The 68475-nt window shown below is 53.6% G+C and overlaps 3 protein-coding genes and 1 long non-coding RNA gene across 6 annotated transcripts in view; 2 read left to right on the forward strand and 2 right to left on the reverse strand.

Annotated features, from left to right (window-relative positions):
- Positions 1 to 428: 428 nt before the first annotated feature.
- Positions 429 to 25093, forward strand: PEF1 (penta-EF-hand domain containing 1). Of its 3 annotated transcripts, XM_059690413.1 has the most exons (7): positions 530 to 582; positions 7147 to 7258; positions 13837 to 14256; positions 18145 to 18421; positions 21600 to 21755; positions 22242 to 22385; positions 24143 to 25093. In XM_059690413.1, exons 3-7 carry the CDS (start codon positions 13888 to 13890, stop codon positions 24370 to 24372), a joined length of 1176 nt encoding a protein of 391 aa, XP_059546396.1. In that variant the 5' UTR covers positions 530 to 582; positions 7147 to 7258; positions 13837 to 13887; the 3' UTR covers positions 24373 to 25093. The 3 variants fall into 3 exon arrangements, with proteins under 3 accessions (XP_059546397.1, XP_059546396.1, XP_059546395.1); XM_059690412.1 differs by lacking the exon at positions 530 to 582 and having other exon boundaries at positions 6768 to 7258; XM_059690414.1 differs by lacking the exons at positions 7147 to 7258; positions 13837 to 14256 and having other exon boundaries at positions 429 to 582.
- A 2648-nt stretch (positions 25094 to 27741) lies between these two features.
- Positions 27742 to 34326, reverse strand: HCRTR1 (hypocretin receptor 1). The gene is made up of 7 exons (XM_059690416.1): positions 34128 to 34326; positions 33739 to 33917; positions 32735 to 32978; positions 32295 to 32410; positions 30635 to 30861; positions 29533 to 29654; positions 27742 to 27932 (listed from the first exon to the last, which is right to left on the reverse strand). Exons 1-7 carry the CDS (start codon positions 34324 to 34326, stop codon positions 27742 to 27744), a joined length of 1278 nt encoding a protein of 425 aa, XP_059546399.1.
- Positions 34327 to 55448: 21122 nt separating this feature from the next.
- TINAGL1 (tubulointerstitial nephritis antigen like 1) lies at positions 55449 to 65866 on the reverse strand. The gene is made up of 12 exons (XM_059690417.1): positions 65713 to 65866; positions 64972 to 65288; positions 62942 to 63005; positions 59384 to 59476; positions 59062 to 59176; positions 57887 to 58010; positions 57654 to 57804; positions 57365 to 57554; positions 57223 to 57268; positions 56911 to 57034; positions 56075 to 56120; positions 55449 to 55983 (listed from the first exon to the last, which is right to left on the reverse strand). The coding sequence occupies exons 2-12, from the start codon at positions 65279 to 65281 to the stop codon at positions 55843 to 55845; spliced, it is 1404 nt and encodes a 467-aa protein (XP_059546400.1). The 5' UTR covers positions 65282 to 65288; positions 65713 to 65866; the 3' UTR covers positions 55449 to 55842.
- Positions 65867 to 65903: 37 nt separating this feature from the next.
- The window catches only part of LOC132231397 (uncharacterized), a 4255-nt gene continuing 1683 nt past the window's right edge, over positions 65904 to 68475 (forward strand). Inside the window, exons 1-3 of the long non-coding RNA XR_009452049.1 lie at positions 65904 to 66272; positions 67946 to 67996; positions 68197 to 68475. The exon at positions 68197 to 68475 is cut by the window's right edge and continues 1683 nt beyond it. This is a non-coding gene — a long non-coding RNA (uncharacterized LOC132231397). The remainder of the gene's footprint in view (positions 66273 to 67945; positions 67997 to 68196) is intronic.

The following is a 68475-nucleotide window of genomic DNA, read 5'->3' on the forward strand; positions in this document are numbered from 1 at the left end:
ATTTTCCTCTCCCATTTTGGGGGATTTTCCTTTCCACAAAGACCACACCCCCCACTCCAATGCTACTGACTCGTGGCGTCTGGACATTAGAGCGAAGTACTGCGGCCATTGCCTTTATCCTTCCCAAGTGGCCTCGGTTCCCTGTTGTCATGGTAACCTCTAAACCACACCTCGGGCGGAAACTTGGAGTGACACAGGCACTAGTTACTGTGATGGCTCCAGTTTGCCAGGTTAAAACATGGCCACCGCCGCAACACCTAACTTAAGCTTCTCACTAAATACCCGGGTCTGACTACCCTGGAGCCTACTCTACCGCAGGAAAGAGAGGAACAACGCCACAACAGCGAGCGAACAACGTTCCGGAACCCCCCATCCGACCTTTAACTCCTCCCGCCTCTCTGGGAGGCCTCCGACCACCGCCCAATGGCGTCACTTCCGTCGACCTCTGCGCCCAGGATGGACAGGCGCGCCATCCAATCAAAAGTGTGGGTATGTCCCCAGGGAGCGGTTTGACACCGGAAGTCCGACCCCTCCCCGACTGGTTACGTCAGAATCGACATGGCCGGCTATCCCTACGGACAGGTGAGTTTGTGAGGGGCGGACGAATCCAGGCCGGGGCCCCAAACCCCAGCTGTGCTTTCTCTCCTGTTTCTCCGTGCCCTTCCTATGCTGTGGTTGACTTTAGCGAGGTCTCGCGTGGATGAGAAGGGAAAAGCGATGGTCGCTTGCGCCGCTCTCACGTTACGCAGAACTGCACGTCGCGCTCGCGAGGCTTTGGGGACCTGGGCCCCCCCGAACCCCCCCGCCCAGACTCAGGCTGGGCTTGGCCCGGGCCGCGCGCTTTCCCGGAGCTCCCGCAGGGTGCCGGGCGGGGTCGTGGACGCCAGCGCCGCGTTTAGAGCACTGGTCCGTCGGTATCATTTGGGGCGTCGGATAAAAGCACACCCCGGACGTATGGCATCCGAATAATCAGGAGACTCTTTGGTTTTAGTTGACTCCACACGTGAGCTTGTTGAGTACTTGGTACTTGGTCCAACGCCTCCGTTTCAGACCCAGGAAAAATGAAACGCAGAGAAGACAACACACTTCCCCGAAGTCGCCAGGCAGTGAGGCAGCGGACCCTGGAGCTGTCGGCAAATGCTGCTTCTCCGCCTGCCACCCTTCTTGATCCAGCCACGAGCACCCGGCCCGGCGAGGCTGTGGCCGCAGCCCTTGGTCGGCTGGGAGAAGGGCTGACGGAGGGGGTACAGTTGGGAGGCAGGAAGGTTCCCCCGAGCGCGGTGTTGTGCCTGCCGGAGCCGAAGCTTCCTACTCGGTAAAAGAGGGCCAAGCAACAGGCTCTCCCCGATACTGGTAGAGCCGTTCCGAAGAGGAACGAAGGGATGCTTGTAAGCCATTTGGCACCACCAAGAGTGTAACGGGTGTCACCTTTTCGTGCTTTGATTTTTACTGGACTCCTCGAAGGCCAGTGCTGGGAGGGCCCTCAAAATAGTCCCTTCATTTTAAAAGGAGAAAACAGCCCGGAGAGGGCTCCTGAGTTACCCAAGATCACACTCATTTAGGAGATAAAACCCATGCAAGAAAAAAATGGTTAAACTAGGTCATACGGGGTATTACAGAGTGCTCAGTGGGGTCCAGTTAACATGCCAAAAGATGGGACAAGAACCCGCCGGGGGAGTGCAGCCCGTGCAGTTTTTGCACACGATATTTGGATCTCCGTTCTCTCAATCATGTCGACCTGGGAGGCATACTAGCAGGGAGTCTCATCCCCAGTTTATAGCTGAGGAACCAGCCCGGAGAAGTTAAGCGGCTTGTCCAAGGTCATACATAGCAAGCAAGCGAGGGGATGAGGCCAGGGCTAGAACTTAAACTCCTTTCATTGCATACGTAGCCGAGGTAGGAAAGAGAGAGGCCAGCGTGGGCCGCAGTTAGGAGGAAGTACTATAACCTGGCAGTGTTTCCCAAGCTCCATTCTATCTTCTGAGTCTTGTGAAATGTTAATAGGTATTGCTAATGGAGGAAGAGTCTGCGGTTAAATAAGTTCACAGAATACTCTGTTAAATAGAGCTGAACAGTTTCACCACAGGGCATCTCAGTATTTCTTAAGTTTACTTAACCATGGGGACCCCCCCCACCCCTTTTTTTAATGTGTAGTCTTTTTTTTTTTTTTTTTAATAGTATTCTGAGAAACCTGGTTTGGATAAACATTGTCATGGTGCATTGTTTTTCAGTGGATGGTCTGCATCAGAATCACCTGGGAGCTTGTTAAAAAAAGCACACTTGGGGTTCCGCCAGAGACCTGTTGTGCAACTAGGAAGTGCCTTACGTTTTAATAAGCTTTTGGAGGTCATTTGTATGCGTCCTAGAGGAAGTGACATAGAATTTAAGAGCCTGAACTTCCAGGTTGGACAGAACGAGGCTAGAATTCTAATTCTACTACTTAATAGTTATATGCCCTTGGACAAATTTATCTCAGGGCTTGGAGCCTCCGTTTCCTACTTGTAAAAAGAGAGGACTAATACTTCATAGGACTGAAATGAGGATGAAGTATGATAAAACCTACAGAAGCTTGGCACATTGCTGACACGTAGTGTGTGCCAGCGCATGGTGGCACAGTTCTTGCTGCTGCGATTGTTGTTAATCATGTCATGCTGCCTGGGCCTATGCTCAGTGAAATATTGAAAAGGAGTACAGAGAAACATGCCTGGAATAGAAGAAGTGCTTTTGTTTCCCCATCATACCCTTGCCTACCTCTTCAGCTCCTGGTCCATGGTGTCCCAGGAAAGGAAATGGGTTGTTTTAAAGCATCCAAAAGCATAGCGCCACTTCCCCTCCACCTGATACATAGCCCTGGAGGGTTCCAGCTTATTATTAGGAGTCAAAACTAATTTTCCACTTCCTCTAGCCCAGGGTCCTCAAGCATGACTATGTGTTCGAGTAGTAAAACTCAAGTATCCTTTGGACCTGTGGAGGAGCCAGCCTGATGGGTTTCAATGCTTAGAGCTTGGTCCCTGAGGCCAGAGAGATCTGGCTTCAAATCCTTGCTCTGCCTGTTGCTTGCAGAAAGTTCCTGGAAAAGTGTGAGGCTTGGTTCCCCTTCTTTAAAAGGGGGTTGTAATGAGCTAATCCATGTTAAGTGCCTGATACGGTGTTTTGGTATAGTAATTACTCCGCGTGGAAAAGGGATACAGATATAGGGATTGTACAGACAGTGTACCAAGTATTAAATGGGAGTAAGTGTAAGGTGTAGGACAGCACAGCTGGGATACCTAAACTCAGTCTCCAGGGGAGGACGGTTTCCTAAAGGAGGTGGCATTTAAGCCCCACATTGAATCTCCGGCAGGAGTTAGCTGGATGAAGACATGCATGGTATTCCAGTAGAGGGAATATATGCTCCAAGGCCAGGAAGCAAGTGAGAGCCCAGTATTTTGGAGGAATTTAAGGAGATTAGTCCATGTGCTGTGAAGAGGGAGAAAGGGGTAAGAAATGAAATGAGAAAGGTAAGCAAGGATCAGATACCTTTTTGAGGAGTGTGGACTTGGTCCTAAGAGTCGTGAGGGAACTGCTGAAGCGTTTTCTCCCGTTTGTGCTTTGGAGCTATTACCATGGAGCACTGTGGGAATGGGTTGAAGCAGGAGGGACTGGAGGCAGGGAGACCAGTTTCAAAGCTATTGAACTAATCTAGGTTAGAGAAAACAGTGACCTGGTGAAAATAGTTTGAGAAGCATTTGGGAGTTAGAGTTGAGGAAACTTGGTGTCGGAGGGGAGGAAAGAAGAGGTGCCCAGGCAGGCACTAGGGTCTCCCACTCACTGAGATGGGAACACAGAGGAACAGATTTGGAGGGAAGGTCCAGGAGGTTGTTGGATACCTAGGTCTGCAGCTCAGGTGAAATGAAGCTGGAGGGAAAGGTGGAACATTTGGAGTGTCAGCTCAGACATGGTAATTGAAATCTTGGGACACTTCCTGGCTCACTGTTTATTGGCTGCAGATTTCTGGACTTTAAATATTTTAGGAGGCTCTGCTGGTGAATGTCTGAGCCACTCCTGTCTCACGATTGTTTAACCCAAGCATGTCAAACTCTCTGCCCGCGGGCCGCATGCGGCCCACAACAAATATTTTTGTGGCCCAGCCAATATAATGGTGTGTAAGAAACATTTTAATAGAAGTTTTGTAACTTAATTTTTACAATATCCTGTTATACATAATTATTAATAATGAACTACAATGTTCGCTAATGACAGATTACTATAATCGTGTTGCATTCATTTCCCTTACGCACAGGCGCACCATTTCTCTCCACGGATACTAGCAGTGAATATTTTAGCAGAAGATTGACATCTCATTAATCTTGTACTGAGTTGTTTGGTGTGTGCAACAGGAAATATTTTGCTTTTGGAGAACAAGAAAAATAGGTTTATTTGCTTATTAATTTGTGCAGTTATTCAGTGCCTGGTAAGTTAATGTTCAAGAAAAAATATTAATTTTTACTAAAATATTCTATTATTTTATGTTAATGATTACTCACTTATTTCAGCCTTTTGTATTCAGCGTATCTCTATCAAAATAAACCTACATTTCTATGAAAATTGAAGCTTTTTTTGTGGCCCACATAAACTTAAACCTTGTTTATTTGGCCCATTTAGCCTTTGAGTTTGATATGCTTGGTTTAACCCCTTAGAATAGGCTCTAGCCCCCTCCAGCAGGCACTTGAGAGATAGCTCTGGAGAACAGACTTGCCTTGGCAATGCAGCCTACTCTCTTCCCCATCACGACTCAGCATGGATCAACCTTTGACCCTTCCAAGCTTCACAAGAATCTTGGATGTAGAAGCATGAGCCTTCAGAGCCAAAAGGAAATAGAGGACTTTCTGAGTGGATTATTTGGTGTGTGAGCTCCTACCACTTGCAGGAATACAGACAGATTCCAAGATTGACTGAAAGGTTGGACTGTAGGGTCTTTGGGATTTCTTACAAGACTGTGGCTCTCAAATTAGGTCTAGGAACTGGGGTGCAAAAAGAATAAGATTCTTCTGCATCTCCCTGATTCCTGCGCTTGAAACCTCTGAAAGAGCACTAATCCAACCCTTCCCCCTAAACCCCCTTCCACAGTAGAAATCCATCATATTTGACAGATGCATTTAGGACAATCCCTGGCATCGGCACATGGTAGATGCCCACACATTTATTGAAGAGAGTAGTGTAGTGGAGTCATGCAGATCCTGATTAGAATCCCAAATCACCTGTTTTAGCTGCATCATCACAGGCACAGTATTAAACTCTCTGAACCTTAATTTTCTCATCTGTAAAATGGAGATAATGCTGCTTTCTTAGGGAATAAAACTACTCTTACAGGACTGAGGATCAGTGAGAGCCAATTGAACTGGAAGCATTTAGCAGAGCCTCAATAAAATGTTAATTGCCCCTCTCCCACCCATTTCTGTGATGCTTTGGAAACCATGGTTACTGAACTGTCTCCTGTCTGCCCCCCACCTTTCATGATCTTGTGTTTATCAGCATGAAATGCTCTTGGGAAAAACTCTTAAAAAGGTTGACGACATGGAGTAGTATAAAAGAACCTGGAGTCAGGGATTCTGGTTTTCATTTCTGATTCAGTCCTTTACTGACAACTTGATGACCCTGGGAACCTCTTTTCCAGCCTGGATTCTGCCTCAGTTGGTGGCGCCACTTCATATTTTTGTGCAGCTAGAAATCTGTGTCATTCCAAGCATTTTCCTTTCCTCTCTCCTCCCTCCAGCTCTTCCCTAAACTAATTAGTTACCAAGTCATGTCTAGTCTGTCTCTGAAATAGCTTCAGAATTCATCCTGTTCTCTCAGTCTCCAAGCCTGCTATCTGGCTCAAGCCCTGCCAGCCTGGGGCTTAGCCTACTGCCTCCCCCTCTCTTAGCTACTGCCTTCCCCGCTAGCTCATCCTCCACACCGCCGCTGGTTAATTCTCTAAACAAGGCTCTGATCTTGTTCCTTCCCACTGGAAACTCTTCTATGGTGCTCTGTTTCCTCCAGCACAAAGCCCAAACTCTTCAGGGTGGTAGTCATTTGTTTAGATTTTTATGGGGGCTTGCAGGTGCCAGGCACTGTGCTGGATCCTGGGTACCGTGATGAATGAGTTCCACTGTCTGCCCCTGGGGAGCTCCCTGTTGCATGGAGGAGACAGAAACAGAAAATACTCTTAAGGTACCAATAACTCATCAGCTAACTGAAGTGTTGCAGGAGAGGTGTATAAAGAGCCTACCTCTCAGTTCTTGCCTCTGCCCCCTGCTTTTCAGCCTATTCCTTGACCACCCATGCTTGCTCATAGATCTGTACCTGTGCCTTTGTCTCTCTTCTCCCTTCTGTCTGGAATGCCCTTTTCTGCCTTCCTTTTGGAGAAGGCCTATGCATCCTTCACTGCCAGCTTCAATATTACACCTGCCTCCTCCAGGAAGACTTCCTTGAACCACTTCATGAATTTTTCATCTTATTGCCCATTTATCGTTTGACAAACAGAACAAAATTCCTCAGCTCATGCCTTCTTGGTAGCGTTTAAGTAGGTTTTTCTGGTGGTATTGATCAGACTATCGTAATTATCTGTGGGCTCCTTGAGGACAGACCCTATATAGTTTTGTGCCCCCAGGCCTAGCATAATGTCATCACTCTGTAAATGTTTGCTAAATGAAGTCTTTCAACAGTTGTGCACCTGAGTTTCTTCATCTAAAAATGAGCCTGCTAGTTTCTTCCTTCTTTCTGTTAGAGGATTTGCCGAAGACCACTGCATAGCAGCATTGGCATGAAAGTGCAACAAGGGATTTGGAAGCCCATAAACCTTGGGCATCAGCAGGGCTGATGCCAGCACAGATTGCTCTTGCTGAGATTGTGGTGTCTGGAAGCATTTCCTGACCTGATAATCTTGGAGTAAATGTTTACTGGCCTCTACCGACCTTCGATACTGTCTGCTTACTATGTGCTCTGCCTACATGCTTTACTAAAAGCAATTGTATGACCAAGCTGAATAAAAACAGTCAAGACTAGGACTCATCGTTCCTCTCCCAAAAGAAGTTCCACCTGGCCCCCCCGGTTAAAACTTATTTCTTGAGTAATATCTTCATTGTGCATTGGCCCTCCTGCAGTCCCTCTAAACCCACTGTGCAGGTCATGGCAAGTGGCGCCTGAACAGGTACTTGAGAAGGTTCGCCTGAGGGGAACGAAGTCAAGTGGAAGTTCACTGAACGCACAAGCCTGTGCCAGCTGTGGAGTCGCAACCGTAAGTGAACGGGGGCTTTTCTGACATTAGCCAGGCCAGTATGGGGCAGAATTCGAGTAAAGGGGAAAAACATTATTGTAGACTGTTGGCTTGCATGCTCAAGGAAAAGGGAATTAAGGTGTCAGAAGGTACTCTATTAGTTTTTGCATATCATCATAGAACATAATCCCTGGTTTCCTGATGAGGGCACGTTAGATGTAGAGTGTTGCGAAAGAGTAGGACAGAACTTGAAGAGAGCTCATCAGCAGGGGAAAAACTTGTCCCCAAATTGTTTCTCCTTGTGGAGCATGGTATTGCACTTGCTGGAACCTTTCAGAGAGGCAAAGGAGGCTGGACCTCTCCCCTTACACCCTCCGCTCCTACAGAGGAGCAGGAAGAAAAATTGGAGGAATGGCTTTCATGTCTTCCTCCACCTCTGTGTCCTGATCCTGAAATATTGATTCACCGCTAATAGAATCAGCTGTTCAAAATGCTATCCAAGAGGGATTAAGGGACATGACGGTGGAGGAGAGACTTGCTTTTCTTGTTATAGAGGTAGCTAACCCACATAATTCAAATTAAATACTAAGACAGCATGACAAATTTGACTTTAAAATGATAAAGGCTTTGCGTGAAAGCATAGTACAAAATGGTCCTGCAGCTCCCTTTACTGGAGAAATCGTGACTAACGTTCCTGATGCATTCCTGCCTCCTTTCGATTGGTACGCTTTGGCTCATGCAGCCCAAGATGGAGGGGACTACTTGCTATGGAAGGGAGAATTTTTAGAGAGATGTCAAGAGCAGGCTCGTACCAATCGAGGGCAGAATGTCCAAATAACTTTTGAAATGTTAGCAGGACCAGGACAATACAGTGACTTGCAAAATCCGCGAGGGTATGTGCAACAAGCTTAAGAGCAGATTAAACTTTGTGGAAGAAAGGCCTGGTGGGCTTTACCAGCTAACGGGGATCCTGAGGGAGCTTTTATTAAGTGTATGCAGGGACCACGGAATCATTTTCTGATTTTGTGGCTCACCTTACTCGAGTAGTGAGACGGCAAATACAGCATGTAATAGGAGACATCTTGATTCGGCAATTAGCATATGAAAATGCCAATGCTGATTGTAAAAAATGTCTGACACCACTAAGAAAAAGTGGTACCATTACAGAAATGATTCAAGCATGTCAGGATGTAGAATCAAGCACTTTTAATGCAAATTTACTAGCTGCCGCTGTAACAGTGAGGAGTAAAAAATGTTTTAATCGTGGGAAGCCAGGACACTTCCAAAAGGAACGTAGGCAGCCAGAAAGGACTCAGGGTGGCGGACAACAGAGGAAAGGCGTGCGCATTCCACCTCCCGCTTGGAACAACGCAGCTGCACCCTCCTTGTGTCCTAAAGTCAGAAAGAAAATCACTGGGCTAGTCGATGTAGATCTAAATTCCATAGAAATGGGCAGCCCTGACATCAAGGCATAGGGCGTGGCCAGCAGGGAAATGGCCAAAGGGGCTTTCCCCAGCCCTGGCAACAACAGGTGGTTTATCCCCTGCAAGGCCCACAGTGAATTCCTTCATCCAAGCCACTCCGGGGAATGCAGGCCTTAATCTCACCAACACAGTAGCAGTCACTCAGACCCCTGACATAGCTCGGCAAGCTGTTCCTATGGGAATTGGGGGCCTTTACCACCAGGAGCGTTAGGATTAGTTTTAGGAAGAAATGGAAACACTAAAAGGACTGTTTTGCCTGGAGTCATAAATTCAAATTATAAGGGAAAAATCAAGGTAATACTAGAATGCAAACAGATTATGCAAGTTACCCCAGGACAAAGAATTGCTCAGCTCCTACTCATACCTTATATTCAGCAAGGTAAGGCTATAAATAGAAAAAGAGGAACACAAAATTTGGAAGCTCAAATATCTATTAAATACATGAAATTAGTAAAACCCATCCTATAATTAATTTAAAAATAAAAGAAAAACTAAGAGTTTAGTAGACACTGGAGCTAATGTCAGTGTTATTAGTAAAGAATTCTGGCTTCCAAATTGGTCTATAGTAGAAACTATGGGGTCTATTACAGGGGTCATAATTCCTGATAATATTCAACGTAGTACTGCAGTGTTAAAATGGCAAAATAAGAAAGGATAAACAGAATGATTTCAGCCCTATATAGTCTCTGGAATTTCAGTCAACTTATGGGGCCGGATGTTTTGGAGGGTTTATAAGCGTGTATTGTTACCGGCAAGGGATAACAGTTAATAACTCAGATGGAATATCAAGCTGGTCAAGGTTTAGGGAAAAATAATCAGGGGATTAGAAAACCCATTCAAGCCAAAAGGAACCCAGGAAGACAAGAAGTAGAATATCAACCTTTTTAGGAATGGCCATTAATCAATCTCCTCACCCTCATGCTAATCCTATACAATGAAAAGATAATAAACCTATATGAATAGATCAATGGCCAATAACCAAGAAAAAATCAGGGCATATTCATGAATTAATACAGGAACAACTGAAGGCTGGCCACATAGAGCCTACCAATAGTCCTTGGAATACTCCTATATTGACAATACCTAAGATGGCGACGGGAAAGTGCCGGTTGTTCCATGTTCTTAAAGCAGTTAACACTACTATACACACCATAGGAGCTTTACAGCCTGGACTCCCAGCGCCTTCACAAATACCTCTAAATTGGTCTCTTATATAGTAGTAAATCTCAAGAATTATTTTTTCACCATTCCCTTGGCACCTCAAGATAAACAAAAATACACCTTTTCCGTACCATCCATTAACAATGTAAAGCCTATGAAAAAATATCAATGGAAAGTTTTGCCTCAAGGCATGGCCAATAGCCCCACCTTGTGTCAAAAATACATTGCTCAAGCTTTTCAACCATTAAAAGGCAAATATCCCCAGCATTACATTATCCATTACATGGACGACTTGCTCTTGGCAAGCCCACAGGAAAAGCAGACTTTAGCAATGTTTACCCAATTTAAGCAGCAGTCACCAACCGGTGGTTTGTGAGGTCCGAAAGATTGGCGACCACTGAAATAAAGAAAAAAACTCTCTAAATAGGGCTTAAAAATTGCTCCAGAAAAGGTACAAAGAGAAACGCCCTTCAAATACTTAGGAACCATAATTAAAAACCAATGTATTAAGCCTCAAAAGGTAGAAATACAAAAAAATTGCCTTAAAACCCTGAATGACTTTCAGAAATTATTAAAGGACATTAATTGGTTAAGACCTTATCTAAGAATCTCTACAGAAACAATGACAAATTTATTCAATATACCTAGGGGTAACTGTGATCTTTCCTTGCCCCAAATGTTGGCAGATAAAGCTACGGAGTAGTTACTAAAAATTAAACAGGCAATATCCTCAGCCCAAGTAGCACGGGTACAGCCTAAGTTGCCTGTGTTAGGACAGATTAATATTACTATAAACAGTCCCATTTGGGTCATCTTCCAAAATAAGGACTCTCCTGCTATTATTAAGTAAATTCACCTAGGGCAGTGGTCGGCAAACTGTAGCTTGGCAAACAGCAGCTTGCGAGCCACATGCGGCTGTTTGGCCCCTTCAGTGTGGCGCTTCCACAAAATACCGGCTCTTCCACAAAATACCGACTTCTGTGCATGGGCCACGAAGTTTCAATCGCACTGTATGTGCACGCCCCCACGTGGTATTTTGTGGAAGAGCCACACTGAAGGGGCCAAAGAGCCGCAGGTGGCTCGCAAGCCGTGGTTTGCCAACCACGGACCTAGGACATCAAACCTCTAAAACTGTGGTTACATATATAGAACTCATGGCTCAATTAAGACCTCAACTCCAAAAGCACTGCAGGCAGCTTAAAGAAGAAAAGCCCCACTACATTTATCCTCCCCTTACCTGGAAGCAGTTAGAAACCTTATTTCAGACAGATTTAAATTTGCAAATTGGAATAAATGAATATTCATTTATTCATTTATTCAACTTAGTTGTCATCTACTAAAAGACAAATTACTACAATTTTTATATTACACCCCATTATTATACCAAAAAATACTAGACAGGAACCTATTCCTGAAGCATTAACTATTTTTACTGATGGTTCCTCTAATGGTAAGGCTGCTTATCATACAAAAAAGTCAGACCAAGTCATCCACACTAGTCACACTTCTGTACAAAGAATTGAATTAAAGGCTATCAAGGCTGCATTGCAAAATTTCAGAAGCCTCTCAATATTTCTAATTCGGCCTATGCTACTGGCCTAGTAAGCAAAATTGAAAATGCTCAATTAAAGTCTATACTATTTAAACAGTACAGCAAATTGTACAGCAAAGACAATATCCCTTCAGGCCTGGTGCATGAAAATTCGTGCACTTGGGCGGGGGGTGCAGGTCCCTTAGCCCGGCCTGCGCCCTTTTGCAGTCCACGACCCTTCGGGGAATGTCCACCTGCTGGCTTAGGCCCACTCCCTGGGGGGGGGGGGATCGGGCCTAAGCTGGCAGTCAGACATCCCTCTGGGAGCCCAGGAGCCCTTGGGGGATGTCTGACTAATGGCTTAGGGAGCGGGCTTAAGCCATTAGTTGGACATCCTTAGGGCTGTCGAGGAGGCAGGAGATGCTGTGCTGGCCAGCCATGAGCTGGCTTCTGCCTGAGCAGCGCTCCCCCTGTGGAAGCGTACTGACCACCAGGGGGCAGCTCCTGTGTTGAGCATCTGCCCCCTGGTGGTCAATGCACATCATAGTGACCGGTCGTTCTGCCATTAGGGTCAATTTGCATATTGCCCTTTTATTAAACAGGATATCAGGGCTCATATCACCCTGCCTGGTCAATTAACAAAAGAAAATGCATATGCCAATCAGTTAGTCATTTCATTACAGCAAGCCACAGAATCTCATCAGCTTTTAGATCAGCCTGCCAAAGTATCCTATCTAATAATAGACAAACATTGGCTAATCAGCAGGATATGCAAATTAACTGCCAACAAAGATGGCAGCCGGCAGCCACGCAGCTGAAGCGAACATGAGGCTTGCTTGCTCCAGTGATGGAGGAAGCCAAGGTTCCCCGCCTGCCGCGGCCCGGCTCTGAGCTCTGAATGCAACAATGTTTCAATTATAGAAGCTAAACAAACCCCAGATACCTGCTTTCAGCCAGCAGCAGGCTCAGAGCTTAGAGCACCAGTGATGGCAACAGAGTTTCAATTATAGAAGCTAAACAAACCCAGATACCTGCTTTCAGCGAGCCATGGCCTCAAAGCTGGAGCCAGCTCTCAGCTCCAGTGACAGCTATAGAAGGTAAATAAATCCCAGAATTAAAAAAAAGAGAGAGGCTGGGAGCTTCAGTAGCCCGCCAGCCTGAAAACGGCCCTCAGCCCCTCACCCAGACTGGCCAAGCACCCCAGTGGGGACCCCCACCCTGAAGGGGGTGTGACCAGCTGCAAACAGCCATCAGCCCCTCACCCAGCCTGGCCAGGCACCCAAGCGGGACCCCCACCCTGATCTGGGGCACCCTTCAGGGCAAACCAGCCAGCCCCCACCCGTGCACCAGGCCTCTATCCTATATAGTAAAAGGGTAATATGCAAACTGACCCTAACAGCAGAAAGACTGGGAATGACTGGTCACTATGACACACACTGACCACCAGGGGGCAGATGCTCAATGCAGGAGCTGCCCTCTGGTGGTCAGTGTGCTCTCACGGGGGGGAGCTCTGCTCAGCCACAAGCCAGGCTGATGGCTGCCAGTACAGCAGTGGTGGTGAGAGCCTCTCCTGCCTCTTCAGCAGTGCTAAGGATGTCTGACTGCAGCTTAGGCCTGCTCTCCGCTGGCAAGTGGACATCCCCTGAAGGCTGCCGGGCTGTGAAAGGGCACAGGCTGGGCTGAGGGACCCCCTACCCCTGAGTGCACAAATATTTGTGCACCAGGCCTCTAGTTATCTAAATAATTCTCAATCACTCGACAGCAGGATAAACAAATTATCAAGGAATGTCCCACTTGTATGTTACATCTGCCTCAAGGGCCGGATACAGAAATTAACCCTTGAGAATTGAAGAGGGAACATATCTGACACATGAATGTAATGCATTATATTCCTTTTGGATGTCTTGGGGCATTGCATGTCTCTGTAGAAATCTTTTTAAAGGTCCTTTGGGCCACCACATCTACAGGGAAAATGGCAAAACAAATCATTAATCATTGCCTAACTTCTTTTGCTGTCATGGGAATTCCAAAAATTATTAAAACTGACAATGGACCTGCATACACAAGCTGTCATTTCCAGCAATTTTATACAAAATGAAAAATTCAACACATTACAGAAATACCATACAACTCCTAAGAACAGGCAATTATAGAACGCCAACATCAGTGGCTAAAATCCCAACTTGAAAAACAAAAAGGGGAAATACTAGAGAAATCTCCTGTAGGTAGACTACACCAAACCTTAATTACCTTAAATGTTTTCACTTGTAATGTTCATGGTAAGACCCCAATGAAGCTACACTGGTGTTGTGATGAGCCAAAGGAAAAAGGCTTTGTCAGGTGGAAGGATCCTGAATCTGATTTATGGAAGGGTCCTGACCCTTTGTTAACATTTGGTTGAGAATATGCTTGTGTATTTCCAGGAAACTCCTCCAAGCCTGTGTGCATTCCTGCAAGGAACATCAAACTTCAACATGGATCCACGGGAGGAACTGACCAAACTATTGAAGACCTTGCACCCAGAACCTCAACCTATACCTCCTCAACTTGTACCTCCTCAACCTGTACCTCCTCAACCTGTACCTCCTCAACCTGTACCAACTCAACCTGTACCTGTGGCCGCAGACAATCAAACACCCTGCCCCCAAGTAGCACTAACCCCAAACCTCGTGCAGAAGATAAGGAGTGCGAGGCGAACGAAGCAGACAAGAGACAGTTTGGAAATGACATGGGGGATGGTGAAGAAGACAATTCATAAAGCTGAGCAAGTTTGTGAGGATACAAGAATCCCAAGAACACCTGAGAATGTTTTCCTTGCCACACTAGCAGTCATCAGTTGTGCGGTAAAACTAGTAGGGGTACATGGGGAATTGTATTAGACTTATGTTCCTGACCCTCCATGGATGAGACCCCTTACTTGGGCTGATCTCCCGCCTAGTATAGTCACCAATAATATCAAGCACCTTGTTCATCCCAGGGGACCACAGATAGGACAACGAAGTATTTGGGCAAACTATAATTATACAGGTGTCACCACACAGCTTCCCTTTTGTATGACAAAGAAACTACTGCACCTTTGTGTGTAGAATTAAAGAGAGGTCTTTGGTTAGCATGGACACCAAAGGAAGTGGGGGCCGGGGGGCAAAAGCCCACATACATCTACTATCCCTGGTTGCCCCAGAAGAGGTACAGAAAATGTAACATTATTAAGATATCCCCCCATTATGTAAAAATTTTTATAACTGGTACCCCACAGGGGAAGAAATTAATTGGCAAGACTGTTATGGTGCCTACCCCACCAACAGCAGTCTTAATAATAGTTTTTCCTTTGTGAATTGGTGACCCCATGGGTCTGCATATAGTAGCAATCACACCTTAAAATGGAAAGGGACTGTGTCCTACCTATATGTTGAATCTAATCACTCCACCTCATGGCATGGAGGAGGATTTGTTGGATCTCAATTACAACATGATCATTGGCCCCTACAAAACACATACTGGAAATTAGCTACTGCACTTGCACCTATAGAATGGTACAGTTATCACTCTAGCTTAAATCACTCTACTCATACTTACATCTTATGGGGAACTCCCAATAAGACAGTATTTGCCACCACCTGTGTATCTGATCTTTTTGTACTCCTCTTGAGGCCCATCCAGGTGTGCCTTAATGCAAGTTAATTGTATAAGGCTGTGGTCAGCAAACCGCGGCTCGCAAGCCACATGCGGCTCTTTGGCCCCTTCAGCGTGGCTCTCCACAAAATACCATGTGCGGGCACACATACAGTGCAATTGAAACTTCGTGGCCCATGCGCAGAAGTCGGTATTTTGTGGAAGAGCCACACTGAAGGGGCCAAAGAACTGCATGTGGCTCGCGAGTTGCGGTTTGTCGAGCTGCAGTTTGCCGACCACTGGTATAAGGTATCATGCACAGGCTGCACGCTATCCCATTGTGTTAATTCCACCTATCGAAAGGATTCCCTCATGATATTAAGACAACCCACTTTCGCTTGGGTTCCTACTAACCTAACCGAGCCTTGGGAATCTCATCAAACCTACCAACTGTTACATGACCTAGTAAAAATCTTAAAATGACCAAAAAAAAAATTCCTTGGCATGTTAATTGCAGGACTCTTTGCTCTAGTATTGTTACTTACTTCTGTGGGAATTGCTGCTGCATCCATGGTACAAACTGTTCAAACTTTTCAGTTCGTACAACAAGTTAAGAAAAATGTAACTAAGACCTTGTCCAAAAAAAAAGAGTTGACAGTCAATTTGAAATAGAATTATCGGCACTAAAATCTACAGTTCTATGAATGAGTGATAAAATCCACAGCTAAGAGCAAAGAGTGTCCCTACATAATTTTTCCCAGATTTGTGTGACCCCCTTTCCCTATAACAGCACCTTACACCCTTGGGAATCAGTAAAAAATCACCTTCTTGGTACTTAGGGTAAAGGTAACACAACCCTTGATATTTTAGAATTACAACAACATATTGCACAATTATCCCAGGCAAACTTACAAACTAGTTCCTTAGATGCCTGGCAACAATTTAAAACGGACATGGAAAAATTCAATCCTTTTCATTGGATCTCTCTACATTTACCTTTTAGCATAACCACTATTGTCTTCCTTTTTTTTTTTTAAAGAAATATAACATGAATCACATATGTACTTTTATTTTTTAAAAAAATATTTTATTGATTTTTTTACAGAGAGGAAGGGAGAGGGATAGAGAGTTAGAAACTCGATGAGAGTGAAACATTGATCAGCTGCCTCCTGCACACCTCCCACTGGGGATGTGCCTGCAACCCAGGTACATGCCATTGATCGGAATCGAACTTGGGACCCTTCAGTCCGCAGGCTGATGCTCTGTCCACTGAGCCAAACCAGTCAGGGCACTATTGTCTTTCTTATTCTTGGGTTTGTGTGTTTATTTTTAGGCTGCAAATGTGAATGAAAAGTCTCAAAAAGACTCAAGCCCTACAGACGGCATACACTTTTCAAGATTTATTAAGAAAACAAAAGGGAGATGCCAGAGACCACCGCATAGCAGCATTGGCATGAAAGTGCAACAAGGAATTTGGAAGCCCATAAACCTTGGGCATCAGCAGGGCTGATGGCAGCACAGATTGCTCTTGCTGAGATTGCGGTGTCTGGAAGCATTCCCTGACCTGATAATCTTTGAGTAAATGTTTAATGACTTCTACCGACCTTCGATACTATCTGCGTACTATGTGCTTTGCCTACATGCTTTACTAAAAGCAATTGTATGACCAAGCTGAATAAAAAAGGCAAGACTAAGATTCGTGGTTCCTCTCCCAGAAGAAGTTCCACCTGTCTCCCATGCTTAAAACTTATTTCTTGAATAGTGACTTCATTGTGCATTGGCCCTCCTGCAGTCCCTCCTGAACCTGCCGTGCAGGTCGTGGCAAGGATTGTTGACAGGATTCTGCCAGGAGCATTTGTGTGTATGTGAAAGTGCTTTGTAAACTGTACACATGAGGGCTTTAATGCAGGGCGGAAAGGAAAGGGTTCAGTTGCTGCCAGGCTGCACTGGGCCCCTAGAATGTGATAGGGAAGGCCAGAAGACCTGTCTGGCAGCCCCTGCTTTGTTCGCCTCAGGGCATTTCTGAGGGTGCCCTATGCCAGATGCAGTTTATGGCTTTGTTCATAGGGCTTATTGTGGAGCAGCTACTTCCTGGCTTGGTGTTCAGCCTGATCTTTGGGTGTGCCCAGACTTTGCACAGTCCCCACCCCCTTTTCTATCCTACCCTGGAATCTTGTTCCCTATTGCTTAAGGAAAGAATGCTGTAGCAGGAGCAGTGGGAGTCTTTGGGTTTGGGTGTGGGTGGGGAGTGATCTAGCTCCGCCTCTACCTTCAACTCATCCTATATAATAAAAGCCTAATATGCAAATCAACCGAATGGTGGAACTACCGGTTGCTATGATACATGCTGACCACCAGGGGGCAGACGCTCAACAAAGTAGCTGCCCCAGCCTGCAGGCCCCAGGCCAGCTAAGGTGGGTGCCAGTGGGGGCCCTCCCTCCCATCACCCCGCTGGTCATCCTGCAGAGGGAGGCGACCTGTGGCAGCGGTGGGGAGTGGAGCTGGTGAGCAGGCAACACCAGACTGGCCGAGGTCAGTGCCAACGGGCCTCCCTCCCCCCCATCGCCCTGCTGGTTGCCCTACAGATTGGCCCTGATCGCCGGCCAGGCCTAGGGAACCCTACCCGTCCATGATTTCGTACACCGGGCCTCTAGTAGTGTGATTTGAAAAAGTCCCTTCCCCAGTTTTGGCTGAAGAGGTTACTAATAAATTGGGTGACCATGCCTCTCCAACTCTCTTGGGAATCATTTTCATTTTTAAGTCTCAGTTCAAATGCTGCTTTCTTAGGGAAACCCTCCTTGATTTCACCATCTCATTTGTGATCCGTGGCACATGACTTATGCGTCCATTTTAAACACCTATTTCCTTATGCGGGTTCATTAGGTGTTAGGTGTTACGGAGAGGATTTCCATGCCTCCTGCTAACTGTGAGCTCCTTCAGACCTTGTCACTCTCCTTTATATCTCCACCTGAGTTTACTGCACAGGGCTTTTCTGATGATGATGATAATAATAATTTAATAATGATTTATTGATCATTTTCTTTATGCCCAACACTGTTGTTAGAACTTTGTTTTCTTATGTTAGTGGTTTTCAGACTGGTACCTTGTTCTTCTTACAGGCCTCCTCAGCAACTGGAGAACAAGCGCCTGGAGCCCTTCCGAGTAGCTGCTACCCTGGTGGAGGGCAATATGGCAGCGGGGTACCCCCTGGTGGTGGTTATGGAGGAGGTCCTGCCCCTGGAGGGCCTTATGGATACCCCAACCCTGGGGGCCTCCCCTCTGGAGCTCCAGGAGGACCCTATGGTGGTGCAGCCTCAGGGACCCCCTATGGTCAGCCACCTCCAAATTCCTACGGTGCCCCGCCTCCTGCGCCTTATGGACAGGGACCTCCTCCAGGTAAGTAGGGATTTGGGGCTCCAGATGCCTCTGACCTTGTTCTCAGTTACCCAGGGCCCATCCTTGTCCTTCCTGTGGATGTGAAGGCAGCCCAGCATCTTGCTTCTAGCTTCAGCGTGCATCAGCAGAATAGAAGTGTTTTAGTCAGCTTTGCTGTGGAACAACAACTCTCTGGCCACAGCAGCAAACATTGCTTTCTGTTGCTTGCTCACCCTCATTTACTCTTGCTTACATGTCAGAGCTGTGGGCTTGGCTGCTGAGAGTCTGCCCCACGTGTCTTTTCTTTCCAGGCCCCAGACTGGAGGAACAGCCGTTATTGGAGATTTGTTCTTGTTGCAGATAAAAAAGAGCAGGAGAGTCACAGGAATGCGTGATACCTCTTAAAGTCTCTGCTTTCAAGTACTTTATATCTCCCACTCCATTCTCTTGGCCAAACCACACCCCCTAGTCCAGCCTCTTACCAATAAGATGGGAGTGGATACTCCTCATGGAGGGGCTCTGCAAGCCACCAGGCAGTGGAGAGGATGGACAATGCTCTTACAGGGGAGGTGGTGGGGGCAGGGCATAGGTGAGCAAATAATTGGAGATAATACAGCCTGTCATGGGGAGAAGCCCCATTTCTGTGGGAGACTGACTACCATATGTAGAAAGGCAAGGTAGTGTAGCTGTTGAACGCTTGGGTTTTGAGATCAGACAACCTACTGACCTGACCAGATTACTTTACCTCTTTAAGCCTTAGTGTTGACATCTGTAAAATGGGCGAGTGTCCCTCAGAACATTGTTAATAAGGATAAAATAAGAATGTGCAGGTAAACATGAGCACAGTGTCTGGCATATGGGAAGGGCTTAATCAATATTCTCTGAGAGGACTTGTACTGAGACATTCTTAGCAAAGAGGTGTCAGCATTTAATGTGATAGCAGATATGGCAAGGGCCATACCACTGACAGATGCTGAGGCAGGCAGATGGTGGGATGAGTTAGGGGAGGGATAAAGAGCAGAGATACTAAAGGTGAGGTATTGGACAACATGGGGAGGGAAAGGGGCCTTGGCTATGCAGTGGAGGCAGAGAATCTTGGGTGAGGGTTTCGGGCTCAGTGAAGATTTCTGAGTGGTCTCAGGGGCCAGGAGAGGTGAATTCTCAGTCCCCGGTTTCCTCCCACACTCATAGCCTCTTCACCATATGCTGTTCCCAGGAGACCAAGGCAGCCTGGAACCCGTCTGGTGCACCTGAAGGGCCTCCTGGGAATGGCATTGCTGGGAAGCTGCAGCATCTTAGCAGATGTACCCAGGCAGGAGCCTCTGAGGGGATGTTCAGACCATGGGGTTCTAAACACTGAGCTGTGGCGTTTATCTGGGCAGAGCCCAGAGCTTCTGGCCATTTGCTTTTAGCTCAGCAGCTTCATGGTGGATTTCCTCATCCTTTCAAAATCTTGTCTCTGAGCCTACATGAGGTCATTGTAGGGAAACCTTATATTGGAGGCTTATCCCTCCAGGGCCTGAGGCCAGAGATAATCTCTGGGGCTGCAGAAGAAAGGAAAGATGTGCCTTAGGCTCTTAGCTGCTCTCTCTGCAACTCTTCACCCAGCCGGCCACCCACCATTGCCTCCTCTGTAGTGCGGCTAGTGGCCTCCTGGAGCAGTGCTCTAAAGTGTGATCCATATATCACCTGCAAAAAGAATGGGACTCCACCGGAAGCCCCACCTCAGCCCCACTGAGTCCGGGATCTCAGGTTGGAGCACCACTGCTCTGTAAGACAGGGTTGACCAGTAAAGGTGCCCTACTGCCCACTGGAAATACCCGGATGGCACTCCAAACCCAAAGGGCCTTTCCAGCCTCCTCACCTGAATTGCTTCTTCCTCCCATCAACCCAGGACCCCTCGGAGTACTCTGAACGTACTCTGTGCCTCTGTGTCTTTTCTTCTCCCTGTAACAGCTCTGTCATCCTTTCAGATCCAGTTTACTGAGTATTCCTTCCTCGTGGAAATGGGACTGCACACATTCCAGGCCTTTTGCTAAAACTTTCTGTTGCTGTTATCTGGTTTTATCATCACAACCACCTCGGGAAGTAGGTCTGAAAAAAGGAAACAGTCTGAAGTCGCACAAACTAGTAAGGGTCAGAGCTCTTTGCTTTCAGAACCCGGGCTCTTCTATGCAAACTGCAGGGACCACCTGTTACAGAGACTGTCCCTCTGGGGGCTGTGGCCCTCACTCCCCATGGCAAAGCTGCTGTTTTAGAAAGGATGGTGGGGCTGCCTAGTTTCCCATTCAAGGAAGCTAGATAGTCCCTCCATCAGGCAAACCTCCTGGCCTCATCTTTGGGACTGGGTGGTGGTTTCTGTGCTCTAGAAGGGCCCATGGCTGTCTCTGATACCGCCTGTGCGAAGGGGCCCTTTTTGTGGCCAGTTAAGTCATTAGGTTTAGCAGTACTGTGTCACTCTGGCCTTTCCTAAGATAGTCTGTGCTTCTCCACTTTCATCTATCATCCTTTCCCCTCCTCTCCAGCTCACTCCACATGTCTCTTCAAGTGAGTGATCCTTTCCTCCATCTACTGACAGACACACAAAGCTACTTAGGGTGCATACTCCCAGCAGACACACACAGCACTAATAAGCTGCAGCCACATAGGGCTTAGCTTGTAGCAGGCGCTGATATAAGGGTTTTCATATAATTATATCTTCATAATTTATGAAGTAAATGCTATTGTGGCCTCATTTTACAGATAAGAAAACTGCTACACAGAGAATTTAAATAACCAGGGCCTATAAAGTGGGGGCTGGGGCCTGAGACTCTGAGGGTCTTGGGTTGACGGAAGGAAGGAGCAATTCGGGTGAGGAGGTTGGAAAGGCCTTTGGGTCTGGAGTGCTGTTAGGTTGAGGCCTGCTCGGCATGAATTGAGCACTTTACCTTTCTGTGCCTGCCTCTGTGCTAGCCCCTGGGGATTCAGATGAGTTAGGCTCCTGCCCAGAGGTTGCTCCAAGTCTAACCAGGAAGGTGGTTTAAAAACATGTACACAGGGGAGTGAGCAGGGCCATAAAAGAGAAGGAGTAGGTCCCCTCAGATCTTTGTGGATAAGAGAACCCCTAGACAGGAAGGCACTTAGACTGGCTCTTACCAGCATTTCTGCGATTGGCCTCGAGACCTTCGTTTGACTCCCTGATTTGCACCCCTTCCTGCAGGTGGCGCCCCTCCCAATGTGGATCCCGAGGCGTACTCCTGGTTCCAGTCCGTGGACTCCGATCACAGTGGCTACATCTCTGTCAAGGAGCTGAAGCAGGCCCTGGTCAACTCCAACTGGTCCACGTTCAATGACGAGACATGCCTCATGATGATAAGTGAGTACCAGCTCTTCCCTGTGGGCGCAGGCTCGGGGCAGAGCCACCCGAGGTCTGACAGTAGGTGGGTGGGTGACCATTCTCGGAAAAGTCGTTTAGCCAGGGGGGATTTCAGACAGAAAACTGGGTTCAAGGAGTGATCTCCTAGACTGAGAGCTCTTCCCCTGAGATCTTTTCTCGAGTCCTAGGCCCTGCTGAGTCACAGGCTCACTCCATTTCCCATTCTTCAGAATGGGATCTATGCCCTGGTAGGAGATGGCAGGGAGGGGTCATCTGCCTGCAGGGAGAATGCAGTTCTGGAAGGGTGGCCAGGGCGGGGGCTGCTGTGGCACCTGATGAAGGTAAGTCGTGGGTAGAGGCATCTGGGCCTTGGGCCTGTGGTTCTGTGGAGTCTCCTACTCCATCCAGCCTGAGGAGAAGGGCTGCCTGAGGACCCCTGGCCCTCAGCCCTGAAGCCTTCCTTCCCTCTTTCCCCGTCCCCCCAAGACATGTTTGATAAGACCAAGGCAGGCCGCATTGACGTCCACGGCTTCTCAGCCCTGTGGAAGTTCATCCAGCACTGGAAGAACCTCTTCCAGCAGTACGACCGAGACCGCTCGGGCTCCATCAGCTACACAGAGCTGCAGCAAGGTGAGTGCCGTGTTCTCTTCCCTCCCTAAGCAGAGCAGGGCCTTTTCTCTAGCCTCTGACTGCCAATGTCCACTGCCCTGCTAAATGTAGCCCTCAGCACAGACTTACTCCTCCCCTTCTGTGGCCTGGCTGCGGCTTTGAGCCAGGACCCAGGGCAAGGGAACAGCTGGGTCCCGGGGTCAGGGCTGGACTCCTGATGATGGCACTCCTGGCAGTGCCAGGTGAGACAGGCCCAGCCTACAGAGCCTTGGGGATGGAAATGTAGTAGCCCAGGATCCTGTGAAACCAGGATGTGGTGTGTGTGGCTCTTTCCGCTCTCGTCTCTAGTATGCGGAATGGGAAGAGCCCTGTATAGGGGCTCAGAAAGGTGGCTTCTGTTGCTGGCTCTGCCAGGAGGCAGTTACCTTCCCCACTCGGGCCCAGACTACTCAATGCTGCATTTGGGTAAGATGACCAGCGGCCACAGTTCCAGGTCTGGTTCCAGTTCTGATTCTAGAGCAGCGGTCGCCAGCTGGTGTTCCGTGAGGTCTGAAAGGTTGGCGACCACTGCTGTAGAGGAAGGGTGTTAGTGGTCTGATAAGAACCTGACAGGCAGCTTTGCCACCTGAGAGGGGGAAAGGGATCCCCAGAGAACCCAGCCCCTTGCCCTGGCTGTGGAGTTCAGTCCTATTAAGGAGTTCTGTTGTGGGGAGGGGCAGAGCTCACCATATCTGCACCCTGGCAGAAGGGAGAGGAGATGGCCTGACTGATCACCTACTCCTTTGCAGAGTAAATATTGGTAAGGGTGATGTTATCACAGCCAAACTAGTAGTTATTGAATGAATGCTGGCTAAGCACTGTAATATGTACTTTCAACATGTTACATTATTCATTCTCCTCATGTGCTAGGTACTGTTTATTCTCTCCCCCACCCCCCCCCCCACCCCTTAGATGAAGGGTCCCTTTTGATTATGCTTTTATGAATGAGAAAACTGAGGCATGGTGTAGGCAGCATACTCGGGCCACATAGCCAAAGGAGAGGTGAGACTAGCCTGGGGCAGTAGGTTATGCAGAGAGGAAGGAAGGAAGGAAGGAAGGAAGGAAGGAAGGAAGGAAGGAAGGAAGGAAGGAAGGAAGGAAGGAAGGAAGGAAGGGAGCCAGGAAGCCCCCCAGGCGGAGGGACATGGGCAGCGGCACGTAGGCTGTGACCTTGGGACTGCCCACAGCCTTGCCTGGGTGGATGATGATGTTCTTATTATTTGTGACAACACTTACTGAGTGTCTGTTATATGTCAGGCACTGTGCCAGGTGCTTTACATGATCTCCTTTCATCCTTACTGAAACTGACAGGTAAGTATTGTTCTCATTTAGAGATGGTAAGTCAGAGGACTAGCAAGGTTAAGTAACTTGCCGAGGGGCTGTTTTGACTCTCGAGCAGGTCCTTGGCACCCTGTGCTGTGCTGCCTCTGCTGGTCGCACCGGCCCAGTGGTCCTAGGGGCTCAGACTTCCTTCTGTAATGCGGACGAGTCAGAGCTGAGCGTGGGTGGCCTGGTGTCATTCTGGGGCCCCAGGAGCCCCTGACTGACAGACCATAATGGAGATTCAGAGAAAGGGACGAGGCCTTCCAGCTAAGGGAGCGTCCAGGCAGAGCCCCTCCCTGCTGCTGTCCTCTCCTCCTTCGGTGCTTGATCCCTCAAAGTCCCCTGAAGTGCTGTGCTCTGTGGAGCTGGCCGATGGCAGTGCTCACGGTGGGTTTCTGTGTGCCCCTCCTCTCCAGCTCTGTCCCAAATGGGCTACAACTTGAGCCCCCAGTTCAGCCAGCTCCTGGTCTCCCGCTACTGCCCGCGCTCCGCCAACCCCGCCATGCAGCTAGACCGCTTCATCCAGGTGTGCACCCAGCTGCAGGTGCTGACCGAGGCCTTCCGGGAGAAGGACACAGCTATGCAGGGCAACGTTCGGCTCAGCTTCGAGGACTTCGTCACCATGACCGCTTCTCGGATGCTCTGACCCAGCCCATCTGTAGAGAGTGGCGTGCACTGGGGCACCCCTCCTGGCTCTTTGGAGTGGGAGAAGCCTGTGGGCCGCTCTCCTTTTCCTGCTCCTCCTGATACAGCGCTGTTCGCCAAGAGGGCCGGGACCCCTGTGTCATAGCCACCAAAGAGTGGGGTCCTGGGCTTGACGTAGGAGAGGACTGGAAGTTACATATCCTTTCAGCCCTGAGCGTGTAAGTGGCACAGCCTTGCAGCAGGAGCAGGAGATGCCAGTCATAGTGATCGGCTGAGCTCCAGCCTCTATCTTTCCTTTCTGTGCCCCAACATAAGTGTTCATCAGCGTTTTACTATGAGCACCTGTGTCCCCAAACCCGCTCAGTCCTATCAAATGAAGCCAGTTTCTCCAAAGTGGATTCTGACCAAGCGTGAAAAAGATGTGCCCAAGGGACCAGGGGCTTGCATCCCCCCCACCCCCCCCACCCCTCCCCCATGCCCACAGTCGTGTGTGTCAACTCGTAGCCACCTGGGGCTGTCCCGGCTCGGGGAGTTTGGGCAGTCTGCTCTCTGGGCATGTTGGGCCAGGCTGCTGCACTCCTCAGCTTGGACCCCTCCCTTGCCCACCACTCTGCCTGGCTTCAGTCCCCAGGGGAAGTTGCCACCTCCCTCTGCCAATGCCCTTTTCATTCAGAGCCAAAAGTTCAGTGAAACTGTAAGCTTCAATAAAAGGATGAAGTCTGTTCCACATTTTCCACCATGCCTTCCCAGCTACAGGTTTATGTGCTCATCTGTTCAGTCACTCATTAATCCTTTCATTCAACAAAGATTTAAGTATCTACTGTGTACCACGCCACGCAGAAAGCAGCAGCCGAGGAGGCTGCTGTCACTTACCAGGGTGAAGTTGAAGGATAGGGGGCTGGGCTCAGCTCAAGAGGCTGATTATGTGTTTTATAACTGTTTTAGGGCTGGCATTCTGGGCTGGACGCAGCCACTCCAAACTTTACAGCCTGGCCTTTTTATTATCTCAAGCCCTGGTTTTATCCTCCAGACAAACTGCACTTATTAAGTCATAACTTTCCCCCCGTGTTTATTAAGCACAGACAGCTGTACTGGTCTGCTGGCTTTTCCGATCAGCACGATAGCCAGTCTACACTGAATGTCCATAGTGAGCTGACAGAATTTCAGTCCAAAGCCCAAACCCCAGACACCTGGTTTGCCTGGGAGACCTTACCATGGGTGATGGTGTGAGAATCCTTTTGCTTTGGGGTGAAGGTAAGAACTCCCAAGCCCTTGGCGGGGCTCTCCTCTCTGCAGTGGACGGCTGGGGAAAGAAACTACAGCTGTTTGGCAGCTCAGTGAGGCCCAGCAGGTATGTTGGCCTGGGCAGTTCAGTCCCATTCTCTGTAGGTTAGAGTCGTAGAATTGGATGCATTCCCAGAGGCCAGCCACCATCCAGAGCTCGAGCCCCTCATGGCCCCATGTGAGTCCAGCCTCTGCTTGCCAGCCTCCAGTGACAGTTCAGTGCACGCCAGCCCTCTGGATGCCTGGAATCTGCCACACATTCCCCCCCAGTCCTGGGCTCTTCAGCTTCTCACTGAGCATCTCTCCCCTTGTCATCCTGGTCACGTCCCTGAATTTTCTCCAGTTCATCATAAGGCTCACATGGCACTGGGTTCAACCAGCAGAGAGTAGGGGAAGCTTCTGTTGTTTCTTTGTTCCCACTGAGCCAAGTGTCTACTGAGACCCACCTTTAGAACGATGCCAGTCCTATCGGCCTTGTGCTCAGCTGGGGCTGAGGAGCCCAGGACCCAGCTTGGTCCTTGTGGGCACAGTTGGTTCTGAGCGTGGGGCCAGCCCTCACACCTCATTCTGCACACTGCACTTCCAAGCCTGGCTACAAGCTTGACCAACAGCTCTGGATCCTAAGGCCAAAAGGAGTGTAAAATGGGCAGGACAGCCCAGCCCAGCTGACCACAACTGCACATCTGGGGAAATGCCCACGATGTGCAGGGCTGGTGAGTCATCTAGAGAGCAGGTGACGGCCCACACCTTCCACGTGTCCTGGTGATGCCTGCGAGGAGGGGTGCTTACCATTCCTGGGCTGGGCCCCTGGCAAGACCATGGTTTTGCCCCACTTCCTGATGGGTGAGGTCGGAGGGGGGCTGTGGCTTTAATCAGGTTAAGCAGACCCAGCAGTGCACATGGCCGGGCCGGCCTCTGCCAGGTGCCTCCCACTCCTCAGAGCAGCGCTTCCGTCTGTGCTCCACCTCCTGCCCTGACAACAAGGCGCAGGGCCCCTGGCAGCCCTCTAATCATCTCGGTGGCAGGCGGAGCACGTCCAGCCCAGTCTGGCTTTCCCTTTATCCTGTGAGTCCTGGTGAATAAACAAAGCCCCGATATCCAAGAAGGCGACGATAATAGGAAGTCAGTCTGTTCGCTCTGCTGTCTGCCCACCCTCCCTCCCTCAGCTCCCATCGCCCACTGGGCCCATGAGCAGACAGATACGTCAAGGGTTGAGGTCCTGGGCCTCCGAATGGGCACTGCCTGAGGAAGCAGCACCACGTGTGCTCTGAGGCCTGGCCAGGAGCCGCAGGGATCCGGTGGGGGGACGGAGGTGGGAGCAGTCAGCAGACAGCATTCCATGCCGCCTTGCCTTGTCCTCTCGCCCCACCCCACCCCGACTTCCCCACCTTCCTCGCTTTTAACTTAAGAGGCACAGATTTTGTGCAATGACAAGGAAAGGGAACATTCAGTGCCAGGCTTTTAATTACAATTGCTTTGGGCTGCTGGCCTCCACGCCAAATGGTCACATGGAGAGCGTTTTATCACACCACAAAGCCGAAGGATCCAGTCTGTGGTGTGTGCACGCGGCACCTGGTGAGGGTGGGGCTGTGTTCCCACAGGGAAGGGCTGGGCCCGGTTCGTCCAGGCGCAGCGGAGCAGGGCTGGCTGAGTGCAGCCTGGGCTTAGGGAGGCACTGGGCTGCATGGAAAGGTTGCGGGGCCCTCCCAGCAGGCCCTAGGGAAGGCCTGTAGTCAGGGAGGAGGGGTTTTGGGAAGAAGGCCAAGCTCTGGAAGGAGGATGAGGACCGATGGCACTGTGAGGGACAGCCGAGGGAGGAACACAATGAGAATCTTGTCCCCGACGCTACAATTTACAGAGCGCTTTCCACTTTCTTGAGCATGCTTAATCCTCACATCAATCCCGTTTAGGGGACACAGCTCAGAGAAGGGGTGTTACTTGCTCAGAGTCAAACAGGTAGAAAACCAGGACCGGAGCCCTGGCCTCGCACTGCGTCCATAGCGGTCAGGGCTGGTCCCCCAGGAGCCAGAGGAGCAGTCCAGGCAGAGAACGGGTTGCACCCCCTGGAGCCACAGGGCAGCCTCGCTCAGGGCAGCACCGTGGTGACGCTGGTGACCACCACGTGCTCTGAGACTTTGGAGACGGAACACCGGCTCTGCAAGGACAAGGACTTGTGCCTGGCAGAGGAGCGGGGGCTGGGGGTCCTCAGAGAGCCGCGGGGACCCAGGCGGGGCAGGCAGCAGGAGAAGGCGGCTTTGAACTGCTCCCGGAATTTGCCTTGGTTGGGAGACAGAAGACACAGCCATCAGGAGAGGGATGCAGCAGGAAGCTGCCTGTGAGGGGGTGGGAGGGGAGGGTGGAGTGGGATGGAGAGAGCCCCAGAGCCACCTCATCACTGCCAGGGAGAGAGAACAGAGGCCGGGAGCAGCTTCCCAACGAGAAATGCAGTTTTTATCTGATTCCTTGACTGCGATTCCAGAGCCCGGCTCTGACTGAGTAAACCTGGTGTCTGGCTCAGGGGCCTCAGATCATCTCTGCCCCCCTGGGCCTGCAGGTGGAGGGGCTCAGGGCTCACGGAGGCTTTCCCATCTCTGTCCCCTGGTAATGAAGATGACAGCAGCAGCAGCCCTCACACCAGGCACTGTGCTGGTGCCTCAGCACCCTGGCAGCCTGAGGTCCTTTACCCTCACTTCATAGATGAGACACAGAGGTGCAGGCTTGCCCAAGGTCACCAGCTAGCCGTTGGCCCTGGTTCTGACGCGAAAGCCTTTTGTCTAAATGGGAAGAGTGAGTGGGGAAGGAGGGACTACCACAGCCACCTTGTTCAGCCAGGGCACCAGGGAGACAGATTTTTTCCGGAACTGAAGCCTCCTTGATCATGTTTCAGCGTCCCACCGGCCTTCAGTGCCCAGCAGAGGGCCTACCTCGCACACAGTAGGCGCTCAGTCAATGTAACCGCAAAGGAAGGCCCTGTGCCTGCTGCAGCGTGCATCTCTCTGTTCTCTCTGAGCTGGAGACCACCTGGCCAGCCTTTGTTGAGTAATTCTTGGGTCTAATGAGGGTTATTGACCCCAGGTCCCTTTCAGCCTTTTCTGGAAGATTATTTGTGTCCAGGCCTGAACAGTCATCTGGACCAGTTCTTGAGGCCGTAAGTCAGAGGTCAGGTGAGTCACCCTTTTGCTGGGCTGGGGGACTGTGTGGAAACGGAGGTGGAGGGCATGGGAAGTGCCGGACAGGAGAGAGGAGGCCCAGGTTGGGGTTGGGGACCGGGAGGCCTGGATTTCCAGAGTGGGGAGCAGGAGGACTGGTGCTGGAGGAGGGTGGATCCAGGGATAGGGCCCCACCCGCCAAACTCTGGCCCCTCTGTCAGTGTGTGTCTAGCTGGGCATGGGGAAGCCCTCTCCCGGCCCTGGACTGCCTCTGCTGGTGATGCCTGGAGCCCCGACGATGCCTTGATTACGCAGCCACCCCTCAGGCCCTCTTCCCACAGGCCTGCTTCCCTCTGGAGCCTGTTGACCAGGCTGATTGGAGGGCCTGCTGTGCACACACCTGGTGGGGGTGGAGACGAGCTGTCCTACTACTGCCCTCCCCACCCACTCACTGGTCTGCATAATCTGCAAACCTGAATCCTGGGTGCTGGTCAGCTTCCTTCGGTCACAGTTGGGACTGTGGCCGGTCTCCCACTCAGACCAGGACTCCTGGGGTTAAGTCCTCCCCCTGAGTGGGAGTGACCAGAGCAGGGTCATGATTCCCAGGAAGGAGTAGGTATGGACCTCCCTCCCCGCCATCCTTTATTTGGCCTGGATTGAGGATGGGGAGACTATTGCCCTGGGGACTGTTGCTGCCCTCGGCCACTCTGCCTCCCCAGCCCACTCACCACTGAGGAAGTTGTAGATGATGGGGTTGGCCGCGCTGTTGGCGTACACCAGCCAGTGGGAGAAGGTGAAGCAGGCGTAGATGGCTTCTCGGTCGCTGGCTTGGTGGAACATCCCGAACACCCTAGGACCGCGGAGAGGAGTCAGAAATGGGGCAGACGTGTGTATGTGTTTACGCTCATACGCTACAGGGCGAAAAAGTACAGGAGTTCCTTCTGCCCCTTCCGTCCACCCCTTCCCTGGGCCTCTGGGTCTGGGGTCTTGACCACAGTTTTGGGTTCTTGAGCACAGAGTATGACTGGAGTGGACCTAGGGGCAGGCACCAGGGCACATCTGCTCAGTCACCGGCTATTTGACCCCCTGGGTCTCCCCATCCATGTTCTCACCCATCCTCACAGCAACCTGATGAGTCATAGACACGCCATTTTTTAAACAGGCTCAGGGAAGTCAAGGGACTGGCCCAAGATCACTCAGCCAGGAAGTGGCCACGCAGAAACTCTCACTGAGATGTCTCATGTCAAATAGTCTGTGTTCTTTCCCAGCACCCCGCGGCCTCTCGCTCGCCGTGCCCTGTGCTCCCTCCGCTCAGCGTGCCATCCCTCCCTTCAGGTCTCTGCCAAGTGTCACTTCCTCCTAGAGGTCTTCTTTTAAAAACATATGCTATTTTTAAAAAGATTAAAAAATAAAACCACCAGCCCCTGTCACCACCACTCTCTATCCACTCTCCATATTTTTTTCTTCGTAGAAATTGTCACTGCCTGGCATTATATATAATGCATATTTATTTCTCTCTCCCATTGGATGTGGCCTCCGCGAAGGCAGGGATTCTGTACTGTGCGCTGTTCACTGTGTTCCCAGCCCTACCATTTGACGAGTGAGTGAGTGAGTGAGTGGATGAAAGAATTTTCACAGTAGCCCTACGAGGCCAGGACTGTTACTATCACATGTTACAGATGAGGAGACTGAGGTTCCAAGAAATGACCTGCCCCAAGGTAATACCATAGCTTTGGGGTTAAGCCAGGTCTTTTTCCAAAGCAAAGACAGCGCCTTCCTCTGACCCCATAACCATCTCCTCACCCCTAACCTCGCCCCGAGTGCTCTCACCTCTTAAGGACATTGAGGACGCTGATGGGCAGGTAGCAGAGGGCAAAGACCAGCAGCACCACCATCAGCATCTTGGCTGTCTTCCTCCGAGCGCGCATCTGCTTCACCTCGGCCAGGAAGGCCCGGGCCCGCGGTGGGGGCTCTGCGCCCGGGCCCTGGCCCTGCTCCTCCGGCTGGTCTGAGGGCCGCTTCCAGTTCCTCACCAGGGCCGATGTGGTGCCCGGGATCTGTCCAGCACACAGAGACAGCGGTGGTGGGAGGAGCTCCTCGGAGGTCCGGCCCTTTGCTGGGCTCTGCTTCGGGCTGGACCCTGGGGCAGGTGGAGGTGGGCGAAGGGAACAAACCCTTGCAATAGGAAGGAACCTAACATTCATAACAGAGACCAACACTCTGGACTGAGTGTGAACACCTGCTTTCATTTCCCATTGGCTCATGGGGAGGCCGCCCCAATTAGGCCTTTGGGGAAGATATTATCGGCCCTTGGTTACAGATGAGGCAGGGGACCCTTGGCAACATCCTCCCAGCACCCATCCATCCTCATGGGGTTACCTCCATCTGTGGTGGTGGGGTGCAGGTGAGTCTTGTCTCCTCCTGGCCCTGCCTGCCTGTGGGGAAGCCTCGGCAAGGCTGAGCCAGGGAACAGCATGGACTGGCCTGGCCTCGGAGCACAGGTCCCAGCCTAGCTCGGCGCCCATAGGCCTATCGTGGTCCAGGCTCCTGGAGCAGCCACAGATGCCCTCGGAGCCCCTCCCACCGCTAGACACCTGAAGCTCCCCCCAGAAGGCATGCGGCCAGAGTGCAGGAAATGGGGCCGAGGGCCGCTCGGCCATTCCTGAGCTATGCGACCTTGCTCAGCGCGCTGTCCTTTCCCGGGCCTTGGCTTTCCTGTCTGTGAGATGAGAGAGCGACTGCTGCCCTCTTGACTGGCGGCTGTGAGGAGCAGGTGGCATGTGTTGGTGGACGGAAGGCTGGTCATGCTCTGGCCTGCATGCTCTCACTGCCCAGACACTGGCCCAGGACTCACTCCTGCTGGTGCCAGGGGGCCTCTGAGCACCCCCAGCCCCCACAAAACCTGCGGTGGGTCAGTGTGTAATAGAGGAAAGAAGGCAGGCCCTGGGCCCAGAAAGTCCCTGCCACTCATTGGCTGTGACAAGCTGGCTGCCACTACTCAGCGCCTGTAAAGTGGAACATTGCTGCTCTGGTTAGACGGTCGTGAAGACATTGTGAGCAAAGTGCGTGATTTGGCAAGCGACACGGAGGTGCTGCTGTTGTGGCGTTGAACTGAGCACCGGACCCCAGCGATCGCGGACTGAGAGCCTGGCCTCCCCGCCCTGGCTGAGGGGTTTGGGGAAGCCACTTTGCCTCTGAGTCTGCTTTCTCCTATGAAGTTGGGGATCGTATATGGTGGTTAAGAGGATCCGAGACTGGCTGGAAGTGCATGAGACAGCCAATGGCAGCTCCTGATACTGGAAGGTGTTCATTACTGTTCAGCTCCAGGGTCGGCTCTGCCACTTCAGCCTTGCGTTTGAAAGTCCCTGGGCCTTTCCTCTCTCTGGTGGCAGCCAGGATGGCATGTTCTGAAGGCAGAGGACTGTCTATTCCCTTAGACCAGTGCCCTATCCCCTCCCAGCCCAGGCAGTGACACCAGAGTGGGCCTCACCTGGCGACCCCAGAGCTTGCGGAAGATCTGGAAATACGCCATGGCCATGAGGCCCAGCGGGGCCAGGTAGGTGACAATGAAGAAGCAACTGTGGTAGATCTTGGCATAGAGGTCATCTGCAGGGGCCAAGAGATGCAAAGGTTGGGCCCCAGCCTGCCTTGCGTAGCAATGCCACCTGACCGCGGCGACGGCCAAAGCAGGCAGCTGGGCCCCACGAGGGCACCTTGGCAGAGAGACCCTGGAGTTGCCCAACCTGAGGGTGTTCATCCTGAGGGACCCCTAGCAGATATCTTTACCAGAGGAGGTACCCACCCTGAAGGTATCCTCTAAAGTGTCCTCTCAGAGACACCCGCCTGGGTGCCCTGGCAGCTGCCTGCCCCAGGAGATGTGCCCCAGAGGTGCCCCCTTCAGAAGTGCCTGCCCAAGGCTACCCCCATTACCTGCCCAGCGTTCATCGCAGACAGAGAAGAGCCGGGTGCGGTTGGCGAGCTCGGGCAGCACACTGCTGCATTCCATGACGGCAGCCTGGGGCACCATGACAGCCAGCGACACAGCCCAGATGCCCAGGATGGAGCCACGGGCACGCCGGGCTGTGCTCTTGAACAACAGCGGGTGGCAGATGGCATACCAGCGGTCCAGGGCGATGAAGCTGAGGGTTAGCACTGCCACTGACACAGACACGGCCTGCCCCATGGAGACACCCTGTCAGTCCTCTCGGGGGCCCCCCAGAGATGGGGAGTGGGTGAGGGGCTCACAGCCCAGGTGCAGGGCACCTCCTGGCCCCACCACTCACTGACTTGTGAGATTTGGGCAAATCACGCACCCTCTCTGAGCCTCACCTGCGAAGTGGGAATATACCACTCGCCTGGCAGGATTCTCATGGAAAGAAACTCAATCACGGATAGAAAATGTCTAGCTCGAGACTTGGCACAGAGTAGGTGGTCCCTGCATGTGTCCGCACATGGCTGTCTGTGTCTGTGCCTGTGTGGGGGGGTGGGGGTCTCTGTAGGAGTATGCGGGGCTAGGGCTGTGTGTGGGTCTCTGTAGGGGTATGTGGGGCTGGGGCTGTGTGGGGGTCTCTGTAGGAGTATGTGGGGCTAGGGCTGTGTGTGGGGGTCTCTGTAGGAGTATGTGGGGCTGGGGCTGTGTGTGGGGGTCTCTGTAGGAGTATGTGGGGCTGGGGCTGTGTGTGGGGGTCTCTGTAGGAGTATGTGGGGCTGGGCTGTGTGTGGGGGTCTCTGTAGGAGTATGTGGGGCTGGGGCTGTGTCCTCCAGTGTCGGGCTGATGGCCTGCTCTTGCTGACAGTAGAGAATGACACCACCCATGTGCTGAGCGACCGTGTCCCGTCTGAAAGGCAAGTCTGAGGGTCCCTGAGACTTCAGGAAGGCCATGGTTTCTGTACTTGGTGTGACAGGGTGATGAGGGTCACCGGGCAGAGCTCACCTGTAGGTAAGGGATGACCTTGCAGAGGGCATGGCCGAAGAGCCAGGACTCGGTGATGTCCACCAGCAGGCTGGCTGGCAGGCAGATGGCCGTCACCAGCACGTCCGCCAGGGACAGGTTGACGATGAAGTAGTTGGTGACGGTCCTCATGTGGTGGTTGCGCCACACGGCCAGGCAGACTGCGGGGTGGGCGGGATGAGGGAAGCGGGAGGCAGAGCCATGCCCATCCCAGCTCACAGCCCATCAGCGAGCCCCCCTCCCTGCCCCCCCACACACTACCCCGCACCGCACCGAGGCAGAGGCTGGGGTGAAGAGGAGAGGAGCCGGGCCCAGGACTCCTGCCAGTCCCCAGGGGAATCCCGCAGCACCACAGGGACGCATGGACCTACCCAGCGTGTTGCCCACCAGGGCCACGAGGAACACGGCCACGTAGGCGGCGATGAGCACCCACTCGTACTGCTTCGGGAACAGGTAATCGCGCCACAAATAGCTGAGAAACTCATCTTCATAGTCAGGAGGCACCGGGGACGGTTCCCTGCTGCCAGTGGGGCCCCCCAACTGGGCCCCCGGGGTGGCCGAGGGCTCCATGAGCTCAGAAGCCGCTGCGGCCGAGGTCCATCATGGCCTCCACAGGCCTCAGGGAACCCGGAGCCCTGCACCCTGGTCTTTTGGGGTCCCAGCCCCAGATCTGAAGGAAGGGAGGGAGCGAGGAAGAAAGGAAACATTAGGGAATGTGCCGGGCAATTTGCATATAAACTCCCTCTTAATCCCCTAAGCTCTGTGCTGTGGGTTTGGTGGAGAGGGACAGACCTGGCTCCGTCCAGCCTCGGTTTCCCCATCTATTCAGTGGAGTAATGACCACACCGACCTCACGGGACTGCAGTGGGGGCAATGAGCTCTAAAGCATGCCCAGTGCTTTACCCAGAAGCAGGCGCGGAGCGGCTTCCCCATTATTAGAGAGCCCTGCTTTGACGGGAGGAGGTAGAAGCTCAGAGAGGTTGAGCCCGTCGCTCAAGGTCACAAAGCTACTATGCCAGGTCTGTTTGAATCCACCAAACCACAGATTTGAGAGACGAAGCCATCCGGTTGCAAGTATTCTCCCCTGAACAGTTCACAGGCCTGAATTTTTGGTTGGAAAAATAAAAGGTCACCGAAACCGGTTTGGCTCAGTGGATAGAGCGTCAGCCTGCGGACTGAGGGGTCCCAGGTTCGATTCCGGTCAGGGGCATGTACCTGGGTTGCGGGCACATCCGCAGTGGGAGATGTGCAGGAGGCAGCTAATCGATGTTTCTCTCTCATCGATGTTTCTGGCTCTCTATCTCTCTCCCTTCCTCTCTGTAAAAAATCAATAAAATATATAAAAAAAATAAATAAAAGGTCAAGGGAGGCTTTAGAGACCCAGGCCCCGCCCACTACACCTGCCAGACCCTCCCGTGTGGACACACACACACACACACACACACACACACACACACGGTGGAGCAGAGGTGCAGGGGGAGCTGGAGACCTCTCTGGAAGTGGGGAGAGAGCCCCTCTTGAATCCCCGAGGCCGCTATGCGCTCCGGCGGCCGCCAGGGGTCGCTGGGGTCCGGCGCGCAGGACGCTCCCTCCATTCATAAATCCGGCCTCGCTCCCCGCCCCTCCTCTCTGGCTCAGACCCTCCTTCTCCGAGGCTGAGCAGGGAGGACCCCGGACTTGTGAGGGAGGTTGCAGGGGCCTGGAGACCCCTGGGAGAGGGGGAGGGAGCTCCTTCATATCCCCACCGAACATCGGCGGACCCACTCCCTGAGCAGGACCTCCCTGCACCCCGGGAGCTGTGAGGGGCTGCAGGGTGCGGCGAAGGGGGGCAGCGCTTTAGGGGTTTTGCAGGAGGAAGCCTGCTGGGGTCTCAGCCTCCCAGCCCCAGGCTATTCCCCGCCCCCAGACTCTTGGCTTCTGCCGAGAGTTGTTTGGAACCCCCACCCTGGGTCTGGGGGTCTCCCACGCCCCGCACCTGTTGGCTCGGGGACCCGGGCGTCCTCGGTTGCTGATCCCCGGACCTTGCAGCGGGGACTTCGCCTCCCTGCGCCGAAGGCCGGGTTCCTGGGGGTGCTGTGCTCCACAGCGGGCTGTGGCTGGCGCGGGCTCCGCTGGGCTGCACGCCGCTGGGAGAGGTGGCCGGGGCGGGAGGGGCAGGGCGGGGAGGGGAGCCCCCACCGGGCTCCTCTTCTTGTCTCCCAGCCTCGAGACCCAGAGGGCGGGCGGAGGGAGATGCTCGGGCCTCCTCACCTCCCACTTCACGCTGCCGTCCGCCCCCATTCATGCGTCCATCCGTTCATTCATACCTTTCGCCTTCATTCAACATTTCTGCCTCCGGCCATTCCTCACGCACGCATTCGGAGCGCACCTACTGTGTGCCGGCGGCCCTGCCTGGGCAGCTTAGGAGAGTCAGAGTGCAGAAGGAATCCCAGCTCCACCTCTCCTGGCTGCCTCCCCTAGCTGAGGAGGAGGATGGCACCGGTGGGTCACAGGGTGAACAGGACGCCTGCACCGGCCCCACCCAAGCCCTGGCTGCGGTGGGAGCTGCTAGCTCCCAGCGGTGTGAGAGGCCCTGTGCCCATCTCCCAGCCCCGCTTCTATCTGACCCCCAATCCTTTCTGTTCACACCTACGTTCCTCCTCCCAAGACAGAGATGGGAGGTGGAGGCAGAAAGTGGGGAGTCAGAGGGGCTGGTTGTGTCAACAAACATTTGCTAAGCAGCGTCCCAGGCAATGGGTGTCAATAATTCAGCTGCCATTTATCTAGCCCTGGCCACACATGATCTCATGTGATCAATCCAGCAGGGCGGTTGTCACTGTCCCCATTTCACAGGTGAGAACACGGCACTGACACGGCTCAGCCCAGGCCACACAGCAGAGGCGCAGCTCAGAGTGAAGCTTCTCTCCAGGTCTGTGCCCCCCTCACCACACAGAGTGCCGGGCTGGCTGGAGGCAGGCGGACTCAGCCTGGCGAGTCCCCTGTGGCGTGAAGAGAGCGGTGAGGAGGCCCACGGGGCTGCGGCACAGAGGACAGACAGACCCAGCCAGGGCATCAGGACAGGCGTCCTAGAGCAGGAACCTGTGCCCACAGACCTGAGGAATGAGAAGGTGGCCCTGAAGGGCATTGTGGTAGCAGCAGAGAGAATTTGAGTTCGAGGAAACTGCAGGTGCAGAGGTGTCAGGTCAGGCCTCCCAGGAAACACAGGTAGTCACCTTGGCCACCCCCACTACCCCCCCCCCCCCCCCCCGCCTTAGGAAATGACCTTCCTAACACAGCAGCCCCACCCTCCTCTCTCACCTTGGAGACACCCTTCCCTCCTGGGAGGCGATGCCTGAGCCTCCATCTTCTCTGTTGCAGCCAAAGCCCCTTTTCAAAGGATCTGGAGCCCTGAGTGTGTGAGGAGAGCTGGGGCAGCACAGGGGCCGGCCCAGTGCCGGGATCCGGTCCATCCTTGCTGTTTCAAGGGACCTGGCATATATGGCATACTGTTCTTAATATGTTTGCTCCCCTTAGCGCTGTGTGTTTTAACCAAGGTCACCTCTCCGAGAAAGGTTGTTTCCCCAGGTAGGGATTTTTCCCTGAAGTCAGGGAGGGGATAAAACCCCTCAACTAAGTGCCAGGCGGGTAATTAATCCCTTTAACTACGAACAATCATGCTTAAACTACGTAATCTTTTCTCCCTGGAATGGAGATAAGAAACGCCCTAACCTTTGTAATAGAGATTGATAGGATTGAATCAACTGGTATAAATACAGTTGTAACAAGACAGAAACACTCAGAACTTAGAACAGAATCAAGAAGACAGAACCTACACGGAGCCTAGAGACAGAAGAACTTTGCTGGAGAGAGCATGCCGGAGGATCCTGGAGAGGGACTGGCCTCAGAGCCTAGAGACAGAGCCTAGCGGGAGAACATGGCAAGGGATCCTGGACTGAACCTGACTACAGAGATTGGCAGGAGAACCTGACTGGAACCTGGACACTGAACCTGACTGGAGAGCCTGGACAGAACCTGGCTGGAGAACCTATCGAGGGAACATGGCTACAGAACCTCGCTGGAGATCCGAAGCAGAACCTCTCTGGAGATCCGGGCTAGAGATCCTGGCTAGGTTGCTGATCAACTGAACGCTGTCTCCGTGTCATTCCTTCTTCGCCGACTCCGTCCACACCTTTGGGGACCCCTGGACCCGCTGGGGCTGGACCCCGGCAGCCCAGCGCCCTTCGCCTCCCCAGAGCAGCAGGGAGGAGTGAAGGCGGCCCTGAGGCAGACTCTGTCCTGGGCAGGCAGGGGCGCACAGTGGGTGATGGGTCATACAGCCCTCTGGTTGCAAAGCTCTGCCCTGCCGCCTGAGGTGCTGGCAGAGGTAAGGGAATGGGTGAGGGACACAAGAGAGGAATAGCGTGCGTGCGTATGCATGTGTGTGTGCATGTGCGTGTGTGTGTGTGCGTGTGTGTGTCCATGCCCCAGCTCTTGCGCCTGCCCCTACATGTGTGTATTTGAATGTCTGTATTTAAGTAAGGGCTGTGAGTGTGTGTCAGGGGAATCCCACGCGTGTGTTTGTGTCTCTGAGTGTGCATGTGGGTAGGGGACAGGCTCTGGGTTGATGACCGGGGTGTCGCCCTGGGTGGGATGTGTCTGGGTGGGTCTCTGTGTTTTGGTGCTTTGGTGTTTGTGTCTATGAGGGACATGTGTGTGTGTGTGTGTGTGTGTGTGTGTCTGTGTGTATGTGCAGGTGTCTGTCTCTATGTGTCTGGATGTGCAATTGTGGCTTTGACTCCCATTGGCCTCCCAGTGTTCTCCCTGGAGTGGGGATGTGAGTGTGGGCATGCCTTTGTGTCCATGGCTCTGTGAGCCTGCGTATGTGGAACTTAATATGTCTGCCCCCACAGGGATGACTCATCTCATCCCCCCACATCACCCTCCCCAGATCTCGAGCTGGACTGTTTGCGATGTAGGGGTTGGGGAGGGGCTGCCGTGCATGGGGGAGGGGAGGCAGAGCGTGCAGGGCACTGCGGGGAAACGACCAGCTGCTATGCGGAAGGTGCAGAGCTGCGTGTCTGCGTGGGCAGAGGGCGCCAGCCGAGCCCAGCACAGCCCAGGCCTAGAACCAGCCCTTGTTCAGAACTCCACAATTCAGGCTCCCTGGGCTGGAGTGAGCAAGGGGCTCCCCAAGTCATTATACATAGGGGTGCAGGTGTCTGTGTGGGGAAGGAGTCATGGCTGAGAATCCACCCTCTCACCCACAGAGCAGTCCCATCTCGCTTTAAGAGGGATCCCCATTGCCAACCCCCTTCTGCACCCCTTGGTACCCGGAGGTGGCTGTTCCCCAGGACAAAGGATCCTGAGTGATTCTTCCTGCCCGGAGGCAGCAGATCTCTCTTCCTCCCCTGTCAGACCCTGGCCAGGCAGGAGGCTCTGGGTCCCCAGGTCCCTCTTCCTGACTCTGGCTCCCTCAGCCTCGGCCTGAGGGTGAGATGGGCCAGACATTCAGCCCAGAGGGGCAGGAGGGAGAGACCCGGGTGTGTGCTCAGAGAAGACCCGGGGCCTGCGTGGAGGCCAGTGATGCGATGGGAGACCCACGAGGAGCGGGATGTTTTGGTCCTTGGGCCCAATAGCACGGGCCTCTGGGAGCTCCTGGCAAAATGTCGTGTCCATGGGAGAGAGCCAGGGACCTCCTGTCCTCCACCTGCAGGCTGGGCACTCAGCCCTGACACTTCCTCCACCCCGGACGGTGGCCTGAAGCCGTTGCTTTGCCCGAGCTGTCTGTCACCCGGTGACCACATGACCTCTTGTTGATCTAATCCCGAGCCTCTGAGCCACAGATCCCTGTTACATCCATCTTTGAGTGTCAGCCCCGGCCCTGGCCCCAGGTGCTATCCCCTGTCCCTTCCAATTCCAGCGTGACTTACAGTAACCTCTGTCTGGCTAGGACTAGAGTAATTGAAATGTAATTGGGTTTTCAACTTGCCATGCTGCCACGGGCCTGGGATGTACCTGGGAGCTCTGCGGGCAGGGCAGAGGTGCTTTTCAGAAGAACAGAGTTCAGAAAACAAGCAGACGTGTGGGGTGGGGTGGGGTCGGGTGAGGGAGGGCCAGCAGTGACCGGGCTGTGGGCCGGGAATGGGGATTCTGAGGGCTGAGTCTAGGAGGCCACTGAGGCAGCGGGGGCGTTTTGGTCCTTGGTCCCCTCCCCCCCCCGAGCTCCTGGCAAAGGGCCGTGTCCATGGGAGGGACCCAGGACCTCATGTCCTCCATCTGCAGACCTGGTGCTCAACCTTTGTGCCTCTTCTCCTTGGGGAGGCCTGGCCCGCTTTCGGGGTTTGGGTGGCTTGAAGGGGACCAGGATCTACTGAGAGAACTGGGGGCTCGGGGCCCAGAGCTGGGCATCCTGGTGACTTCACAGGCTTGAGAGCATCTGTAAGCCCCGGGCAGGAGCAAGAGGGAAGGGGCTGAGACAGCGGTCTTCTACCTGTGCACTTGCTCAGATAGTCATTCAGCAAACACTGGCAGCTGGGCTGCAAAGTTGGGGCCTGCTCGTTGGGGGGTAGACCCTATGTATGCAAACGGCTGGGGTGGGTATGAAATGCATCAGGATAAGAGCCTGTGAAGTCAGGGCAGGGGCGGGGAGGGGCCGGTTGGGACTGGGACCAAGAATAATAGTGCATGTGAACCCAAAGGAAAATCCGTTCAGCCTCCCTGGTATTAGCTCTAGTGTTAGACGGAGGCTGGGAGCTCAGGCTTTGGGGCCAAAGAGGCCTGGATTAGACTCCTGGCTCCGCCACGTCCTGCTGTGTGATCGCACTCTCGTCACTTCACCTCTGTGACAGGCTGGGCAGTGGCCGCCAAAGATAACCACATCCTAAACCCCGGAACCTGTGAATATGATACATGACCTCGCAGATGTGACCAAGTTAAAAATCTGGAGATGGGGAGATTGTCCTGGGTTATCCAGATGGGTCCACTGTATCACAAGGGTCCTTACAGGAGGAAGGTGGGAGAGACAGGAAGAGAAGACGTGATGGAGAAGCAGAGGTTGGAGTGATGCCAGCGCTGGAAGGGGACATGCGCCGAGGGGTGTGGGTGTCTCCTCGAAGAGGAAAAGACAAAGAACAGGCTCTGCCCGCAGCCTCCAGAAGGAATGCAGCTCTGCGATGCCTTGATTTTAGCCTCACAAGACTCATTTGGACTTTGAAACTCCAGAAATGTAAGAGAAGAAAATGTATGTTGTTTTAAGCCACTATGTTTGTGACAATCTGTTACAGCAGCCGTAGGACTCTTATACAGCCTCTCTGTGCCTCATTTCCCTGGATATAAGACCCACAGGAGCCTTTGCCATATCGCGTTGTGTGAGGGTCCGTGCAAACAGCAGGTGCTGGGCAGCAGCGACACAGAGATTCACACCTCCATACATGTGCTATTTTTAAAATCATTTAATATTTTTTAAAAAATTAGAGTGGTCATCATGGGAAGAATCAGGGCTGGGTCAGACATCCTTCTGCTTATCTTGCCATTTGATATTATCTTTAACTTGAGCCCATATATGGTGTAAGAGGCTGCTAAAGATCTAAGTCATAAATAATAATTAATATTAGTAATAAACAATGATGTGATGTGGTTATTTTGAAATAGGAAGGAAAAGAAAGAGAGGCCTGGTTTTCCTGGGAGGGGTGGTGTGTGTGTGTGTGTGTGTGTGTGTGTGTGTGTGTGTGTGTGGTCTGTATGGTGTGTGTGTAGGTGTGAGTGTATGGGGTGTGTGTTAAGTGTGTGTGTATGGTGTGTGTGTAGGTGTGTGTGTATGGTGTGTGTGTAGGTGTGTGTGTTTGGTGTGGTGTGTGTGTGTGTGTGTGGTCTGTATGGTGTGTGTGTAGGTGTGTGTGTATGGGATGTGTGTTAAGTGTGTGTGTATGGTATGGTGTGTGTGTGTAGGTGGTGTGTGTGTGTGTGGTATGTGTGTGTGTGTATGGGGTGTGTGTAGGTGGTGTGTGTGTGTGTGTGTGTGTGTGTGGTCTGTATGGTGTGTGTGTAGGTGTGTGTGTATGGTATGGTGTGTGTGTAGGTGGTGTGTGTGTGTGTGGGGTGTGTGTGTGTGGTCTGTATGGTGTTTGTGTAGTTGTGTGTGTATGGGGTGTGTGTATGGTGTGTGTGTATGGTGTGTGTGTAGGTGTGTGTGTATGGGGTGTGTGTATGGTGTGTGTGTAGGTGTGTGTGTATGGTGTGTGTAGGTGTGTGTGTATGGGGTGTGTGTATGGTGTGTAGGTGTGTGTGTAGGTGTGTGTGTATGGTGTGTGTGTAGGTGGTGTGTGTGTGTGTGTGTGTGTGTGTGTGTGTGTGTGTGTGGTCTGTATGGTGTGTGGGTAGGTGTGTGTGTCATGTGTGTGTAGGTGTGTGTGTGTGGTCTGTATGGTGTGTGTGTAGGTGTGTGTGTATGGGATGTGTGAAGTGTGTGTGTATGGTATGGTGTGTGTGTAGGTGGTGTGTGGTGTGTGTGTGTGTGTGTGTGTGTGTGTGGTCTGTATGGTGTGTGTGTAGGTGTGTGTGTATGGTGTGTGTGTAGGTGGTGTGTGGTGTGTATATGATGTGTGTGTAGGTGTGTGTAGGTGTGTGTGTGTGTAGGTGTGTGTGTATGGGGTGTGTGTTGTGTGTGTATGGTGTGTGTGTAGGTGTGTGTGTGGTGTGTGTATGGTGTGTGTGTAGGTGTGTGTAGGTGTGTGTGTGTGTAGGTGTGTGTGTATGGGGTGTGTGTTGTGTGTATATGGTGTGTGTGTAGGTGTGTGTGTGTGTGTGTAGGTGTGTGTGTATGGGGTGTGTGTTGTGTGTATATGGTGTGTGTGTAGGTGTGTGTGTGGTGTGTGTATGGTGTGTGTGTAGGTGTGTGTGTGTGTGGTGTGTGTGTGTGTGTGTGTGTGGTCTGTATGGTGTGTGTGTATGGGATGTGTGTTAAGTGTGTGTGTATGGTATGGTGTGTGTGTAGGTGTGTGTGTATGGGATGTGCGTTAGTGCCGGGAGCCGGTCCATCCTTGCTGTTTCAAAGGACCTGGCATATATGGCATACTGTTCTTAATATGTTTGCTCACCTTCTTGGCGCTGTGTTTTAACCAAGGTCACCTCTCCGAGAAAGGTTGTTTCCCCAGGTAGGGATTTTCCCCTGAAGTTAGGGAGGGAATAAAACCCCTCAACTAAGTGCCAGGCGGGTAATTAATCCCTTTAACTACGAACAATCATGCTTAAACTACATAATCTTTTCTCCCTGGAATGGAGATAAGAAACGCCCTAACCTTTGTAATAGAGATTGATAGGATTGAATCAACTGGTATAAATACAATTGTAAGAAGACAGAACTCAGAACACAGAACTAAGGACACAGGGCTTGGAAGACAGGACCAAGAGAGACAGAGCCTAGCGGGAGAACATGGCAATAGACCCTGGACTGAACCTGACTATAGAACATGGCAAGAGAACCTGACTAGAACCTGAAGACCGAACCCGGCTGGAGATCTCAGACAGAACCTGGCTGGATCTCCAAAGCAGAACCTCTCTGGAGTTCCAGACCAGAACTTGGCTGGAGATCCGGGCTAGAGATCCTGGCTAGGCTGCTGATCAACTGAACACTGTCTCCGTGTCATTCCTTCTTCGCCGACTCCGTCCACACCTTTGGGGACCCCTGGACCCGCTGGGGTTGGACCCCGGCATATGGCGCCCGAACAGGGACCCCTAGGTAAGCGCCCCGCACTCGGGACGGATAGGACTCCACCATAGGAAAAGGGTGGATAGTCTTCGTCGACTCCGTCCACACCTTTGGGGAACCCCTGGACCCGCTGGGGCAGGACCCCGGCACGTTAGGTGTGTGTATGTTGTGTGTGTAGGTGTGTGTGTGTGTGGTGTGTGTGTGTGTGTGTGTGTGTGTGGTCTGTATGGTGTGTGTGTATGGGATGTGTGTTAAGTGTGTGTGTATGGTATGGTGTGTGCGTAGGTGGTGTGTGTGTGTGTGTGTGTGTGTGTGTGTGTGTGTGTGTGTGTGTGTTAGACTGGTGGGTTTCTAACTATGACCTGGATCACCAGACATGTGAGGAAAACCTTCAATAGGACAAAGATCTCGCTTGGAGACCTGAGTGAGGGACAGGCCCTGGCAGCTGATTCCCTGCAGGCCAGCCTGGCGCTCCGACCTTTAAGTTGCCAACCCAAGAACAAAGCGTGTGACTTGTCAATGTGCAGCGTGACGTCGTTAGAGGCTGGTCTAGCTGCAGAGTCCAGCCTGGCCTTGGAGCCTCGGAGAGCCGAGCCTAGCCCTGGAGAGCCGAGCGTGGCCAGAGCCCTAGCTCTTCTCAATAGACCATTTCGTTTGCATTTTGTGCTCTAGCCATAATTACAATATCTCGGTTTTGTGTGTTGTCTATCTCTGAGTTTCAAAACTTGAAAATCAATAAAGTGCTCTTTTTTAAAAATTATGATGCATACATGCATCACCCACGGACACAGACAATAGTGTGGTGAAGGCCTGGGCGGGGCGGGTGCAGGGTGAAAGTGGTCCATGGGGAAAAAGGGGGACATCTGTAATACTTTCAACAATAAAGATAAATGTTTATAAAATATTATGATCATGGCCCTGGCCAGTGTAGCTCAGTGGGTTGGGTGTCGTCCAGTCCCGTGCATGGAAAGGCTGCCAGTTTGATTCCCAGTCAGGGCACATGCCTGGCTTGCGGGCTCCATCCCCAGTAGGGGGCGTGCAGGAGGCAGCCAATTGATCTCTCCTCCCTCCCTCCTCTCTCTCTCTAAAAAAAATTAATTAATTATTTTTTTTAAATGCTATGATTATATAAACATTATTCTCTGCAGAGCTAACTGGCATCCTGAGCCCCATGGAGAAGAAAGTATATCTTATGGTTTAAATGCTGCTTAAAGGGAAATGCTCCAGGCTTCAAGTTCAAATGTATTTCCCTACAGTCCCTCAGACACTCAGAGTCATGTTAAATTTTAATTTGCTTCATATTTGGAGCATGACTTTTTTATACAACTTTTTGTTCCCTGGGAGTTTCTAACTGCTTTTCTCTTTTCTTCTTGAGAAAAGAAACATATGCCTTTTAAATCAGGTCATTAAAATCCTCCGGCTTCTTAATTACATTATTTGTTGAATGAAGCCCATTTTCTCCTTCAAGCGGTTCTTCTCCAAACCCTCTGACTTCCTGTTCTAATTTTGACTGATGGTTTTATGAACCTCTGGCATTTCTATTCATTGCACTCCTGGGTTCATTCCAGTGTTTTGTGAATCTGTTCTCTCTCTCTTTCTTGGGTTTTGCTGGAGTATATTTTCAAATAACATTGCAGAAGGGAGTGCAGGGAAGGAAAGCTGTCCGAATCTTTGCATGCCTGACAGTGTCTTTAATATGTCACTAGGCTTATCGAGTGGGGAGAGCAACCGGCAGGCTTTGCTGCAGGCGAGAGAAAGGGGTGCAGGCAGGCAAGCAGGTGCCCCGGGCCCCACCCTGGGCCAAGATGGGGAGGGCTTTACTCTGGACACCAGCACCCTGAATAGAGACCTGGTCCTTCTGAGAAAATCACTCAATTTCTTTAGAATGTATTCCTCTCTCATTTCTTAATCTCTCCGCGTCCCTGTGTCTTCTCGGTCTGTGAGTTTGCAGGGGAGAGTTGGCGGCAGACGCTGCTTTGTTATTCACTAAACAGGCCTTTGTGTGGATATTTTCCAAACTGTGGTTCTTCTCATGCCTCTGTCTCGTTGTTTTTCTTTTTTTTTAATCATATCTTCTTATTACCTGTATTAATATTTACTTATGGTCTTATTTTTCTTTAAATTGACCATCCTTGCCGAAACCGGTTTGGCTCAGTGGATGGAGCGTCGGCTTGAGGACTGAAGGGTCCCAGGTTCGATTCCGGTCAAGGGCATGTACCTGGGTTGCGGGCACATCCCCAGTGGGAGATGTGCAGGAGGCAGCTGATCGATGTTTCTCTCTCATCGATGTTTCTACCTCTCTATCTCTCTCCCTTCCTCTCTGTAAAAAAATCAATAAAATATATTTAAAAATAAAATAAAATAAATTGACCATCCTAGCCTTACACTATACCTGTAAAGTTGCAACTTTGATATTGTATTTATATCTCTTATTTGCAATTACATAGTTATATTTTCTAATCTATATTAAAATAAACACATAACTCTTAAGATAACAATGGGTTTTTGATTTACCACTAAATATCACTCACGGCAGTGGTGCATGTATCCTGCTTTGGGGAATGTCTTTAATTAATTACTGTGTTAATTACCCTCTAATCGATTGCCTGAGCTTTCTCTGTGTACCTGCCAGCCTGGACCTCCAAGGAGGTCTCCTTTAAATAGTCCTCCTCCTCAGTCTGATTCTAAGCGGGGCGGGTGCAGGGTGAAAGTGGTCAATGGGGAACAAGGGGGACATGCTCAGAAATCAAGTAAAAGAGTAATTATGGAAGACAAAGCACCACTTTTGTTGCTGATGATGTAAAGTGGGAGGCCTTAGCTTCGGGTAAGAACAAAGGATCAGTAACAGGACCTCCATCCCAGCATCACCGACTGCTGAGGAGGGTCCGACCATTTCACATGCAGTGGGCTCACGGGCCCCGTCACGCCTCTCCCATCCACTGGTGGTCGCATGTGGCGATGGCAGGGAAGTATCCAGGGCTCAGGTACATAATCAGCGAGCAGACAGTTCATGTCGTGTACAAATTGTTCCAAAAAATAGAAAAAGAGGGGAAACCACCCCTTGCATGTTCTGTGGCTGGTAGGAACTTAACACTCAACCTAGACAAGGACAGATGGAGGCAGAAAGATCTTAGGGCCATTCTCAATTATGGACGTAGGTTTAAATAATACTATTATCAAATTAAATACAGCAATATATATATTTATATATAAATATATATTTTATTGATTTTTAAAGAGAGGAAGGGAGAGGGATAGAGAGTTAGAAACATCGATGAGAAAGAAATATCGATCGTTGCCTCCTGTACACCCCCTACTGGGGATGTGCCCGCAACCAAGGCACACGCCCTTGACTGAAATCGAACCCAGGACCCTTCAGTCTGCAGGCCGACGCTCTATCCACTCAGCCAAACCGGTTAGGGCAGCAATATATTTTTTAAAATACATCATGACCGAGTTGGATTTACTCCAGGAATGCAAGGGTATTTCCACATTAGAAAATTGTCATGTTAAGTCTCAACAGTAACTGATTAAAAGACACAAAAATGCTGTGATCATATCAAACAGATGGGAAAAAAGCACTTGATAAGATTAAGCAGTTTATAAAAATTCTAGGCAAACGAGGGACAGGAGGGAACTTCCTTAAGGTGATATATGACAAAGGGTTTCTTTCTCAAACCTACAGTAAACATCCCACTTAATGGTAAAAACTAAAAGCATTCCTTTGAAAGTCAGAGAAGCCTGAAGAGATGTTCACTATCTCCGGTTCCGTTCGAAGATGTTCTGGATGTCCTAGCCTGTGCGAGAAGAAAAAGGAAGAAACGGCCTACGCCTTTGAAAAGGAAGAAACAAAATGGCCATCCTGTATTTGTAGACCATGGGACTGTCTACCTACGATTGAAGAGATTCTACAGAAGAACTAGTGAACTATCACGTGAAGAGACACATTTCTTGGGCCTGCTGCATTCGTGGACTCCAACTGCCCTTTTGAATTGGACTTTTTCTTTTCCTTCCCCCCCTCCCACGCCCACCCCCACAGTCCCTTCAAGGATGTTTGCATGTCAGCTATCTTCAGAACATACAGTGTCTCCTCCGCAGCGGAAGGCAGATTTGCTTACTGTCCAGTATGTCCTGCCGCCTCCTAGGTCGGGCGTACATGGAGGTCGCTCGCTGTGTGGGATGGAGCCAGAATGGGAAGGGATTGGAGGTGGGCCCTGCGCCTCCAGATCACTCCTGCCCTGGGCCTCATAAACACCAGGGCAGGCGGTGGGCACTTCAGCCCATTTGTCCGGACTCTGCCTACTTACCCATCAGCCACCAGCAGGCACCCCGGTCCTCTCCTTGGTGTGGGAGAGTCCATGAGCAGCTTTGACCACATCCCGAGCCATCCTTTGGGGCTGGTGCTTTTATGTTACAAGAAATAAACTGGGGCTTGGGGAAGTCCACTCCCCCGGGGCCAGCAGAGTTCTGCCTACGGCCTGGAAAAAAACACCAGGATTCTGTGGCAAAGGGCGAAAGGCTTGGGGCGTGCTGTCGGCCAGGCGGTGGACAGTGTCCGCCATACCGAGGGTATCCCTTTTCAGATCTGTACTTTCAGGATTTCCATATTTTTGTTTTATGTGTGTCTTCTCACGAACAGCATGCAGCTGGATTGTGTGTTTTCGTGCGTGCTGGTAATCTGTGAACTGGTGAAAGCAGCCCATTTACTTCTTTGGTGATGGCTAGCATTTAAAATGTTATTTCTAAATCTTATTTTGTGTGTTTTTGTTTTGTTTTAATTTTTAAAACCTGACCATGACCTCCTGGTTCATAGGTTGATGCTCAACCACTGAGCAACACTGGCTGAGTTGGTGATTTTTTTTTTTAAGTTTGGTTGCATCTCTAGACATATCTTTATTTTTTTGTTCCCAATATTGTGCATTATGTGCCAGTGGTTTCTTTATTTTATTAAGGCTTTTAAAATAATTCGTTCAACTTTTTGTTGCTTTCGGTGTCATTACTTTCTGCTTTGTCTTTATTACTTGCTTTCTTCTACTCTCTCTGAGTTTTCTGATGGTCTCTCCCTCAAGTCTTGAGTTGGAGGCTGGATTCATTTGTTGCCAACCCTTCTTGTTTCTAATAAATGCTTTTCAGGCTACAATTTTTCCTCTCAGTTCCACTTCAGCTTATTGTTATTCAGTTTTACATATCTTACCATTTTCATGATAATGTTTTAGAAATGAGTTTTTTAAGTTCACAGACATATTGAATTCCCTTGGCCAACTTTTTATTGTTGGTCTCTAATTTTACTATGTTGGGATTAGAGAATGTGACTGAACGATATTGATTCTGTGAAAAATGTAGACTTGCTTAATGGCCACGTGTGTTGATTTTTGAAATGTTCTACTTTTCACATTGAACTTGAAAAGAATGGGTAACTTCATTGATTGATTTGCTACCTGGTCTTAAGAACGTTTAATTAAAACTTCTCGCTTTGTTTATAGATTTGTGACTTTCTCCTTACAACTCTGCCAGATTTGCTTTATATGTTTCACCAAAATAAACAAATAGAAGTTCATGCTTATCCCAGCTTCTTGGCCGATGTTTCCTTTTGAGTGTATTGGTAAGGGTTACATTGCTGTTACACAAGACCCGCAAAAACAGATTAAAACGTCTACAGCCACAGTCCATGTGGGGTTCGGTCAATGGGGAGCCGGGCAGGAGATGAGAGTGAGGGAAGAGAGTGAGGTTGGAGCATTTAATCCCTGTTCCTTCACCGTGAGCTCTCTGCTGCTCTCCAGGACTCTCCCCAGCTCAGTCCCCTCTCCCCCCTCTGCCTGCAGCAAGGAGAATGAAAGCCAGGCTGCTGCTGGCCCAGAGCACTGAGCTCTCTCTGGTGACTCCCTGCACCCAGCTTTGTCATTCATCCTTTTGCAAGTAAACTCTGCCCCAATTCTCATTAGAGCATGCCATCTGTTTCCTGTTGGGATCCTGAGTGATGCAGGCTGGCATCGTGTGTTTAAAAGTCATGGATGCTGAATGCCTTTAGGCAAATGTGCACTCGCCCATGCATGCTGGGCACAGGCCACCACTTCCTGCTCACACTCTGCTGGCTCACTCCTCTGTCTGCCTTATCTCAGCGACAAGGAAGCAGATGGCAGAGACCTGTGCTCGGGGCGCCAGGCCAAGGCAGCCAGTTCCTCTAGAGCACCAGCCAGCTGCCGGGCACCCCCTGGTCCGTCTCAGCACAGGCTCAGCGTGGCCACTGGTCCGAAGGCCAGAGCTGACTCTCTCTGGACAAACTCGGCAGCCTGGGGTCCTGGGGACTCACCTTTGTCCGAGGATGCTTACCACTTCAGATGGGTCAATACTTTCACCTGGTGCCCCTCGCCTTCTGCAGGACCCAGAGTGAGCCTGGCCCTTTAAGGTGGCGCTGCGCATCGCTGCTCTGATTCATTAGGTACCAATTCTTCTCTGTCTAACCTCCCCTGTGCCTGGCTCGTTTCCCTGATTTCCTCATTCTTGGGGAAATCCTCAGTCTAGAGCTTGCAGAGGTAACAGATCACTCCCTGTTTTGCAGACTGGGACGCTGAGTTGGGGGTGGGAAGGGGGCTTCGGGGCGTCCAGTGGGGCTGGAATTTGAGCCTGGCTCTGTCTGGCTCTGGGATGAGGGCTTTCCAAGGGAGGTGTGTGTATGGGGCGGGTGGGAGGGAGCTGGGGCAGGGGGCGGGGGAAGACATGGAGCCTGAATGGAGGCATGAGCGAAGGACAGTGTGAAGGACCGTGCCACAGGTGCGGGAAACCTTCATGCCAGACTGGGGCCCTCTCCTGGCCAGGCTGGGGCACAGCATCGGGGTGAGGAGTGCGAGGTGGGGGCCACGGCCACGAGCCGGCCTCTGGATCCCGCAGACTGAGAGCTCCCACCAGTTCTGCCCCTTCCTGCTTTGTCCCCTGGGCCAGTGTCGGGGCGCACGGAGCCGTGCTGAGGACTCACCAGGAATGTGTGCAAGACACAGTCTGGAGCAGCTGCTGGGCTCTGGGACGGCACAGGCCTTCTCTCCACGGCTTCCCGGGGCTGAGGCAGGTGAGGCGTCAGCCACCAGGGGGCCCTGCTGCCACGGTGGACAGCGCCGCTGGGCTGTGTGCACCCATTCATTCTCATTCCTCCCGTCTCCCAGCCAACAGCTCCTGTGTCTCCGCCGGCTTTGCCTTTCGTGGGGAAGACTGCCTTGGGTGTCAGTGTCAGAGCCACAGATTTCTCGCCGCGTGGATGGAATTCTAGAGAAGTTACCGCCTAGAGCTCAGACGTGAGTCCTCAGGGGGACGCTGAGGAGGAATCCCTCACTCTTTGGCCTGTAAAGGGCATCTCTCTGGTTTAATCCACAAATTCAGTGGAAGGCAATGTGGTCTGTGTTACCCCTGAGCCTTGATTCCTGAGCCTTGATTCCTGAGCCTCGATCTCCTTGCCTGGCTGCTGTGGGCCTATTTCTGTCATCAGTTCACTATTCCTTCTTCCCCCTGGAATAGCGGCCCTCTCCTTCTTTGGGGACCCCCCTGCCCCAAACACCAATTCAGCAAGGGCTGTCATGGCTTCCATGACAGGCGCACACCTAGTTAGGGACAGGCCAATCAGGACCCCCCCACCCCCCCCCCCCCCCCGTTCTGTTCAGTTTTGTTTTGAATCAGAACTGAGAACATGGCTGTGGGCTGAGTTGCTCAGGAGGCCACGTGTTCTTCCTCAGGGCAGAGTTAGTCTGTAGAGCAGCGGTTCTCAACCTGTGGGTCGCGACCCCTTTGGCGATCGAATGACCCTTTCACAGGGGTCGCCTAAGACCATCCTGCATATCAGATATTTACATTACGATTCATAACAATAGCAACATTAGTTATGAAGTAGCAATGAAAATAATTTTATGGTTAAGTCACAACATGAGGAACTGTATTTAAAGGGCCAGAAGGTTGAGAACCACTGCTGTAGAGAGAAAGGCAGGAGAGAGAGTCGGCGGTCCTGGGATAATTTGTGTCTCTGATTCCAGCTGTGTCCGGGTCCAGGAGCCCTGCTCACCATCTGGATTCTGACAGTCACCTTGCTGGTTGGCACTGGTGTCTATCGATACTTTCTCACAGGGAAGTGTACAGGATCAAATGAGCTACAGTGCATGAAGAGCCAGCCCGTCAGTAGGCATGAATTCCTTTCCCTTAATGGGCACCAGGCAAGGATGGGGGCTGGCAAGGCACCAGGAAGATGTGAGGCATCAGCACTCTTAAAGTGATGTAACTTAGCAGCTCCTGGGAAACTAGAGTCAGGTGCCCTGGGGCCCTGCAGAGCCCCACAGGAGACCAGAGTGAATGCCCAAGCAAAACATTTGGTGAGTAGAAAGGATGAGGCTAAGAAAATAAGTCCTGCCCCATTCCTTTGGGGGTGGGGGGAAAAGTTGTCAACAGATACTCCCTCTGTGCCCGGGATACATGCTGAAGTTTCTGGAGGTCCAGAGGATTGTTGCCAGAAAAGGCTTTCCAGAAAAGGGATATTTGAGCTGGGTTTTGTAGGATAAATAAGAGTTTTCCAAGCACGGAAAGGACTTGGAAAAGACACTGAGCTATCACTACCAATCAACCACTGTTCATGCAGAGATGATTTGTATGAGGATGGAGAGGGTCTGGGTTTGAATCCGCCTCAAATAAACTTTAGGCTCGCCTAGGCTTCTGTTCCTTGTCTGCAAAATAAGGAAATGGGTTGTTTCTAGTGTTGAAGGAGATACTCTATGTAAAGCAGCCAGAGCAATGTGGTGGCATTGTGGCTAAACACTCAATAAATGTTTAGCCTTTATGTTATCAAACCAGTCCCATCCCCTTAGAATGACGAGAGCTGCTACCAGTCACTGAGCCCCTGTGTTCCAAGCGCGGAGCTAAATGCTTAGCGTGCTTTGTCTCCTGCAATCCTCCCAACAGCTCCGGGAGGTGAGTACAGTCACGCGCCACATCCCGATGCCCCAGTCACCAACGGCCGCATACGTGACGGTGGTCCCATAAATGACAGTGGAGCTGAACAGCTCCTATCACCGAGGGGGTCACAGCTGTCCTGGCGTCACCGCTGTCATCATGGGTTTGTGGTGATGCCGGTGTCAATAAACCGACTGCACTGTCACTCCTGTGAAGGTGTAGCATGTAGAACTGCATAGCGTACGTAATACTGATGAGGATAATGAAGGGCTGTGCTGCTGCTTCACGTATTTGCTGCTCTGCGCTTTCTGTCCTGACTGTAAAGCGTACCCTTTCTACGTGTACAAGTGTTTGCTGTCAAACAGTAGCTGTGTTAAAGGAGCCTCGTCTCACGTACCGGGTCTCTCGATTGCACCATTTCTTCTGGGCTTGATCCCATCTCGTGTTGTTTTGCGCAGCAGCACGCTGGACAGGTCTGTGGCCTAGAGCAACGGGCTGCGCCCTGGCGCCCAGGCGTGCGCCAGGCCAGGCCACGCCGGCTTCTGTAAGGGGCTCTGTGGTCGCACAGTCACGAAATTACCTAGTGAATCTCTCAGGACGTAGCCCCCTTCCTCTATTTTTATTTATTTTCTTATTTTTTGTTGTTCATCCTCGCCCGAGGATATTTTTCCCATTGATTTTTTTTTTTTTTTTAGAGAGAGAGAGTGGAAGAGAGGAGGGGGGAGGAGACATGGATGTGAGAGAGACGCATTGGTTGGTTGCCTCCCACACAGGCCCCTGACTGGGGCTTTGACTGGGAATCGAACCCTTGACCCTTCGGTGTACGGGCCACCAGTCAGGGCGTGGCCCCCTTCTTCAGCGTCCAGGACTGAACTGGTATCCCCACTAAGACAGGCTCTGAGAGGCAGCATTACCTCGCCAGTGTGGAGCGAACAGAGCAGGGTTCAAACCCAGGCATGTCTAATGGCCCAGGCCCTAGGCCAGTGATGGCGAACCTATGACACGCGTGTCAGAGGTGACACGCGAACTCACTTTTTTGGTTGATTTTTCTTTGTTAAATGGCATTTAAATATATAAAATAAATATCAGAAATATGTCTTGGTTTTACTATGGTTGCAAATATCAAAAAATTTCTGTATGTGACACGGCACCAGAGTTAAGTTAGGGTTTTTCAAAATGCTGACACCCCGAGCTCAAAAGGTTCGCCATCGCTGGCCTAGGCCCTGAGGGAGGAAGGGAGTAACTAGCTCAGGACACAGCCCAGCAGGGACGAGGGTGCTGGGGTTTCTTATGGACCCGCTCAAGGGCAGTGGTTTGGATGGGCGGGGTGCGGTTTGATGTTTGCCAGGTTCTTTCTAACAACACGTCCGTCTGTTATTAACATCAGAGAACCAAGGGTGACAGGCAAGGTCACTCAGGCAGGCTAAGCCCTCCACAGTCCCACCCGAACCCTCTCCCACTCCAGGGCTGGGCGGGCTGGGGTTCCCTCGCCAGGGGAAGGACTAAGGAAGGGCGGGGCTGACTCCCCCAGGGTCCGCAGGGCCGGCCCCCAGCCTCCAACCTGGCTGCACCCTTACTACCCTCTCCTCCCCAAGGGCCTGCAGCTTCCGCCAAAGGTCCTTGTAGAAAATTCCAGCCTCGCCGCTGGCCAAGCCGCCCCTGGACAGGGTTTTCCCCGCCTCCGCCTCCGCCTCCGGTGGGAGCAGCAGTGCGTCCTGGCGGCTGCAGCCCAAGGCGATGGTGAGCAGCAGCCCCCGCATTCCTGGTGGGTGTCCCCGCCCCTCCCGGTCCCCAGGGCCACTGACTGGCCTTGACTCCTTGGGGATGGGCTGGCCGCCAGGGCAGCTAAGTTCGGGACGTCCTGGCAAACAGGAAATGAGACAAAGGCGGCCCCTTATCGGGCCACACATTCCTTTCAGGTGATGCCCAAAAGGCCAGGGGACTCCGGTCCCTCCCGAGGGTCTGCCCACCAGGGGCAGGGACCTCGCCTCCCCTCGGTGACTGGCCTGGGGGTGGGGGGAGGAGGATCCCTGCTGTGCAAGCCTCCACCCAGGCCCAGCCTCCCTGGGCTCCCCACTGACATCTGTGCTTAGCGGGATGGGCTGGGGTCCAGGCCTCGAGGCAAGTGGAGGAGAAAGAATGAGTCATGTCCACTCAACCGCTTCACTAACTAGAATGCCACTGTACGCCAGGGTCTCTGTGTGGGTACCAGGACCCACTCATGAACCAGACCCAACCCCTGCCCTCAGGGGACTAGCAGCCCAACCGAGGAGGTAAGTAGACACCCAGAGGAGTGAAATCCAGGGTGAAAGGGCAGGGTGCAGGTGAGTCCAGGGAGGGGTGTGTAAGCCACGCTAGGTGGGGTTGGGGTAGTTTGGGGACACATCTGTTGTCCTCCACAGGTATTATCCAAATGAAGGAAACCTGGAGCTGGCTTTGAAATGGGAGTGGGGCAAGGACAAGGGGTGGTAGAATGGAAGGTCTCTGGACCGGGGGGAATAGCATGTGCAAATGCCCAGTGGTCTGCATTGTACTGGACATCTGAGGAGCGGCGAGGACTCCAGAGCTGCCTGGGCACAGGGTGAAGATGCTGGTGAGGATGCTGGCCAGGCGGGTCCTCATGGCCTTGAAAGCCAGGCTGAGCCTGGGAGCCTGGGAAGGTGGGGTGGAGAGACGGCTTGGAGAGTCAGGCTCAGCTCAGCCCAGTGACGGAGAGGGGGTCTCGCCTGGGGGACTCGGAGAGGCTGATCTGTGGAGACAGAGGCTCAGCTTCTGTGGGGCTGTGCCCCCCTTGCCTGCTGGGCACTGGCGCCAGTTCTGCTGGTTGGTGGGTTGCCCTCCCAGCTCGGGCGGTGCCGAGTCAGCGTCTGAAAGGTGGTTCCCATGAGCTCATGTCTCTCGGAGGGTCAAAGGTCATGCCATCCATGGTCTACCTCCGAGAGGTTCAGTGCCCAGGGCCGCTGACAGCGAGGGCTGTTGGAGACTGAGGTGTCTAGTCCACACACCACTGCCAACCAGTGTGACCTCAGGCCGCCCTTTCTGCTTCCTAACTGTGTGCCACCCAACTCTGGCCTGAAGCTCCAAGTTATTAAAGTTACCAATAGCTTGTCTTTATTTTAAAACAGTGAAAAAAATAAATATCTTTGGAGAATAAGAGTACAGGGGTGGGATGGGCTGGTGGGCTGGACACCTGGTAGTGCCCTGGCTTCAGTGGTCTCGCGTGGGGGTGCAGGGCCTGGAGGCTGCAGGCTGGTTCTCCCGGCCAGGCTCTGTCCCATACCAGCTGGGCAGTCTGGGGGCTCCACCAGCCTCGCCTGCCCTCGGCTCCCAGCGGGCGCTGTGTCAGCAGAACCCGCGAGGATTAGGCCCCTGATGTCGGCCTGTGTCCGGAGCACGATCTACCAGGCAGGCGGGTGGGGCAGGGGCACCACCCCACAGGGGGCTCTTCTGCCGGCTGGCCTGGCATGGTGGCCACGGCCTCAGTGTTGACCCATGTCCTCCATGCCCACACGGCCCCAGACACCCAGCACGAAGCTCTCGATGTCACACTCGTTGGCTCCACGCACGATGCGGAAGTGGCCCTTCTCGCCCCAGGCTGGGCCCCACGAGTTGGCTGCGGTCTGGGAACGAGGAGGCCTGTGAGCAGGGCGTGGAGAGGCGGAGGCAGGGGGAAGGGGACAGCGGCTGCGGGGCCGCAGCGCGGGGACTCACCCAGTATTTGAGCGTCCTTCCGTCAGGCAGTGACTCCTCTCCCCACCTGCGGGCCAGACCAGGCAGGAGCAAGGGCGCTGATTCCACCTGCGTTCGGAGGCTGCGCCCCCAGGCAATCCCTATCCAGGCCCTGCTGCCTTTGGTCGCTTGGGTGCACCCTTAGGACTTGGGCAGGTCTCTGTCCTGTCTGCACCTCCCTTGGTCTCCCTCTAAGTCTGTGTGCCTGTGCCCAGTGTGGGTGAAGGCACAAGAGGGATAACTGAGGGGCGTGCAGAAAAGGGGGACTGTGGGCCTCCGTCCTCCAGGGACCCCCCCATCCTGTGGGCCATTTCTCTGGAACCTCACACTTCCGCCTGCCCTCCCTCCTCACTTGGGGAGCCAAGGAGGAGTGGGTGTCAGGGACCAGAAGGAAGAGATGCGGGAAATGTGGGTGCCCTAGAGGCCCCAAACTCCACGGCCAAGAACTGTCATTGGTTGGACAACTGACCTGTCACTCTGACGCCTCCTGTTATCTCAGATGGAGACACTGAAGGCTGGGGAGCGAGTCCCTGTCGGGCAGAGCTGAGCAGGAGCTGAGATGGGGAGAGACTCCCGAATCTTTGTCTATTGCACTGGACTTACTCTATCTCCGCCCATAAGGAAGGAGCAGTCCCTTGAAACCTTGAAAGGCACCAACTCTTGGTGTGACTAGGCTAAGTCCCTCCTCGTTTGGAGTCTTGGCTTCCTCCTCTTTGAAACGGGGCTTTGCAGAGAGGTGGTCTGGATTCTGGACAGGCTCAGAGCCCCCAGTGTAAGCTCGGCGGCCCCCAACCCCTCTGTCCCCCAGAGCCCCTCACCCTGTGATCTTGACCGAATGGGTTCCGTGCCGGCGGTATCGCTCTGGCCTCCCGAGGCTCACCGGGGTGTGGCTGTAGATGCCGCCCTGGTACAGGAAGAAGTCCTCGTGCACCTCCATGAGGGCTGTGGGCAGAGGGCAAGGTGGGGCCAGCTCAGCCGTCAGCCCCGCAGCCTCTCCTACCAGGTGCTGCCCATGGGGAGAGGACATGGTCCCCCCACGTCCGGCCCCAGTGGACCTGCTGCTCAGTGCTGTACAGAACACGTGTGCTGCTGGCCCTGTGGGATCAGGGGGCAGGACGAAGGACACTCACCTTGGACAGGGCCGTTCTCCATCAGCTCCTTCATGATCTCCGTCTCCTGCAGGGTGGGAGGCGGGGAGGAGAGTATCCATTAGGGGCGAGGCCCCGGCCTTCCTGCTCTCTTCCCCTGCCCCTCACCCAAGTGCAGACTTACACTGGAGCCGAGGCGGTAGGCAGGCGTGACCTGGTAGATGTCATTGGCATGGACGTGGTGATTGGGGCAGCGGGCAGTGGCCTGGCGCTTGCCCCGACCCGTGGCCCGGGTATGCATCATGCAGCGGGGCGTGGGGCCTGCCTCCGTCTTCTCCCGGCCCGAGAACGGGTAGCAGTGGTCAGACACAACCCTGGAGGGGCAGCAGGAGGGAGCAGGGGTGGAGTGAGCTGGCCTCCCCCAAGGCCCCTGCCACATGCCCTCTCCCCTGCCCACACCCCCCGCTGCTCACCCTCTCCGTCGCAGGAACCACCAGGCGCCATCCAGATGCCCACCGCGGCAGCCCTGCTGGTTGTGCTTGTCACAGGACAGCAGGTTCTGGGGCGACAGGACGGGTGTCATGTGCCCCAGAGAATGGATTGAGACGCGATCGGATGCCACGGCTGGTGAAGGAGCAGAAGGGCCGTCAGAGGGCTCAGGCCTCAGCCCCCTTCCCCACCGAGCCAGCCCTGCCCTCGCAGGTACCTGCTGTGGAGAAGGCCCAGGAGCCGGCACAGTTGCCCTGGTCAAGAGGCTCGTGGATGAGGTTGGGCCACTTCTCAGAGGCCTCAAAGGCTGTGGGCAGCACCTCCCCCGGGACCAGCATTGTCTGCAAGACAAAGCCACTCGGCCTGCCTCCTGCTCCTGCCCGCCTGCCCCTCGGAGGCCTGCTGGCACTGGGGGCCCACAAGGAGTCCAGGGCCTTCTGCGGTTTGACCTTGAGCCTCCTGCTGAGGAAGGATTCCCGCGACCTCCACGCTGACTCAGTGCGACCCAAGCACCCCCTAGTGTCAGGGGGAGGCCGCCGGTCCTGTGGCCGGAACAGGGCAGTGGCCCGGCCAGAGCCATCCTGCCTTTCTCCTCGGCCCCTGCCCCGCGCCTCTGCACCGTTCAGTCTGTCACCTCCTCCTTCCCACCAGGACCTTGGGTTTCAGGCCACTCAGGGCAGGGGCGGGAAGGAGCAGTCAGGTCACGTGACGGAGCAGGCTGCCAAGGCAAACAGCGGGAGGCAAATAGCAGAGGCCCGGGTCCGCTCACCCAGCCTTGAGCTGAAGTCCCTCTTCAGGCAGGGACGCTCAGGCCAGCCCCCCCCCCCCCGGCCCCCCGCCTCCTCCCAGCCCACCACTGCGAGGCGGAGCCTCCAGCCCGTGCCCAGCCCTGTCCTGCTAACCTGCCCCTTCCTCATGCTGACTGTCCTGGTCTGGTTCCCGTTTCTGCCTGGAGAGGGTCCCACTAGTGGGAAGGGGGGAGCCCCCTCCTCCCTTGGGGTTCCGCTGGGTTGTTTCCGAGAATTGCTGCTCTCTGGCCCGAGCTGGAGGAGTGGCTGTTTTCCCTTCCCAAAATACCAAGGTGACCTCCTGGCCACTTGGGCCCTGACCCTGCCGTACTGGGACCAAGTGCATTTTTCCCAGGCTGGGGAGGCCAAGAAGGGGCTCAGCTGGAAGCACAACACCCAGACTCTGCACATCAGTTCTTCTAGAGCAGCCCATCTTGTTATAGGCCAGAACGGAAGGCCCAGAGAAGGAGAGTGACTTGTCCAGCATCACACAGCCTGTTGGAGAGGGATAGGCCCTGGCCTCGGACGAATAGGACACAGGGTGCCAGGATCCCTGGCGTCTTAGGCCATGCGGTGGCAGGATTGTGGCCAAGGATGGACTTACGTGAATCTCATTCATGCTGGTGACGGAGGGAGATGGGCGGATGGTGCCCAGGCGATAGCGAATGCCCTCATCCAGGGTCATGCCCCAGAAGGCACTGTGGTTCCCAGCCCGCCACCTGGAAGAGAAGGGATGGAAGTGACAGACTAAGGCTGGGGGCCTTGGGGCACATGCCTGTTCGTGGGAGAGATAAATACGGGCTCATAAGCATATTCTGCCACAGAACTAAGATCTGAGTGTGGGCGTGCCTGGGGGACATGCATCTCGGCAGAATGTGCGTGTGCACGTGCGTGGGTGCCCACCGGGGCGTTGCAGGGCCTCTTACCCGTAGTTGCCCCGGTTGATGGCGTTGATCATGTCTTGGTCCACCAGGCATGGCTCCTGATCACACTCCCACTGCCCCTTCTCCTGGCAGGTGCTGGGAGAACGGGGGGAAGGAAGGAGTGAGGGGTGCTGGGCAGCCGCTGAAGGGAAGAGGCCCCGGAGGTCTACATGGGCCTGGGATTCTGTACCAGCGTCTACGACAAGACCCTCAGAGGATCCCATCCAGCCTGGTGGTTTCAAATGTCAGCTTCAAGTTCAGGATTCTCAAGTTTATATCCCCGGTCTCTCCCTAAACTCCCTCAGCCCCGTGTCTACCAACAGGTCAAACGTAAGACATCCCAAACTGAACTCCTGGTCTCCCCTTCGCCCATGCCTATCCCCAGGCGCAGCCACTCCATCCTTCCCAGGGCTCAGGCCAAAAGCCTGACTGTCTCTTATCTACTGATCTAACTCCTTGGCAAATCCTGTTGGCTCTACCTTAAAAATGAACCCGGAATCCAAACCACGTCTCATTCTTCCCTGTGGTCCAATCACCTTTCACCTGGACTATGCTGCAGTCTCCTCGCTCTTCTCCCCACTTCTGCCCTGCACCCCCTTCAGTGTATTTTTAACACAGCTGCCGGTGTTCCTGTTAAACCCAGGTCAGATCGTGTCATTCCTCTGCCCCAAACCCTCTACTGGCTTCACACCACAGAATAAGAGCCACAGTCCTGGCGGTGCCAGCAGGCCCCGCACAATCTGTCTTTTTGTCCTCTCTCCGACCCCTTCCCCCGCCAGGCTGGCCCTCTGACTCCGCACCAGCCGTGCTCCTGCCCCAGGGCCTTTCAACTGTTGTTCTTCCTCCAACGTCCCATGGCTCGCTCACTTCGTCCAAGTTTTCATTCATATGTCACCTGCTCAGGGAGGCCTGCCCTGGCCACCCTAGCTTACAATTCCCCATTCTCCGCTCCTCCTATCTCTCTTCCCTGTTTTATTTTTACCCTTCGCATGCCATCCCTATCTGGCATCCTACACAGTCAGTTATTTATATTGCTTATACCTGTTTCCTCACACACTCTAAGGGCCTCAAGGGCAGGTATTATTTGGTACTGAAGAGTGCCTACAAAACAAACCCTAGCACATAGTAGGCACCCAGCAAATGTTTATTGAATGAATGAATGAGGCACTATAGCGAAGTGACTAAGCATAGATTCTGAAATTCAAATCCTGGGTTCCAGTCCTAGCAGCTAAGTTAAACTATTGTCTGTAAATTGAGGACAATAATAGTTCCACCTTTCAGGGATGCAGTGGCAGCGTGCAGAGCGTGCAGTGTGGCTGGGCCTGTCTTAGGTCCTCCAGGATTGTCACCCACCATTCTTGTTCTCATTACAGGGACCCAGCCCCGCCCCTCTGGAGTTTCAGACTCAGATCCGGCTGGCCCCTCTGGGTGTATAAAAGTCATCTCAAACTTCAAATGATCAAGCTGCCTTCCCACACCCGCTCCTGCCCTAACATTCTCAGCTCCAGTCACCCACCTTATCCACAGGTGCTTAAGCCAGAACTCAGCCCCACCCCCAGGCTTCCTCCATCAGCAGGTCCAGGAAGTCACATCACAAAAGGCTCTGAGTCCACCTGCCTGCCCCCCCTCCGCTGCCACCTCTCACCTAACCAGGCTCCCTGCCTTTTCGTGATCCCTACACACACCCCTTCTGAAGCCAGAGAGATCTCTGAGGAAGATCAGCTGGCCAGTAAATCAGATTATGTGCTCTAAGTGGCTTCCCACAACACGTAGAACAAAATACAAAATCCTCGCCACCGCTTATGAGACTCGCAGGAAGCGGCCTGCACCTCCCGGGGCCTCTCTCCCCGTTTCACAGCTCCGGCTACAGTGAGCTGGGTCCCACCCCGGCCTTCCCACACGCTGTTCCTCCCATGTTCCCTCCTGGGCCTCTTGTCTCTCTGATATCAGCACAAATGTCCTTTCCTGGGTGGCCCTCCCTCAACCCCACCACACTCTAAACTGGGGTCCCCCTTGTTCTCTCTCTTCCCCTCATGCCTATTCGAGGTTGCAATGATGCATGTTTGTGGGTCTGGTTCTTCACCACTAGCCTGGAAGCTCCATGGACAAAACCTGTGGTGCATTCTGGCTGCACTTAGTAGGTCTTTAAAAAATAGGTGTCGGCAGAATAGTTGAATTCTATGAATTCTTTGGTACTTTTACAAGCTCTTAACTCCGCTATTACAAGATGCTAAATCGCCTCTTTCCAAGCCCGCCCAAGGCTCCCCGCCTCCAATGTTGCCTTTTAAGGAGCCTCAAGGGGAACCAAGAAAGACCCAGTATGGCTGGGCTCTCCAGTCCCAGGAGGGGGCGGGCACTTTCAGGGAGGCCAGAGGGGACTGTGGGACAGGAGGCTTTCCCCACCCCTCCCCCAACTCTCTCTCAGCATTCCTCATCCCTCGAGGGCTCACACAGCCCCACACCCTCCCTCAGGTGTCCCAAGCACAGGGAGCCCAGCTGCTCAGAGCTGGCCTGGGTGGGCAGAGGGCTGGTCAGTCCTTGCTTGCACCTCCCCTTTGCCCCTAGGGCTGTCCACGCAGGTCTAGACTGGACTGGTGACAACAGATCCCAGCATTCCAGAGAGGGTCTGGGGTGGCCAGGCCCAGGGACAGGCTTGGAGAAAGTGTTAACCCCTCAGTGTCCAGAGGTATCCTGTCAGGACTGGCAGAATCATGCAGGTGCACTCCATCTTCTGAACACATACAAGCATCTCTCTCTCTCTCTCTCTCTCTCTCTCTCTCTCTCTCTCTCTCTCTCCCTCTGCCCCAGACACACTCTCACCCAGCACCCCTCATACCAGTGAGGCAATGGAAACAGCTTATGCGTAATGCATTCCAAAAAGTTTCCTTCTCTCTGGGGCCTCCCAGGCAAAGAGGGCAGGGGGTGGAGAGGGTGCAGGGCCCCCTCCTTTTAAGTCACAGGGTCCCCATTCTTTCCGTTAAGGCTTCCTGCCCACCCCAGCTCCACTTTCCATCTCAGGCTCCAGGTTCAATCGAGGAGCACCCCTGACTCCTTCCTCCTCCTGCCGGAACGGAATGGCGGAGGTGAAGAGGGAGAGGGGCCACATTCCGGGGAAGGCCCTGCTACAGGCTGGCTGACCTCCAGCGCAGCCACCCCTGACCCTCATCCGGTCCAGGGCAGCGGATGCTGTAGTCAGAGGTTTCCTTCCTGGCGCCCCCTTCTTGGACTCCCCCGTGACATGGAGAAAGGCCGGGGTTGGGGTGGGGTGGGGGGTGGCAGTAGCCTAGCCCAAGCGAGGAGGGGCCAGGAATGACTCCCAGCTCAGGGCCCCACCTGGAGTCAGGTACCCATGGTTGGTCACCCCTGGGGAATGTTGTCAGAATGTTGTTTATAGAAGTTGACACGGTCAGTGTGAAAACTCCCATGTTTCAGATGAGGAAACTGAGGCTCAGAGAAGGGGAAGGACTTGCCCCCAGCATGTGAGTGACAGGGATAGGGTTTGAACCAAGTCTGTCAGCCACAAAGCCCACAAGGGTGCTTCTCCAAGCCCCAAACACTCACCAACGGTTACAGTTGTCCTGGTAGGATCCTAAGATTGGGTAGTTGCGACCCCCATGCATGCATCCTGGTGGGAGGGGAGAGAAGAGCAAAGCAGAACTGAGACCAGAGATGATGGGTGGCAAAGGCCAAGTTCTTAAAGGTCAGGTGTCCAGAAACGTGGACACCCCCGTCCTCCCTCTCCCCACCGCACGCACACATCCCAGCCCTCACTGAAACTAAAGTCAAACTATCACTTAAGACCCTCCTGCAGGGTCACCCAGCAACTGCTCCTAGTAAGTTCATCAGGGACTCCAACTTAGATCCTTCTTGCTTCACTTTCTGCCAGCCACAGCATTCCGGGGATGCTTCGCATGTAAGTGAGTTGGGATTTGGGGACCGGGAATTGGGGGGGGTGCGTAATCCATGGGGAATCTGAGGCCCAGAGAAGGCAAGTGACTCCACTAAAATAATACAGCACTTGGGGATGACAACCCACATATGCGGTCTCACATCCACAGTCCCATGAAACTGGGAAGGAATTCACGCATTCTATCCGAGAGGGCAAGTGCGTGGGCAAGGAAGGTGGCGAGGGCTGAGCAGGAGCAGATCTAACCCAGCTCCCAGACGCGACCAGCCACCTGGGGGTAGAGAACCCTGGGGAAGGCAGAGGAAGGGCTAAGATGACCCTGACCAGCCCTTGTGCTTTATCAACCTGGGCGTGAGTCAGCGGGCGGGGCCGCACCTTCCGTGTCCGCGTCCGGAATATGGAAACGGGACTGGGAGAAAGGGCAGGAAGCTCCCCTTCTCCGGGCCAGCGGAGAATCCCGCCGACCAAGGACCCTCTCTCGACCAAGGACCCTCTCCCGTTCAGTCTCGCTGGAGAGATTCCAGTGAGACCAGAGCGGGGGCTTCCCAGAGGCAGAGAGTGAGGTGGGGTCTCTTCCCAGATGCTGCAAAGCCTCCCCTGGAAATGGCAGTGCGTCAGCCTTGCTCCTGAGCCTGGCTGAGTTTGAGGCTGAATAAGCGACCCACCCCGGCTGTCAGTGTCCCCCGGCTGTCAGTGTCCCCCCGGCTGTCAGTGTCCCCCCCGGCTGTCGGTGCCCCCCCAGCTGTCAGTGTCCCCCCGGCTGTCGTTGCCCCCCCCGGCTGTCGGTGCCCCCCCGGCTGTCGGTGTTCCCCCTGGCTGTCGGTGCCGCCCCTGGCGGTCAGTGTCCCCCCTGGCTGTCAGTGTCCCCCCCTGGCTGTCAGTGCCCCCCACTGGCTGTCGGTGTCCCCCTGGCTGTCGGTGCCCCCGCTGGCTGTCGGTGTCCCCCGCTGGCTGTCGGTGTCCCCCCCGGCTGTCGGTGTCCCCCCCGGCTGTCAGTGTCCCCCCGGCTGTCGGTGCCCCCCCCGGCTGTCGGTGCCCCCCCGGCTGTCGGTGTTCCCCCTGGCTGTCGGTGCCGCCCCTGGCGGTCAGTGTCCCCCCTGGCTGTCAGTGTCCCCCCCTGGCTGTCAGTGCCCCCCACTGGCTGTCGGTGTCCCCCTGGCTGTCGGTGTCCCCCTGGCTGTCGGTGTCCCCCCCGGCTGTCAGTGTCCCCCCCCCCTGGCTGTCAGTGTCCCCCCCGGCTGTCAGTGTTCCCCCCCCGGCTGTCAGTGTCCCCCCTGGCTGTCAGTGTCCCCCTGGCTGTCAGTGTCCCCCCTGGCTGTCAGTGTCCCCCCTGGCTGTCAGTGCCCCTCCGGCTGTCAGTGTCCCCCCTGGCTGTCAGTGTCCCCCCGGCTGTCAGTGTCCCCCCCCCCGGCTGTCAGTGTCCCCCCAGCTGTCAGTGTCCCCCCCGACTGTCAGTGTCCCCCCCGGCTGTCAGTGTCCCCCCCCGGCTGTCGGTGCCCCCCCTGGCTGTCAATGTCCCCCCTGGCTGTCGGTGTCCCCCTGGCTGTCAGTGCCCCCCTGCCTGTCAGTGCCCCCCCCGGCTGTTGGTGCCCCCCTGGCTGTCAGTGCCCCCCTGCCTGTCAGTGCCCCCCCGGCTGTCGGTGCCCCCCTGCCTGTCAGTGCCCCCCTGGCTGTTGATGCCCACCTTGGCTGGGAGGGAAAGGGGGTGGCACGCCGAGACAGAAGTCCCAGAAGTCCGGGCAGCAGTCGGAGATGGTTCGGTTGCAGAAGAGGTCGCAGTAGCAGGTGGCGCCCAGGTAGGGCAGGGCGCAGTGGTCGTCGCGGCCTCGGCAGCACAGGTCCCGCTCCTGGCAGTACCGGCCGCCGGCGTCCCGGATGCCCCGCAGGTGCAGCGCTGGTGCGAGCTCCCGGCGCCCACGGCCCCGCCGGGCACCCAGGGCCCACTCGGCAGCCAGCAGCAGCAACAGCAGCAGCCGCTGTGGGCATCTCCACATGGTGCTCCTGGTCCCAGGGCGGGCAGAGGTCAGGGGCCCGGGAGGCGGGCAGCAGAGACCCCCTGGCCCCCAGGGATGGTTCCCAGCTCCTGGGACTGAGCCCAAAGGGTTTAGCAGAACCAGAGACCCTGATTCCTGTGTCCCCAGCCGGACGCGCCGAGGAGCCACGCTTACGTTCCTGCCCGGCCCCTCCATGACCCGCCTGGGGACCTTCGCGGACAGCAGGTGGGGTGTGGCATTCCTGGTGTCCCCCACTCAACACCCCAGGTTTGGACCAGAGGGCTCTCCTGTCCCGGTCCCTCTGCCACCGCCTCCGCCTCCATCCCCATGGGGTCCTCCTCCCTCTGACCCTCCGCGCTCCCTCTCCGCCTGCTCCCTCCTCCTCCCCGTCCCTGTCCGAACCCTCTCCCGGGAGCGGGGAGCGTCCCTACCTGATGAGGGTGTGGGCTGGCCCGGGCTGCCCCACGCACCGCCTCCGGACTCTGGCGACCGGACTCCTGTGACCGCTGGACACTCAAAGTCAAGTGAGGAGCGCGGGGCGGGACCGCTTTTTGTACCGCCCCCCCCCCCCCCCCCGGCCGCCGGAGGGAGGGGCCGCGCCTGCACCTGGGCCGCCCCGCAGCTCAGTGGCGGGGCTGGTGCGGGGCGCGGGGAGCCTGGGGCTGTGCTCGCCTGGTCTCGGGGAAGCTGCTCCCTTAGGGGCGGAACTCCAGCCGAAAGGGAAAGGACTGTGGCCTGACACTGGTGAGGACTTGCCAGCCTGGGTCTCGGGCTCCCGCGGAGCTGGGGAGCTCCGAGTTCCGGACCTCAGTTTGGGGAATAATGGGGAGGGTGCCCGCGGCAAACCTCTCAGGCCCCCTTCGGCAGCCTCCGCAGTAAAAGCAGCCACGCACACCCCTGCACGGTGCCCCCTCGCCTGGGACCGCTCCACGCCATCTCCCTCCTCGGAATGATTGGAATCTGGACAAGGACGGCTGCAGATTCCTGAGGGGTGAGGCGGGTGTGCGGTAGGGGCTGCCGCCCTGCCCTACAACCCCTCCTGGGGTCTGCCCCCTCTACCAACCCTGAGGGCATCCTGCTTGGCACCTGTTCTCCTCCAGGGCCCAGTGGCACGAGTCCTGACAGCTGGTGCCCTCCCCCTGCCCAGAACCCTCCTTCCTGCCCGGGGGCATAAACCCTTCCTTTGCCCAGGCTGGCCTGGGCCCCAGACAATGGGGCTTCTGTCCCGCCAACCCGCTGTCACCTTTTACCTCCCCATTGCACAACCCCCTGTCTTCCAGGCGGCTGGGTGCGGTCCAGAGGCCTCTAACTGCAGGGAGGAGGGGAGAGACTACACCTGGACAGGTCCCCCTCCCCAGGCCCAGGCCTCAAAGCTGCCCCTGGGGAAAGGGCAGGGGTGGTGGGACTGAGCACCAAGCTTGGGGATTCCTTTGCCCTCTCACTGACCTCCCCACATCCCTCCCCCAGCCTAGGGCATCCTCAGCTGGCCAGCAGGGGGCGGGGGGGGGACGACCAAGGACAAACAGGCATCTGTGACTGGGTTACCCCCTGCCAGGGGACAGGGGACGGGGCAGTGAGTCACCAAGGGGATCCTGCCCAAGGGGGGGGACAGGGTGGAGAATGGGGGAATATTGTCCTGCAGCCCCAGCATTGGCCCTGACACACCCAGGAGCCGGCCCATCTGCTCCCTGCGGGGACCTGGGACTAAGGCTGGGTGGGAAACTGAGGCTCAGAGGTCAGCTGTATCTGAGGCCACAGAGCCAGAACGCAGGCTCCCTGCCTGCCACCGCTCGGCTCCTTCCCTCCAGTCACCTTTAGTCACCCGACACAGGCCTCAACACCTTCCTGGTAGAAAAGTCCCTTCCATGAGCTCACCTCCAGCCACCTTTCCGCACGCGGCCTCTCTGTCCTGGTAAAGGTCACATCGGCAGGGGAAGCGTGTCCACCTCCATAGGCCATTTCAGTGCGTTCCTGGACTGAGGGCTGGCCCAGCGGGGACATTTGGCCTGTCCTTTGCCTGAAATCACACTCTGAAGGCCACCCCTCTAAGTCTGTGTTGTGTGTGTGTGTGTGTGTGTGTGTGTGTGTGTGTGTGTGTGCCTGAGTCTGTTTGTCTGCTCTGTGCTGTGCATCTGCCTGGAGGCTGCCCCTGTGCTGGTCACGGGTCTGCCTGTCTGTGCCAGTGCACTGGTGCCTGTATGTGTGTGCTTGTTGGCAGGTGTGTCTGTGTGCACAGCTGTGTGACTGTCCCTGTCTGTCTGCCTATTCACTGGGTGTCTGTGTGTCTGTGGAGGTGTCTGTCTGTCTGGGGGTCTGGGCTGCCCGCCTGTCCTTGCCTGTCTGTCCGTCTGTGCATAGGAGGCAGGGACACAGAGCAAGAGATCACATAGCCAAGAGCGTGGCTTGTGTGTGTGTGTGTGTGTCTCTCTGTGTGTGTGTGTGTCTGTGTGTGTGTCTGTGTGTGTGTGTGTGTGTGTGTAAGGGGGGGGCAGTCCCTTCTCAGCACGGAGCTTGGCGCTGAACCCACTGGAACCTCGTGACTCACTGGGCTGCCTGGCCAGAGGAGAGGAAAAGGGCAGGGCTCTGGGAGGGGGGCTGGAACCCCACTTTCCTTTTCCATGGCCTCCTCCTTCCTGGTGACTCATTCACTCTCTGGTCCAACAGCCTGAGGCAGAGAGAGCAGCAGGTGAGGAGCCGCAGCAGGACTCACTCATGGTGAGGATCACTCCTGGGGGGCAGGCGGTGGCTCAGCGGTGACTGTGCTGCCTCACAGTCCTCATCAATACCCGGATGCTCCCTTGGGGTCCTCTCATGCTCTTTTCTTTCCGCAAAGGTGGGGTGGGAGGGTGAAACTGAAAAGGGGCCGTGACATGCCTAAGGTCACAGCACAGACCAAGCTTCCTCTCTCTCTCCAGAGGTCCAGGGCTCCCCCTCCCCCCTGACAGCTGCTCTGGGTGCTCAGAACCAGCCATTCTCCCCTGGAAGCTGAGCAGAGCCTCCTGGGAAGACAAAGACCCATTGTCCTCGGCTCAACCCAGGTCTGTGACCGAGGACCCACTACTCCAGGCCTGGAGGCTCAGCTATTTCGGTCCCAAATGGCACTCCAGTTCAGGCTTGGGAGTCTCTTGCGTCCCACTGGTCAGCACTGGGAGCAGTGGTCCCTGGGACTGAGAGTGAGATCCGGGCCAGGCCTA

The sequence above is a fragment of the Myotis daubentonii genome, chromosome 3 (genome assembly GCF_963259705.1).
Source record: "Myotis daubentonii chromosome 3, mMyoDau2.1, whole genome shotgun sequence".
Taxonomy (NCBI): Eukaryota; Metazoa; Chordata; class Mammalia; order Chiroptera; family Vespertilionidae; genus Myotis; species Myotis daubentonii.

Excerpts from the sequence above, each read along its gene's own strand:
- PEF1 (XM_059690413.1), top strand. The coding sequence starts at position 13,888 with ATGGATCCACGGGAGGAACTGACCAAACTATTGAAGACCTTGCACCCA. Across the intron at positions 14,257-18,144 it reads TAGCAGTCATCAGTTGTGCG|GCCTCCTCAGCAACTGGAGA; the intron begins GTAAAACTAGTA and ends TTCTTCTTACAG. Across the intron at positions 21,756-22,241 it reads GACATGCCTCATGATGATAA|ACATGTTTGATAAGACCAAG; the intron begins GTGAGTACCAGC and ends CGTCCCCCCAAG.
- HCRTR1 (XM_059690416.1), bottom strand. The coding sequence starts at position 34,326 with ATGGAGCCCTCGGCCACCCCGGGGGCCCAGTTGGGGGGCCCCACTGGC. Across the intron at positions 29,655-30,634 it reads GTCCTCAATGTCCTTAAGAG|GGTGTTCGGGATGTTCCACC; the intron begins GTGAGAGCACTC and ends CCGCGGTCCTAG. Across the intron at positions 27,933-29,532 it reads CATCTACAACTTCCTCAGTG|GCAAATTCCGGGAGCAGTTC; the intron begins GTGAGTGGGCTG and ends CTCCCAACCAAG.
- TINAGL1 (XM_059690417.1), bottom strand. The coding sequence starts at position 65,281 with ATGTGGAGATGCCCACAGCGGCTGCTGCTGTTGCTGCTGCTGGCTGCC. Across the intron at positions 59,477-62,941 it reads CAGGACAACTGTAACCGTTG|CACCTGCCAGGAGAAGGGGC; the intron begins GTGAGTGTTTGG and ends CCGTTCTCCCAG. Across the intron at positions 57,035-57,222 it reads GGAGAACGGCCCTGTCCAAG|CCCTCATGGAGGTGCACGAG; the intron begins GTGAGTGTCCTT and ends CTCTGCCCACAG.